The sequence below is a fragment of the Tenrec ecaudatus genome, chromosome 9, assembly GCF_050624435.1.
Source record: "Tenrec ecaudatus isolate mTenEca1 chromosome 9, mTenEca1.hap1, whole genome shotgun sequence".
Lineage (NCBI taxonomy): Eukaryota > Metazoa > Chordata > Mammalia > Afrosoricida > Tenrecidae > Tenrec > Tenrec ecaudatus.
The window spans coordinates 1,641,540-1,702,487 of record NC_134538.1 but is presented as its reverse complement, the minus strand read 5'-3'; the positions used below and the strand labels follow the sequence as shown (position 1 = coordinate 1,702,487).

The 60,948-nt window shown below is 50.6% G+C and overlaps 2 protein-coding genes across 3 annotated transcripts; both read right to left on the bottom strand.

Annotated features, from left to right (window-relative positions):
- Positions 1-348: 348 nt before the first annotated feature.
- On the bottom strand, positions 349-15,556 carry HAPLN3 (hyaluronan and proteoglycan link protein 3). 2 transcript variants are annotated; one of them, XM_075557847.1, is made up of 5 exons: positions 15,241-15,556; positions 9,622-9,810; positions 4,490-4,858; positions 2,453-2,755; positions 349-1,660 (listed from the first exon to the last, which is right to left on the bottom strand). In XM_075557847.1, exons 2-5 carry the CDS (start codon positions 9,749-9,751, stop codon positions 1,374-1,376), a joined length of 1,089 nt encoding a protein of 362 aa, XP_075413962.1. In that variant the 5' UTR covers positions 9,752-9,810; positions 15,241-15,556; the 3' UTR covers positions 349-1,373. The 2 variants fall into 2 exon arrangements, with proteins under 2 accessions (XP_075413962.1, XP_075413961.1); XM_075557846.1 differs by having other exon boundaries at positions 15,260-15,555.
- Positions 15,557-18,026: 2,470 nt separating this feature from the next.
- Positions 18,027-33,872, bottom strand: MFGE8 (milk fat globule EGF and factor V/VIII domain containing). The gene is made up of 9 exons (XM_075557845.1): positions 33,717-33,872; positions 30,744-30,869; positions 30,315-30,446; positions 27,979-28,160; positions 27,340-27,495; positions 26,633-26,777; positions 19,716-19,900; positions 18,891-19,046; positions 18,027-18,780 (listed from the first exon to the last, which is right to left on the bottom strand). The coding sequence occupies exons 1-9, from the start codon at positions 33,787-33,789 to the stop codon at positions 18,637-18,639; spliced, it is 1,299 nt and encodes a 432-aa protein (XP_075413960.1). The 5' UTR covers positions 33,790-33,872; the 3' UTR covers positions 18,027-18,636.
- Between the last annotated feature and the right edge of the window lie 27,076 nt (positions 33,873-60,948).

Sequence of the window (60,948 nt, the reverse complement as noted above, 5' to 3'; positions counted from 1 at the left end):
ACATATTAGAACCACTGAATGTATGGCACACGGAGTAAATGTCAGCAAAACTGTGAAAGAAAGAACTGTGCTTCGTGGGACGTTCAAGGCCATGGCCTACTGGAAACCGATTGCAGGCCTTTCTTCCGAGGTGCCCCTGGGGGATTGGAGCCCTCAGCCTTTCAGAAGTGCCCCTGGGGGTTGGAGCCCTCAGCCTTTCAGAGGTGCCTCTGGGGGTTGGAGCCCTCAGCCTTTCAGATGGTGGTACAGCTCATTGCTGTCTCCGCCACACCGCTCCGGGACTCCTGGGCCTGATCTCCTGTCATAGCCACACAGTGAAGAGATACAAAGCAAGCTACACTGCCGTGGCCTCGTCAGCATGAGAGAACTTTATTCCCAAACAGGATTGCATCCACAGCCATGGGAATTAGGATTCCAACGTTGTCTGGGGGGTGGACCACCCTATGGAGTTTGGAAGGGAACTGCCCCCATCGAGCTGACTGGCCAGACCCAGAGGAGACACGGGAGAAAGGGATCACAGCACCATGTATTGTCCAAAGAAAATACACACACCTGAGGGACACTCCCCAAATGGGGGAAAGTGAGAACAAACACAGGCTCTTTGGAACCGAGACAGGAGGGGAGAGGGGAAGGGCAGAGCTGGATTCCAAGTGGAAGCTGAGGGACTCCCTGTCGCCTGTGGTCTCTAGGGGCTGTTGTGAGGGGTAGGAAGCTGCAAGGTCAAAGATCACTCTAGAGCCCACGGCCCAAGAAGCCCCTCCTTCCTCCAAGCCAAGGCTAAAACCACTGTGTGAGAGGCAGGGCCAAGGTTTACCCTCCCCTCGCCCATACTCCCTGAGGCACCCTGGACAGGCCACGGCCCCCTCTGAGTAACACTGCCCCGTGGCAAGGAAAGGGCCAGATTGTATGACGATCAAGTAAACCAGATGCCCTGTCATCAAGTCTGATACACGGCGGCCCTACACAGGGTTTCTGAGGCTGTAAATCTTTACAAGAGCAGATAGCCTCATTGTGCTTCCTTGGAGCGGCTGGTGGGTTTGAACCACCAACCTCTCAGGTAGCAGGACAACACTTACCCGACACTGCTACTCCTTTCAATGATGAGAGGAGCTTTCTGAAAAGCCCACAAATGTCCAGTATCCTAGGGGAGGAACAGGCAGACCCCTGTCAGGGGAGAGACTTGGAGGTATGCACAGAGCAGAGTGAGGGTTTGGGTTCTTCTGGGTTTACAAAAATATACTTACAAAAATGTCTTTAAGTTGCAAAGTATATAAACAACATTAAAACAGCCCTAACACTCCAGGGAAAATGAGCCGCTCAATAAATCCCCAGCTGGTGAGGGAACAGGCAGAGACAGGTTGGTGACCCAGCATCTAGCGCTGGCGGTAGCAGTAGACCCCATACTTGCGGCTATGGGGGTCTGGGAAGCCAAAGCCTCGGACGCCAGACTCAGGGGACCCGCAGTTGGGGCGGGGGTGGGCCACCGGGTAGCGGACGCTGCCATCTGCCAGCCAGCCAGCATCACAGCGGTCCAGACCCTGGAACTTCCAGGCAGCAAAGAGCTGGCCCACCTTGGCGATCTGGGCCCCGTCCTGCTGGCAGGCTGCCCTGGCCTCTGTCAGGGTCAGCTTCTCAGGGTGCTCCAAGTAGTACACCCGTCCTGCGGAGAAAGGGGGCGGGAGTGCCAAGTGGTCAGAGGGCCCATCCAAATGCCACCCACTAGCCTCCTGTGACCTGACCGCTGCTTGGGTCAGGGAGCCCCCAGGCTGCGGGCTGGCGCAGTGGATGCTCTGAGGATGCCTTGCCAGGCAGGCACTGCCCCTTTCTGAGAGCTCCGGCCCACCCACCACAGGGCTGGGACCCCTCACTTGTGTCTGACCCCCCCTGACCACACTCCATCTGCACTGGCGATGAGCCCAGTTGAGTGCGCAGCTACGCGCGGACAGCTCGCTGGTTTGAGCACACCCAGAGGCGCCTGGAAAGCCAGGCCTGGCGACCTGCTGCCTCTCCAATCTTCCAAGACCAAACCCACTGCGGTCAAGGCCGTTCTGCAGCACGGCAGCAGATTTCCTCACTGAGGCTCTCTGGGAGCAAGATTGCCATCTGATCGCGCTCTCCTGAGGAGAGGCTGGTGGGCTGGAACCACTGACCTTGTGGTCAGCAACCCAATGCCTCATCCACAACACCCCCCAGGGATCCACTTGGGAGGACAGACGGACTTCTTTGTGCTGACCCTGAGCCTCCTGCAGGTCCCGGCACACAATAGGCACTGGGGAATGTCCGGTGGGTGAATGAGCCAAAGACCATCATGAAGTATCTGCAGCAAAGCACTCAACGCTCAGACAGCATCACTGCCAGGCCCACCTGCTGCTCCAGGCCGTGGCGCGGCCCAGAAGCTGCCCTGTGCAGGTCCCAGGTCACCACCAGCCCGGTGCCCAGCCCCTGCACTCACCCTTCAGGGCAGCGGCGAAGCAGAATGCATCGTAGCGGCGTAGGAGCCGATGGCGCTGGCCATAGCTGCGCACGCCGGGGGCCAAGCCCAGGCCACCGCAAGGCTGCCGGGGCAGCATGATGGGGTACTGCACCGAGGCGTCCTGCAGCCAACCCGCGTTGCACCAGTCCAGGCCCTCCTCCCAGGCCTGGAAGAGCTGCTCAAAGGAGGCCAGGCCTGCATCCTGCTCCTCACAGGCTCTCTGGGCCTCCAGGAAGTTGAGCTGGTAGCGCCCCTGTGGGGGCTGGTAGGGAAAAACCACACCTGGGAGAGGACCAGAGGAGCTTAGAGGGGTGGGCAGGGAGACCCCAACGCCCCCTACCTCCTCTAGGTATGTACCCTTCCATATCTCTCTCTTTCTAATACACACACACACATACACGCAGTCCCTCGGTAAACCTGCACATTCCTGTCCCTTCTCGGAGTGCCCCACATCCAAGCCAGAGGCCGCATCTGCTTTGCCCCCGCTGCTAGAAGTAGGCTGGGAAATACTCAGAAACATTTATTCCATTTATAAGGGGAGGCGTTCATCCTCTGGCTGATGTCCCGACCCGTGGGCTCTCGCCAGGACCCAGCGAGGGGTGCTCTTATCGGTCTGGCAGCAGCTCCCTCTCCGTGTGCAAGACCAGGGTGTCCATGTTAGCACAAGGGTGGAAGCTTCTCTGGGGCCTGCAAGAAACTTCGCCCTGCAGCTGGTGATTGTGGGGGGAAGGAGAGGCTCTAGAACAGTGGTTCTCAACCTGGGGGTCCCAACCCCCTTGGGTGGGTCACATGACCGTTTCACAGGGGCCGCTAATTCATAAGAATAGCAAAATGACAGTTATGAAGTGGCAACAAAAATGATTTTATAGTTAGGGGTCACTACAACAAGAGGAACTATATGAAAGGGTCACAGCATGAGGAAGGCTGAGAACCACTGCTCTAGAAGCTATGGGGAGTGGGGAGCTGACCCAGGCCTTGAAGTCATAGAGAAACCAAAAGGAAGCCAAGGTCATCGAGCTCCTGAGCCAGGGGACTCCCTCCTACTGGCCAGGGTCAGCTAGGAGCACGGGCACCCGCTCAAAACTCACTGCTCCTGGTTGACATTTCCCTACAATTCACAAAGAGATAAACTTTGGATAAGTAAAACGTTTTGAACTCGGCCATTTATAGAGCTAGCTACTGGAAGGCCACCTGACTCTCGTCTTCTCTGAGGGGAAAAAAAGGAGGAATTGCTTTTAGATCCCGTTTCACATGTGAGAACTGAGGCGTCCAAAGGTCAGAGCATCTGCCCAGGTACCACAGCGAGGACAGATAAAATTCCAAACCCACTGTCATCAAGGTGATTCTTGTGGCCACGCGATGGGACAGAGTAGAACTGCCCCATAGAGTTTCTAAAACCACAAGGCTTTATGGGAGTGGACAGCTTTCTTGCGGAGCAGCTGGTGAATTTGAACCGTAGACCTTGCAGTTAGCAGCCTAAAGCCTAACCCACTGTGCCACCAGGGCTCCTGAAGGGAGAAGAAAGATGGGTTCCACCCTGGGTCATCTGACCCCTGAGGTTTCAGCTTTGTCCCTGGCCTCTCCCACAGATAGGAGACAGGAAAAGGCACAGTTCCGCCGAGGGACAGAGAAGGAGAAGCCACTGAGAAACTTCAAAGGGGAGCCCATGGACAAGCTCTGGTTCGCAGGATCTGGCTGGTTTGGGGAGTGCCACGTTTTCTAAAACACAAGCGATTGTTACATGAAATATTGGGAAATCTGTCAGCACTAAACCCACGTTCCGGAGAAGCATCGCTGGCTGAAAGCAGGCTCACCAACGTGCCCACTCCCACGGCTCCCCATCATCCCCGAGCAGCCCTCTTGCAGCAAACCCTGCTGGAGGCTGCCCGCTGCTGTCTGTGAGGCTAGCTCCCTCTCTGGGTGGGATTAGGAGGAGAGGAGTGGAGTGAAGCAGGTTCAGCCCCTCACCCCCAACCCCCACCCCCAGCCCTGGTGGCTGGTCCCAGTAGCTCTCACCCCGCAGCTCCAGCTGCACCAGGCTGCTCTCATCCTCCAGTCCATCGATGACCTCGCAGCGGTAGCGCCCCGAGTCCTCCAGCCGCAGCGCCCGGATCTCCAGCGAGACTTCCCGCTGCCCACCCTGCCGTAGGTGCACCCGGCCTTGGAAGTCCCCAAAGGAGCGGTGCCTCTGCCCAATGGCCACCAGCACGTCCTGCTCCAGAGCCCCGTCCTCCGACAGCTTCCACCACTTGATGCGCACAGGCCTCCGGGAGGCCAGGGCTGGCTCATAATGGTAGTGACAGGGCAGGGTCACATTGGCCCCTCGGTGAGTGAACAGGGTTTCCTGGGGCGTCTCCACCACCAGCTTCACACCATTAAAGAGACCTGCAGGGAGAGAGAGGATGGGTGCTGAGGGGGAGCAGAACCCAGCCCCCAGCGTCATGCCTAGCTCCATCCAGGCTCAGGTAGTGCAGATTGCAGTTATGCACCCCTCCCAGAACCCATCCCCTCTGCAATGTGACTCTCTAGCTCCTCCCACCAACCAACCAATGGGATTTATCCCCTGCCCTCCCCCTACCCTTCTGGGCAGCCTTGCCACTTCCTTTGACCATCTGAATGTGGTACAACGGGGCACCTGTTCTGAACCTAGACCTCAGAACCTTGTCAGCCATGAGCTAGATCTGGAGGATGAAGGACCAGCCTAGACATGCTATCCCCTAGCTGAACTACCAACTGCCTGCAAGTCCACGAATGAGCAACCCAAAAGCCACCCAGCTGAGCCCCTCCCCCAGCCCCCAATATTGTGAGCTAAGTGAATGGCTATTGACTTACGTTATTAAGCTTACGGATGGTTTGTGGCAAACTAAATGATAGTTTGGTAGTTCCTCAAAAAGTTAAACATATGTCACAATAAGCTGCCATCTAGCAGGGAAGCAACAAAACCCACGTGGAACAAGCACACCATCCTGCGTGATCATGAGGTATCGAGGAGAGTAGGTATCAGAAGTTCAAAAACAAGTAATTAAATTGACCTGAAGGAGTGTAAACAAGGTGCAGACCCAAAACCCACCTGGAAGATAATATGGGACAGTCCCTCACAGAAGGGCCACATGGAAGAGATGATATATCCAGGGTGCAGGATAGCACCGAGTAATCACATAACTATGCACTAGTTCTTTAATATTTCCTCCCCTTACTATTTTTTAAATCATTTTATTGAGGGCTCATAAAACTCTTATCACAATCCATGTGTCAAGCACATTTGTACATTTGTTGCCATCATCATTCTCAAAATATTTACTCTCTACTTGAGCCCTTGGTATCAGCTCATTTTCCCCTCCCTCCCTCATGAGTCCATGATAATTTATAAATTATTGTTTTGTCATGTCTTACAGTGTCCGATGTCTCCCTTCACCCACTTTTCTGTTGTCTGTCCCCCAGGGAGGAGTTTATATGTAGATCCTTGTAATCAGTTCCCCCTTTTTATCCCACCTTCCCTCCACCCTCCCGGTATTCGCCACTCTCACCACTGGTCCTGAGGGCTTCATCTGTCCTGGATTCCCTGTGTTTCCAGTTCCTATCTGTGCCAGTGTACATTCTCCAGTCCAGCCGGATTTGTAAGGTCAAATTGGGATCATGATAGTGGGGGTGGGTGGGAGGGGAGGAAGCATTTAAGAACTAGAGGAATATTGTTTCTTTCATCGTTGCTACACTGCACCCTGACTGGTTTGTCTCCTTCCCACAACCCTTCTGTAAGGGCATGCCCAGTTGCCTACAGATAGGTTTTGGGTCCCCACTCTGCACTCCCCCTCATTCACAATGATATGATGTTTTGTTCTGATGATGCCTGATACCCGATCCCATCAACACCTCATGATCACACAGGCTGTTGTGCTTCTACCATGTGGGTTTTATTGCTTCTCAGCTAGATGGCCATGTGTTTATCTTCAAGTCTTTAAGATCCCAGACACTATATCTTTTTTTTTTCAGACACTATATAGCTTCTGATAGCCGGGCACCATCAGCTTTCTTCACCACATTTGCTTATGCACCTGGTTTGTCTTCAGCGATTGTGTCAGGAAGGTGAGCATCATGGAATGCCAGTTTAATAGAACAAAGTGTTCTTGCATTGGGGGAGTACTTGAGTGGAGGTCCAATGTCCATCTGATACCTTAATACTAAACCTATACATATATGCACATAGATCTGTTTCCCCATCCTCACATATAAATATATTTACATATGTACATGCCTTTATTTAGACCTCTATAAATGCCCTTTGCCTCCTAGTTCTTTTCTCTAGTTCCTTTTACTTTCCTCCTGTCCCACTATCATGTTCAGCCTTCATTTTGGTTTCAGTAATTCCTCTCAGTTACACTGCCCTTGATCAAGTCCTACCTGGCCTATTACACCCTCCTCACCACCGATTTTGGATCACTTGTTGTTCCCTTGTCCCTGGTTTATTAATACCACTTCCTTTCCCCCACCTCCCCCTCTCCTATGCCCCCCCCCCCGGAACCATGGGTCCCATTGTTTTCTCCTCCAGATTGCTTTTCCTGCCTATCTTATCTAGATAGACAGATAGACCTGTAGAGACAATAATATGCACCAAAAACAAGACAGAGCAAAACAAAGCAACAAAAGAAAACAACAACAAACACAATGACACAAAGAAAGAAAAGCCTGTCAATAGTTCAAGGTCTGTTTGCTGACCTTTAGGGGTGTTTTCCAGTTGAGTCTGATGGGGTACCACACCCTGGCCCCAAAGTCTATTTTTGGTACTCTCTCAGGACTTCCTTGCTCTGCTCCCCTTACTGTTCTGTTGCACACCCTTAGTGTTTTGCCTCGGTGGGGGGGGGGGGGATCAGATAGGGTGCAGTTCCCACACCGTGTCTCCAGTGTTGTCCCCTGTAGGGCTATGGGTCAGTGAGGGATGTTATGTCTCATAGTGGGGCCGGCCATATGGTCCTCTCTGTGCATTGGCTGCTCTGAGCAGGGATATCATCCTCAAGGCTTGGTGGGCCAGGATGTGCTCCACTCTCTCTTCCTCCCCCTTCATTTTCTCCCGTGATCTCTGATCAGATATGTCCCTCTCCCCTAGCTGCAGCTTCAGTGCTGTCCTCTGAAGTGAATTTTTCTGGGGGGAAGGACAGCTGTCTGCATAGTTGGTATTGGGGTCAGTCCCTCAGACTTCTCTTCTGGTTCCCTGCTTCGTGCTGGTGTGTTGCAGCCACATGTTGGAGCACTGGGTTGACGTCTGCCTCCCACTACTATTATGGTCTTAGTTTCACCTCATTGATCTTGTTAGACCTGCGTATGTTCATTTGTGTAAATAAGATCATTCGATACATGCGATCCAAGATAGAAAAACCCTTCAGAAACAGTAATGGGAGTAATAAGTCCCTGAGGGTACAGGAAGGGGGGGGGGAGAGAAGAAGGGGGAATTAATAGCAATGATGACTGTACAGCCCCACTTGAGGGGAATGAATAACAGAATTGTAGGTGAACGGATACACTGAATGGTGTAAGATATAGCAAAATAATAGTAATAATAATATATAAGTTAAAAAAGGGTTACTGGGGGGTGGGAGAGGGAGGGGATAAAGGGGAGCTGCTATCAAAGAGTTCCAGGAGAAAGTAAGTGTTTTGAAACTGATGGTGGCAGCAACTGTACAATTATGCTTGATCGAATTGAATTATGGATGGTTATATAATCTGTAAGAGCTCCCAATTAAATGATTTAAAAATATATGCCACAAATGTTTGATGGTATTATTCACAATAGCCAAGAGGTAGAAACAACAGATACACAAATGGATACCATCGATTCATACACTGTATCAATGTTGAGCCATGGAAAGGAATGAGCAGCTACAACGTGAATGATCCTTAAAACACTGTGCTAAGTGAAATAAACCAGGCCAAAAAAAAACAATAATGAAGATGGATATTGTATCATTCCATTGATATGACATATCCAGAACAGGGAAATTCATAGAGCCAGAAAGTAGATCAGGGGCTGGGCGGGATGGGAACATGGACTGCTTAAGGGTTTTCTCTTGGGGAAGAAAGTGTTCTTGGAACCAGGTAGAGGTGATAATGGCGCAATAACTTACATGTATTAATGCCACTGAACTGTGCATTCAAATATTATGTTATGTTACGTGGCTAGCATTATGTCACGTGAATTTCACACCAGCTGAAAGTTTCACCAGTTTAGGAAGCTAACTGGGTTCTCAGGCAACAACATACAGCTATTGTGTGAGGTTGGCGGCTAGGACAAGCAGTCAAGGCTCGCTAGCCCTGTCACCTTCCCTTCCACCCTGGTTGGGGGGACACACAACATCCACTTCCCTCTCTGGTCCCCTGTGACTCTTCCCAAGCACCTAGTAGCAGCCCTAGGGAAGTAAGGACAAAGCTCCTAGGGGAAACTGTATTACGGGCTCGGGGCAGCAAACACAGGGCCAACAAAAGATCAAGTGGATGGACCAAGGTAGCCTCATCTTTGACTTTCTCTGTGGCTCTCACAAGAACCCCCGTGGCACAGAGGCTCAGCCCTCCGCTGCTAATCAAAGGGTCAGCAGTTCAAGCCTACAGCTGTTCCGTGGGGAAAGCGGTGCAGTCTGCTAGGCTCAAGTTTACAGCCTTGAAGTCCATTGGGGAGAGTTCTACTCTGTCCTACAGACAAGATTGGGGCCAAACTAGACTCAGCAGCAAAGGATTCAAGCCTTGCTCCCAGGGGATGCGCTTGGCTACCAATCAGAGGGTTGGTGGTTCAAATCCACCCAGCAGTGTTGTGGAAGAATGCTCCAGTGACCTGCTTTGTCAGGTTCTAGCCAGTGTGTCCCTCATTTCTTTAAAAAGAAATTGCCAGGACTTTGAGAAAGTATAGAAAGCAAAGGTGATTTTCCTTAAATAAATGTCTCTGGGCCTGAGATAGTAGCAAACTCGAGAGTAACTGAACCATCCCTTTCTATCCCCTTAGAGTGAGGCTGTCCCACGGCTAGGGGCCAGAGGACAAAGGGGTTGCTGACTATGCCCTGCCCGCAGCCCAGCCCAGCCCTGCAGATCACTGCAGAAGGCAGGGGGGGCCTCGGTGGTCCCATGGAACAAGGAGGTGGTCCCATCAAGCCGAAGAGGCTGCCCACCTTCACCATGGCCATGGCCCAGGTCCCAACCAACAGGGATAGTGGAGTAGTAGAAGCCATTATAGAAGGGCAGTCCAGATGCACAGGGTGGCAGCAGCAGCAGCAGCAGGCCCAGGAGCAGCGGGCTCATCCTGTCATGGGGGGCTACAGGGCCAGTGTGTCCTGGGCAAGACAAAGGGCCAGGGCAAGCTGGAAAGAAGAGGGAAATGAGTTGATCAGCACAGCCCACTGGGGAGGCCCAGGACCCTCTACCCCAGGGCCCAGTCTTTCACCCACTCAACAGGCATTTACAGAGACTTGCTACCTGCCAGCCAAGGCCCTGGGTGGCAGGAACGGTGGGCACTCGACAACTAATCAAAAGGTCAGTGGGTCTAACCCACCCGCTAGCACCATGGTAGAAAGGTGTAGGGATCTACTTCCACAAAGATGAAACGAAGGATTCCCAGGGGCTTCCCAGTCCCTGTTTGGCCTTAGCCCTTTACTACGTGCCCTCTGCCCTTCTCAGAACAGAAATGTCAGCAGAGGAGGCCCCCACGCTCACCTGGCAGGCCAGATGGCCAACACACAGGAGACCTGACCTGACAAAGGTACAAGATAGTTGGGCATGTATTCCAGACCCTGCATCTTCCTTTGCTACTTCAGGGGACTTGTACCCTGGATGGACGACCACACCCAGGCTTTCAAGACCCAAGGCACCACACAGCATACTAAGAATATAGACCAGGAGCTCTAAAATCAAAAGTAGCCCACTTAATTGGCATGTCCCATGACACCATGACCCTAAACTGCAGAGCCAAGAAAATAAATCCCAAAAGGTGTGCAGGGGCACACCTAGACCACCATTGAGTATGGAAGGCCCCCTGAAACTACTGCCCTGAGGAAATCTTTACACTTTGAATCAAGGGCAATGTCATCTTTAAAACAAACAGCCGTTTAATTTAATTAGAAAAGAATCGAGCGCCCAGCGCCCTTCGGGAACTCTGTGTGATTAAATTGACAATAACTCTAAAGGTGGAATGCGAAGCCCGCAGGGCAATCAGTCTGCACCCAGAAAAGTGAAACAATTCCAAAAAAGACTTCGAGAATGATGGGACCACTTGAAGAACATCAGCGGTGTACTGATTCGAGGAAAAGTTGGTCAAGGCCAAGGCCAAGTCCCCCAGCTTGAGCTGCCCATTCCATGGTCTTCTCTACATTGAGAACTGCAGCACAGCCTCTTCAATCACCAAAACTGGCCGTCTTTCTCTCCTGGCTCCGCTTTACAATCTTCCTACCCTTCCTTCAAACACTTGGTCCATCTGAATACTGGCTTTCTGTGGGGGATGGAAACCCCCTAAACTGGTTGCACAGTTTCGATCATTCGGGAAGTTGTCCACTTGAGTTTTGTTAAAAATATGATACTAGTGCAGACCTCAAAATCATTATTTCCACCCCACCCACCCCCTTGGCACATAAAGTCTCCCTCTTGTTGAAAGCCCCCAATGAAACTAAGGCACGCGTGTTACTGGCAGAGCTTGCTGGCAGTTGCCCAGTGGCTGTGGAGACATGTTTCAGCATGTTTTGTTTGGAATAAGCCCATAAATGGATGAAGCGGAACCTAGCATCAAGACTTTCTAACTTATCCTATTAGAAACTGTTGAGTTGATCTTCATCCCAAATAAATGAAACATGATGTCGCTGTGCCTAAAGCTGGCATGTCATACTTCTTTCACTAGTTAGTCCCAGCCCATGATGGTTAAGGCTGGGTATCAGCTTAGCTGAGCCATGATTCTCTGTGTGTTAGTCTGGGTTGACTAGAGAAACAAATTCAGACACTTGGGTGTATAAGAAAGAGCTTTATATAAATTGGATATTAAAATTAAAAAATCCCAGCCCAGTCCAGATCAAGTCCGTAAGTCTGATATTAGCCCATATGTCGGATACCAGTCTGTAAAGAGCAGTGGGTGGGAAGTCTGTGGATCCAGTGGTGGTAGAAGCATCTCAACGCTGGCGGGGGTTTCTACTTGGTTTTCCCAGCCCCAGGTCTCTGGCTCCATCAGCATAGTTCCATGTGTCTTGTCAGCAGGGAAACAAAGCAGAGTGTGGATCTGGCCTCCAGCAAGCTCGTTATCTCGAGAGCGCCTTCAAATGAGGTCATCAAGCTGCGACCTGATTGACAGGCTAACTTCCACCCCTTCACTCTTACTAGTCTCAAGTTGACACCGGATTACATAACGACCACACTCTGGCTTGGCAGAGCATTCTCTATCGTGAACTCGGCTTTGAGCAGCAATCGGCAGAAAGGGCATTTCCGTGGGGTTGTGGAAGATCCATGGATGCTCACTGGTTCTGCTTCCCTAGAGAAGCCAATCTAAGACATGGCCCTACTCCCTCTGCTGCCTTCACCCGCATACCCCAAGATGAAAGGGGCCCTGGTGAGTGTAGTAGGTCATGAGTTCTCCTGTCAACTGCAAGGTCAGCGGTTTGAACCCATCAGTTACTCTAGGCCAGTTACTCTAGCACCTTGGACTTCATTTGCGAAGTGACAACACTGGCCAGTCTCCCACAAAGCAACCACGTGAATCTGATTCCCATGGGAATAATATCATTCTGGCTTCTCTGACCGCCAAGCCAATGTATGGCCCCTTTATTTCCAAGCTAAGAAGAACCCTAGCCACCTCAGAGAGAGGGATGGAGTCCAGGGAGCTCCCCTCCCTGCTGGGGGCTAACCCTTCACTAACCCTGAAGTCAGGGAGCCTTGACAGGGGGCAGTGAGGCCAACACAGAAGTGCTTTCCAGCCCTCTCTAAGAGGGTGAAGCCAGAAAGGAGGTCTCCAGGAAAGTTCACTGTTCGGATCCAGGCTCTGCTATCAGAGTGACCCTGCCAAATCATTTGACCTCTCTGAACTGAAATGTCGAGAAAAAAAAAATTTAAGGAGGAAGCTCAGGATCAAAGACAAGCACACCCTGGAATGCTCAGGCCACCGCACAGAGCCGAGTCCTGAGTCTAGGTCAGGAGTGGTAACTCCAGCTCAGTCATGTTATCGCTGTCCCATACAGGGCCACTCCCGCTAAGGGGCGCACAGTGCAGCCTCCACTTCCCCAGTCTAGCCACCCCTCGGTCTGAGGCCCCCCTCCCCCCAAGACCACCACAGACCAACCAGTGAAAAGCTCAGGGCTGTCACTGCAGCAGGAGTGACATATGCACCATTGTCTACTCTTTACGTATAGGGAAATTGAGGTGAAGGGCTTATAGGTGGGTATACCACCTACTCCCCCCCCCACACACACACATACCCAAACAAAACAAACACTTGTCAACTTGGATAAGCCATAATTCTGGGTCTTGTGTACTCTCCATTGTTGTGATCTGATGTAATTAGCCCACGTGTCGTAAATTCTAATCTCTATGTTGCAAATGAGTCCGAATTAAAGGTGATTTTGTTTAAAAGATTAGGTTCTCTCTAGAGTTGACCTCTTTTGAGATAGAAATGAGATTGGACAAGTGACCAGGCAGAGAAGGATCCACTAAGAAAGAAACGCTGGGGTCCCTGGGCTGAGAAAATCCTAGACTCGAGAGAAAATTGATGTCAAAACCCATGGAGCGCCAAGAACTCTGGGCCCACAGATGTTGCAGGTAGACAGGTCACTCCTCCCAAGCTGTGAGCCAATAGGGAGAGCCTCGCCCAGAGCTGATTATCGTCTATTAATTACCTACTGCTGCACTCGCCCTGTTTCTGCTCCAGCAGCCCTAGCTAATTAAGACAGTAGATAAATACTTTTGATGAGCTCAGCGTCACGGTGACCCCCAGGTGTGTCAATACAGAACTGTTGTCAGTGGCTGATTTTTCAGAGCCTTTCTTCTGAGGCAGCCATGGGTGGATTCAAACAGTCAACCTTCTGTTCGTTTAACTGTTTGCTCCACCCAGGGGCCCCTCTTTGATTAGGAACAAAAACTCACTGTCCTTGAGTCAATTCTGACCATAATGACCCTTTTATATAGGTCAGGGTAGAACTCTTCCTGTGAATTTCTGAAACTGTACAGGAGTAGAAAGCCTCATCTTTTTCTCGAGCAGCTGGTAGTGGTCTCGAACTGCTCACCTTGCAGTTAGTAGCCCAACGCTTAACCCGCTATACCACCAAGGTGCCTCTTTAGTAAATTAAAAATAAACTAATTAAAACCTCCTTGCCATCGATGTCGACCCATAGTGTCCCCATAGGACAGAGTAAAACTGTCCCTGTGAGTTTCCAAGACTAACTCTTGACAGAAGGATGCCTTTCCAGCGGAGCGGCTGATGGTTATGAACTGCTGACCTCATGGTAACCATGCCACCATAGGTGGAGGTTAAAGAAAATTACAGGCTCCTATCAGTTTTGGGTCCAACAGCTTTTGGTAAACCAGAGTGTTCTAATGTCACCCCGCCAACCCAGTACACCCCTCTCATTCCCAATTCACCCTCTCCCTAAGATTCTTATGGGGAAGGTCATATGCCCTTCACCCATGGTCCGGCTATTGAGAAAGTGGGTGGCCCGTGGCCCCGTCTGGAGACGCTCACCTGTCAGCAACTCCTCCCTTTGGATCCAGTCACCACTTGCCCTAGGTCCCCTCTCCACACCATGACTGTGAGTCACGTGCTAACTTCAAGGGGAGGTGGGTGCCTCCAGCCGCCCAGGCTCACTTTGTCCCGGCGACACCACGTGTGCAAGTCCCTCGGGCACCAGCAGAGGGAAGCGTCTCCCTCCAGATCCCGTCGCCGGGCTCTTAGAGAGGAATTTGACACCAGGGGCCCTAGTTGAGACCAGGCATCGGCAAGCCTTTGAAACCAGCGGGCCCCCAAGTAGGGCATGTGGAAGCCTTCTGTGTTTCCAATCATCATTCCCGGCCACAGCCCGTGCAGGGCCGCGAAGAGGCCCGGGCGACTCCCGGGCTCTGCCAGGGGTCAGCGTACGGGTCAGTGGCTGCCCAAGGCCACCCAGCGAGTTGGTAGCAAGGTTGGGTCCAAGTGTCCCGCACTGCTTTCTGCTGGGCCGTTCATGAACTCCAAATTCCCCCCTGAGCGACTCCGTCTCCCAACCTGGGCTTTATCCTCAGAGGCTATGACCAGGGCGGGGCCCCTCAGTGAGCCAAGGCCTGGAACCGACTGGCATCCTTTCGCGGTGGCCTTAGGGCGGCCAGAGCTGGCCCCAGCAAGGCAGGGAGGGTGCAGATCCGCCTGCCAGCCGGCCCTCCCAGGGCTCCCTCTGTCCTCACTCCAGGGCGCTTCGGGAAATGCCAGGGGCCAGAGCCCCCGCAAAGCTGGAGGGTGCAGCACCCATGGGGGGGGGGGTCGGGATGGGAAGAAGCCAGACGGCCGCCGTCGGGAAGGTGGGCGCTGAGCGGGATCTCGGCGACCAGCGTGCGCCCGGGACGTGCCTCTCCACAGCGCGCCCGCAGATCCTGTGCCAGTACGCCCGCACCTCGGCGCACCCCTGCGCCGCGGCGAGCACTGCCAGCTCCGCTGGGCACCCAGGGTCCTGAACACTTCCCCAGCTCTCAGTCCCTAACGCTGGAGCTCCCTAGCAGCGGGCGCGGAGGGGTTTGGGCTCAGGGGACCCCCAATGGGGAGGAAAGACCGGATGAGAGATGCCCAGTGAGCCTACCTCGCAGAGAGCCACCTACCGTCCGCGGAGGCCCCTAGGTCGATCCAGAGCTCGGGTCAGGCGACTAGCGGATTTATGGGGGTCTTGAAGGGCCAGAAAGGAAGCCGCCTGACAAACACCCCCACCCCCACGCTCCCGCCAGGCCAGCCCCTTAAAGGAACACAGGCTCCATTCGCTCCCAAGGGCTGGGTCCGGAGTTGATACAGCAGTGGGCAGTCTCCAGACTCAGCGAGGGGCCCCCCAACCACTGTGGGGCAGGAAGTGAGGTGGGGGGCAGCGTTAGCACGCCCTGGTCCACCAGAAACAGTGGGACTGACAGGAATACGCCTTCTCTAGAGCTCCGCAGGTGCAGCCCAGGGAGCTGCAGGCTCACCACTTGGCTGCCCCCAGCTGGAAGGGGCATGGGGGTGGGTTCTAGAACACCAGCCGCTCCCCAGCTAGCCCGACTGCCTCGTGCTCAGTAAGTGTAGCTGGAACCACTGGCCTTGGGAAGAAGCACATCCACCAGCCAGGCTGGTTGCTCAGGGGCCCTTTCTTTCTTGCCCAAACTAATGGGGACCCCAGCCTGGGCAGCCACGCTGTTCATCAGAAGACAAACCTAGGAAGGATAGGGTGTCTTTCCGAACACACATCGTACACGTGTGTGCGCACACGCATGTACATCAATGCTGTGGGATCTACCCCTAGGAGTGGACGTGTGTAGCCGAGTGGTACTGCCGTCACAGGGCTTCCAGGGCTGTGGCCTTTCAGGAACTGGGTACCGGCCTTCTTCAGAGGTACCGCTCCGTCGGTAGGTTCAAACGACCAACCCCCTTCAATTAGTCATCAAACTGTCGGTATCACGCAGGGAGAGAAACCTTGTGTTTGTGCATGCATGTGGGTGGGTGTGCACGCGCAAACTGGGTGCAAATAACAGCAGAGTAAATGCCAGTCTTGGCAGGAAACACCGGCCGGGACCCCGCCACAGGGAAGAGGGGGACAGCACACGAACCCAGCAGGCAAAGTCTGCTTGCTCCTCCGATGGGGAAGGGAGGAAGGCCAGTGGGAAGGGACTCGGCCCAGCTAGACCAGGGGTCGCCTCCTGTAACTTCGTGTGCATTCTCCTGTGACCCCCCAGGCCATGGAGCACCCCACTGTTCTCACTTAGAGGGAGCCAAGGGAGGCCTGGGGAGGATGTTGAGCCGAAGGTTCTGAGCCCCATCATTCTACTGCATTCAAATCAGGAGCTAAAGGGACCCTAAAGTCCAGCACTGCCCACCACAAAGACGGGCGTGGCTACCGCAGGACATTGCTCACCAGCAGCTCGACTGTCCGCAAAGACTCTCGGGACAGCGGTCAGAATTCAAAGGCAAAGACGTGGAGGTGATAATAAAAGGCCCTGTCCAGCAAAGCAATCAGGAGTTGTGAGGTGGTCAAAGAGACCCAGTGGGACTTTCTGAAAGGCCAGGCCTGACCGACTCTCTAAGACTGCAAAGGTTAAGAGGAATGGACGGACAGATGGCTTTAGGATTCTGGCCTCACGCTGGCTGAGTCTCCCGGCCAAGCTGTGGCCACTGGGCACCATCCAGAAAGACCACTGGTCTAATGAGACAGCTCTACAATCTGGGCCAGCTGAAGTTCAGGCCTGCCTCCCTGAGGCTCTCGCAGCTCCTAGGTTCCAGCAAGGCCCAAGCTAGTTAGAGGGGGGCAGAGCCCTCCTGGAGAGCCCAGTAACCACCCAAGACTGGTGCTGAGGCTCAGGGTGAGCACAGACACAGACTGAGACCCCTTCCTCTCATTGCCAAGGCCTGTGCTTTATATGCGATGCTGCCCCGCTGAGAAACCCTGGCCCCAGACTCCAGGTTTCCCTGCCAGGCGCCAGCAAATCCTCATTGCCTGCGGCCACTGGGCCAGGCTCGCTGCTGCCAGGAGGGGTGCATGGTGGAACGGAAAGTTTGGCCCTGAAAATCCACCCTGTATACCAATCCCAAATACTAAGGTGGCTTCCCAAATCCTTGTTCCCTCCCTCTCCTTTATGGGCCGGCCCCACCCGCTCCCCCCATGCCCAGCCCTGGCCTGTTTTGCCCCCCCTACTAGCCACTGCCCCAGTGGGAGGGCAGGGCAGTCCTCCAGCCTTGGAGTGAGCAGGCCAGTGGCCTCCCTGTGCTCACTTGGCAGAGCCTCTGCCACCGCCTCCCTCTCCCACCACTCCTTCCCCCCACCACCTGGCATCTGTAATAGTTTCTCCAGCCCCCAGCTCCAGCGGCAGAGAAGGGAGAAACTGATGAAGGTGGCCAGCAGCCTGTCTGGTTGTCTCAGAAGCTGGCGCACTGTGAACCCTTCACCACACTCTGGACAACCCAGTCCCGGCCTGCTGGGGTCCAGGGGCAGGCCTCTGGGGCTTCTGAAAAGTCAGTTGCCGTCAACTTGGAACTCATGGTGAGCCCGCGTGTGCCAGAGCAAGGCTGGGCTCCACAGGATTTTCAGTGGATGCTTTTCCAGTAGATAGTAGCCAGGCTTTTCTTCTGAGGTGCCTGTGGCGGGGGTGGGGTGAGCAGGTCACCCTTTGCACCAGGCCACAGGCAGCACTCCGGATGGAGCGGGCCCTGAGGGCTGTCTCCAACACCTGTTGCACTCCTGGCCGGCCGACAGGAACCCCGCCAATGGTCTTCTCCTTGTTCCTGCAGCTCCACGACTTGTAGCCGAGAGGGAGACGGCAGAAACCTGGGGGTCAGGCTTGGACGGAGAGTGGAGGCGCCAACCCAAGCCCACTACCCCAAAGCAATTAAGAATGCAACCACAAGAGCCCCAGTGGATGACATAAATATATTCTGGAAGCTGTCTGTGTATTCTAGATGAAGAACCAGCTGAAGTGCCCTCCCCCCTTACCCAGTCACCAAACACGTCTCTCCAGAGAGCCTCTCCACCTCTGCGTCTCTCTGGGCTTCAGGACAAGGGGCATGAGAAGTCTCCTGGGACCAAAGGGGGAGGGAGGTCTCGGGGAGATAAGGGACAAGTGTCTGGAGGCAGGTGACCTCCAGTCTGGGTCAGGGTGGTGTTATCTTCCAGCCTGTGGCCTTTGCTGGGTCACAGGGTTATGGCTGAGTAAAGGGATGTGGACATGTAGGCCTGTCCAGGGTCCCCCAGTGCCTGGAGAAGCCACACCCGCTCCTGAGCCCCTCCTGTTCCACCCCAGACCCAAGAGAAAGCGGTGGCATAAGGGCAACCTACCCCCCAGGGGGTGCTGGGGGAGGTTAGGGGTCAGTACGAGGGAAGTGGTGGCCAGTGGCTGGCACCTCCTTTGACACCTCTTCTCACCCCACGTCTGCTCTGGCTACAATCGGAAGGAAGCAGGGGGCCAGCCCACTGAAGCAGAGTGGCGCTAATCCTCCCCAGCCCCTCGGCCTGAGCCAGGGGCTACAACTCGCAGCCCAGCAGCTCCATCCGCAGGGTGATGCGGTTGTGCCAGGCCACGGGCAGCACTCGGACGTAGCGGGCCTTGAAGGGCGTCTCAAACACATTCTTCTTGTGTGAGTTGTTGTCCGAGTTCCCGGGGAAGATCTGGAAGCAGAGCACCGGGGCATCAGACCCCTCTCACCCACAACCCCCAGCTCAGACCTCCGGGTGCCCGAAAGAGGTGAGGGGAGGACATACGGGCAGACACTACTCACCCTGCTGTCCACCGCCCCGCGCTCCTTATACTCGGTCCAATGCTGGCCGTCGTCACTGTGGGCCACCTTGTAGGCAGCCACATACTGGATGTAGCCAAAGTCCCGGGCCCCCTGGGTGATGATGCCCGTCACGCGCCTTGGGGATCCCAGGTCGACCTACAAGAGACCCTTGTCTTGCTCCACCCTGTCTCCACTGCGGTGGGGCGAGGCAGGCACGCCGGGCTCAGACGCAGACTATACCACCAATGAGGCTTCGATGTCGGGGTTCCACCCCGGCCCAGAGCAGCATTACCTGCCCTGGAGCCCCTTCTCCCCCAGGCTGTCCAAGCCTTACACTGCCAACCAGTACACACACCCACTCCGGGTGTGTTTTCCATTCCAGCCAAACCCAGGGCTGCCTGCCGACGGTCTTACTTGGGGTCAGAGTCCCCAGAGGCCATGGGGTGGGTCTCCCTCCTCCATCCCATCCTGCTGGCCTGGGCTGAGCCTTCTCCCCCTTAGGGAAGCTAAAGAAAGTAGCTGTCCCCCAAGGCTGCACACACGTGAACACACACAAGCGCGCGCACACACACTCATTCCTTCTGTGACTCTCCTCCTCAGATCCCTGGTGGATACAGCACTGCGCCCCCCTCACCCCCCTCCTTGGACTTATAGAATCAGGATAAAGGAGGGGTGCGGGGGAGGAACAAGACAGAAAGTCAGAGAACAAACAGCGTTCAGAAAGCCTCCAGGGAATGGAAGGCTGGGCTGGGTGGGGTCAAAGATTGGAGGTCCCAGGTGACCCGAGCCCCCCACCCATCCCCCACCCAGAGGGCCTGGCCCCACCTGCAGCCACTCGGAAGCACTGTTGCTCTGGGCGGTCCAGGCGTTGAACTTGCCCTGCATGTCCAGGCGCGCATAGGAGGGATGCCAGCTGAAGGCACTCAGGCCCCAGGTCTTGAAGAAGCTAGAGGCGGAGATCTGCCGGTCGGGGATGGTGCCGTCCTTCATGCCCAGGGAGTTGGAGCAACCTGCCAGCGGGAGACACCTGAATGCACGGGCTCCCATGGAGCGAGCACAGGACAGGGCAGGGACGAGGCCCAGACATCTGGCACAGCAGGAAGATGGCCCTCTCATGCGCCATCTCAGCTCCCAGCCCCGGTCTAGACTGGCTCCCCAACAGATCGCTCAAGACGTCCCAACTCCCCCCACCTAGCCCCAGACAGTCCCCTCATTTCCACTCACTGTCCAGGCCTGTCATCAACCAGCAACACCATCAATAATAAGCATGACCAAACCAGTTGCCAGCAAGTGATTCTGATTCATGGTGACTCCACATTTCCAACTGGGACTGAGGCCCTAGGGCAGTGGATTATGAATTGGATTGCTGACCTTGTGGTCAGTAGTTCAAAACCAGCCTCTCCATGAGAGAAAGGTGAGGCTCTCTACTCCATTAGCCTCTCGGTCTCGGAAACCCACAGGAGCAGCTCCACCCTGTCCTACACAGTGGGTTGCCACGAGTCCGGATTGCCTTGAAGGCAGAAGGGATTCTGACTGCCGGCACACCCGACATTTGTTGATTAAAGCTTACTCAATCTATAAAATTGATCATCTAAAATGGAAGCTCCTACCTAACGCACAAAAAGAAAACATGATGGGGGGATGGTGGTGGTGGGAATAAGTCAAGTCTATTAAAAAGCCTTTGAATCTTCCACAAAGGACTATTGTCAGTGTCACACTGATCCCATATCCCATTGCACAAAGGAGAAAACTGAGGCTGGGAGTCTGTAGCCACCATGCCACGGCCCTCTTCTCTACCCTCCACGGGCTACACCCCACCGTGAAGGTCTACCCAGCAATGACAAGCACCCTGCCTGCGGCCACTCAGCATCCACACCCAGCAGCCCCTCCTCGGTGACTATGGGGGTTCCACAAGGCAGCGCATCTCCCCGAGTGTGGGCCAGCCGAGGGCTGCTTCTAAAGCTTCACCCAGTCGCTCAGGAGTGGGCCCATTGCTTCATGTGCATCTGGAAGTGGCCGCCAGGATGAACCCCGAGAACCCCCAGGAGAGTGCCGGCATAGTTCACACTTTGCAGAATCCAGCGTCCAGGACTTCCATTCCCTGGGGGAATAGGAGGCTGGCCAGGTGCTGGGAGCAGGCTCCACCACGTGGCTCTCTCCCCGCCGTGGCGCTGCTGAGGAGCGTGGAAGCAGAGCGGGCTCTGCATGGGGTCCACACTTTAAAGCCACCCCCTGCTCCTGAAGCAGGAGCCGTTCTACTGTAAGGAACCACAGCCCTGGGGACGCACAGGGATGCTTCCAGGCTGCCTTCTAGGCATGTTGTGAGCCAGAGTCGACCGGATGGCAGGAGGAGAGTCCCCCATGGCCGGCCGGGATGTCGGGAGCCTCACCATTAAAGACAGTTGCCTCCTGGGTGCTGACAACATCGGCCAGTGATGCCACCAGCTCCTGCTGACCAACCTCATCCCCCAACACCTGGGGAGGCCTCAGGCAGTCTACAGCCTGGGGAGGCTCTGCAGGGAGCACCGTCAATCCTGCAGCACCTGCTCCAGGTGCACCCATCATTTGCTTCCAGTGGTCCGTTCCCTGTGTCCTATGGCCTCACCAGGCAGTTGCAGGCAATGGGGAGAACTGGGGCCAGGGCAGGCCACTCAGACCCGAGGCAGTGCATCACTACCCACATGCCCCCGGGATGGCTCCAGTCCTCAGCCATGCACCACGTTTCCACCCGTAAATGTGGAAGGCAGCCCCGCAGTTCTTCCCCCAGATCATCTTGTACCGCTGAGGATTTGCACTCTTGTGAAGGAGAGGACTCCTTTCGGCAGGCCTGAAGTCTTGCTCAGAGTCTGCCACATTTCTGTTGATCCTCTACCCCACTCACCACCCCCCACCGAGCATGATGTCCTTCTCCAGGGACCAGTCCCAAAGTAGGTGAGACAGCCTCGCCATCCTCTCTTTGAAGATGCATGTGGGCTCTGCTGCCTCCAAGGCAGATTGGTTTAATCTTTGGGCAGTCCATACTTTGAAACTATGCTGGTTTCAGTCAGGGGGACTTCAGTCTTCCAAGTGACAGTTTTGCTCTTCAACACTTGTGAGGGGTCTGTTGCAGCGGGTTTGCTTACGCTATAATGTCATTTAATATAATCAAGTCCTATCAGTAGTCCCCCAAATAACAGCTGCCACCTGTCCCAGGATACGCACACAGATCTTTAAATGGTCCACAGGCCTTGCCCAATATGGTCCCAACGGCCTCTCCAGTCTCACCCCCCACCCAGCATCCCCAACCCCCTGTAGGTATCAGCCCCACAGGCCTGCCTTTCTTCTGTCCTTCACCTCAGGGCCTTTGCACTTGATCCCCCCCGCCTGGAGCATTCCTTCCAAGCTTCTCCTGTGTCTGGCTCCCCACTCAAAGGCCATCCCAACAGAGAAGTCCCAAGCTACCTCTTCTACTCTACTCCCCGGCCCTTGTCACCTCCACTTTAAGAGTTCAGAACCACCATCTGATCTGCCGCTATTTGCTCCCTGTTTTCAGCCGTTCACCTTCCCACAGGGGGTCAGGAATCTCTCCTAGAGCTGGGTGCTCAGTAAACCAAAGACCACGCCCACCTGACCCCCACCCCCGCCGCCATGGAATCAATACCAACTCATAGTGAGCCAACGCACAGAGAACTGCTCCTCAGGGTGTCTAACACTATATTTTTACAGGAGCAGAGAGCCCCATCTTTCTTCCCTGTAGGGGCTGGAGGCGGAGGGGGGAGGTGTTGTACCACCAACCTTTGGGGTCAGCCATCCGGTGCTCCCCAGTACACCTCCGGGGTTCATCGTACTAAAAAGTACAAACTCACGGCCAGTGAGTCGATGCCGACTCGTAACAAACCAACCCTGCAGGACAGGGTAGAACTGCCCCTGTGAGTTCTAGTCTGCCCTAGGACTAGAACACTTTACGGGGTGGAAAGCCTCAGCTTCAAGAAGTGGCGACCTCCTGGGCTGCCTAACCCTTTTTTATACGGCCGTCGAGATGATCAGTGGACACTGAAGGGGACTATGGTGGTTACAGAATCTAGTGTCAATTTGGGATTTGAGAGGATTAAGAGTGAAGGGTGGAGTCTAGTCTGTCAATCAGGTTCTAGCCAATGAGGCCTCTGTGTGGGCATGGCCTTCTCCTGACTCACTCCCTGAGAGACGCTCTACTGACAAGACACATGACATTAGCTGATAGACTCTGTGCCCTGGGAACTGGAGAAACCATATGGAGACCCCTGCCTGCCCGGAGATGCTTACAATGCCACTGGATCCACAAGACTTTGCACCCACTGGCCTGTGATCTTCCTGCATTTGGCATCATTGCATGTGTTTCGTAAGTCTGAAGAGGACTTTATAGCTTGGTATCAGACATGTGAGCTAATATTGGATTTATAGACTTGATCTGGACTGGGTTGGGATGTTTTCTCAATATTCAACTGCTCTTGTATACAAAGTTCTTACACCCAAAAAAGGGACCTCCCCAATGGTAAGGCTACACTAGGATGTTGTAGTAGTACCTACCGCTCAGGGACCCTCAACCCACTGCTGGACACTGTGTGTACTTTGTACCAAGGCTGGATGCCATCCTCAGGATAGCGCCCAGGCCTAGGTCTGCCCTCCCAGTCTTTGTGGACTCGTGGCCATTACGGGTAGTAAGTATTGTTTCGGAGGCTTTCTTGGCTGTAATTGCAGGTGATGCGTTCAAACTAACAAACTTCAGACTACTATCCCCCCACCGCCCCACCATCAATAATTTGAACCAAGATTGGGTGATGCTGAGAATCTGATTGAGCCAATTACCTCATCCTCAAATGCATCTGGGCTTTGAAGACACCGACCCGGGCTTCTAAAGGTGAGCATTGCTACATCCCCAATAAAATTCCAGAGCTTCTTAGACATTCATGAAACTGACCGCCCTACCCCTCAGTCGACCAGCCAAGCCACTGCTCAGACAGAGACTAGAACCTCTGACCAATGGAGTCTGCCAGCCAGTTCAGGGCCGAGAGATGTTTTATTGGTGTTTATTAAACCTGTTACTCTTAGTATATATATATATGGAAAGGAAATAAAACACCTTAAATTATATTGTGAACAGCAGAATTGTACAAAAGGCAGATATCTAAAGAAGGTGACTCATCACCTATCTGGATAGCCTAAGAAGTAGATTGCACCCGCTGCCCACATTACCCAATGTGAACGGGGCCCCAGCAGATGTCCAAGATACAGTGGGAGAAAACTGCAGAAAAAACTTCACGAGTGACCAATGGCGCTACAGGGGACAGCACCGGAGACCCAGTCTGTGACCTGACCCCACCACACCGAGGCAACACGCTGGGGGAGTGCAGCGGAACAGCAAGGGAATGGAGCGGCAAGGTCCCCAGGGAATGCTGAAAGTGTACTTTGGGGCCAGGGCATGGTGCCCCAACAGACTGGACTGGAAAACACGCCTAAAGGCCAACAAACGATCCTTGAACTAACTACAAAAAAATAAAATAAAAAAACTCATGAAAGGTCAGGTTCACAGGACCGCCAGGGCTATCCTGCACTGAACTTTGAACAGAAATGAATCCTGCAGGTCACTTTTCAACAAAATGACCATTGACTCCTAAAATAAACTAGTGATTGCCAGGCCTTTCTGCAGGTGGACTGGAACTAGTTTGCCAGGCCTTTATGCGGGTGGACTGGAACTACCAACGTTGAGTAGCTGAGAGCAAGCCTTTCGTGCCGCCTGGGAACCTCTAGTACTCACTAATTCAGAGTGCCCTATAAAACAGTAGAGCCGCCTCCCCCTCCTCAAATTTCCCACTGCTTCCCTCTTCAGAAACGGACTGCCAGGTCTTTGCTCCGTGTAACCACTGATGGTTCCAACTCCAGCCTTTCCGTGAGTAGCCAGTGATTAGCCACCGACTGCAGGCTGTGTTTCACTCGTTGCCGAAATAAGGCTCAAAGGGAACACACACACGCGCGCACGCGCACACACACGCCACCAGACAGGTAGAAAACTCAGTGCTGAGCAATGCTAGGTGGTGTCTGGGGCAGGAAAACAAAAAAACGGAGCCCAGGAGCAGGAGAGTACACTGGGGCTGCTCTTTGCTAAGACACATGCAGTCCTGCCTGGGAGCCTGCAGTCCGTCTTGCGGCCAGCAGGTGGCTGCAAAGTCAGGAAAATAGAACGCAGGGCTGAGCACAGACAGAACAGAGGCACAGAAACCTAGGGCCCCACTACCCCTTGGCTCCACTTAATCAAGGAGGACATTTTTCCTGGGTCAGCTGAAACCGGTTTCTTTCTGCTTCTCCCACCTCTGCATCTCCCTTGGAAGGGGAGCAGAAAGCATCTGTCCCAGCCTTATGGCCCTAGAAGCCCCCAGGTTTCCCCCGAATGAAGTCTACAGGTCGGAGGTGAGGGAAAGACACTGGATGGACAGACAGGTGGATGTCTGAAGCCCTGTGAACGAGTAGAAGCTTTTAATATCTCTGAGAGGTGTGCCCTTGATAAATAACTCATCTAACCTGAGTTTCCTCATTTGAGCATTCACTCACTCACACATCAAATATTCACTGAGTGCTTCCAAAGATGTTAAGGGCGCCCTCGAGGCACGGGGTTAAATGCCCGAGCTGCTCATCAAGAGGTCAGCCGTTCTGGCCACTGAGCAGGAGAGAGATAGGTCAGCCTGTTTCTGTGAGGACTAACCCTCAGAAAGGCCTTGGGCAGTTCCTTCGCCCTGTCCCATAGGACATCTGTGTCAGGCTCCCCTCAGCAGCAGCAGCCTTGGCGGTTTCTGTACCGAGTAAAGGAATCCCTGGGTGGGGCCGATGGTTAAACACTTGACTGTGAGCCCCAAGATCGGTGGTTCAAATCTACGCAGAGGCGCCTGGCCATCAGCTGGCCAAAAAAGAAGTCAGTCTTGGAAGCCCAGAGAGCCCAGCTGTACCCCGGCCATGGGGGCTGCCACAGTCCAGTCCACTGGGGACAACTATGACTAGCGAGCACAGAGATGGGGCAAGGGGCGGTGTGGGCACTTGGAATATGGCTGAAAGTCAACTCCCTGCCCTCAGAGAGCGAGCCCGGAACGAAGGTCACAGCTCACAGAACCAACCAAAATCAGTGAAAATTCATTGAAACCAGCAAAGCATCCCACTGAGGTATAGAGGCAGGCTGCAGATCACACTGCCTCGTGTACAGCCCAGTCACTCCCAAACCAGCGCTGATGTTTATCATCATTTAAAACTTGAGGGGCATGCAGGTATGTCCTTGTGATGACGACCAGCAGGTATTAAACACTCTGACCGGCATCAAAACACTATTATTACTGTATTCTCAGACTTACCATCATTATATTACTCTGCTAAAGGTGTTTCATGTGCCCGGAAGTGTTTCTTTAATATTTTTATGCATACAAAGGTACACAATATACATGAACTCAGACAAGTGTTTACCTAACTGAAGCTACCTGTTTGGAATGTACGTACACATTCGACTTAGACACCAGCTCATAACAGAACTGGCTCATCATCTGGGGCTCCCTGTAATGTGCTTTGGTCCTCACCAACCACAATGCCCAGAGCCACAAGGTGGCCGAGGGTAAGTGTCTGAGCAAGACTGCTGCTGGCCACATGAGCCCCATCGCCTGCACTCCTGGCCACCATGTGAGGCCCGGCTTTGGGCCTGGCTGCTGCCCCCAAGCCCAGCTTGGCTGAGAGAGGCCCCAGGCACTCACCATTCAGCTCACAGCCCAGCAGCTCGAAGCGCAGAGTGCAGCCCCGGCGGCAGACCACGGGGACCAGCCTCACATACTGCGTCTCCAGAGGAGGTTCAAACATGTTCCTCTTCAGGCCACTTTTGTCCTCGTTCCCCACAAACACCTGGGCAGGAAGAGCAGCTCAGATGAGAGGGACCAGCAGGGCTGGGAGGGACTAAGTCGAGCTAGGAGGTGCTCGGCTATAAGTCTTCCTACAGCACCCAACAGACTACCCTTCCGATACCCTCCTTGGTCAGCATGGGGCTCAGCGCATTCACCCAGAGCTACCTGGGTCTGTGTGTCCGCTGCTCAAGATACCTTTAAGCGTATCAACAAATGGTAGGTACATTGTGCATGGTGCCTACTTGGCCGCGGCATCCTTGAGGAGTGGACAACCTGCTCCGCTGTCCGTAGTGACCCTGGAGCCTCAGCATGCACCCCAGCTCTGCCACTACCCTCAATTCGCCACTATGCCTTTTTGAGTCTCCACTTCTAAAATCCATACAGCGGGCGCCAGCACTTGCACAAGCCTAGCATAGGGCGCGGTCTGGGTTTTCTCATTTCTGAGAACACGACACATCAGCAGGCCCAGCTCCAGACTAATAGACCAGGGCTTCGCCCTCAGGCGGCACTAGAGCCCCAGGGGATCGCTGACGGTGCTTCACTTAGGGCTCCAGCAGGCCCACCTTGTCTCCAAGCCCCTCCGCGTCTTGGATGAACTGGAACTTGCGTCCATCAAGGCTATGGGCCACCTTGAAGGTCCTCAGGTACTCAGCACTGCCCACTCGACTGGCACCCTGAGTCACCACGCCCGTCACCCACATCTTCCGCAGCAGGTTCACCTGGGGGTGGGGTGGGGCGGAGAGCGGTACCTTTATCTCCCAGATTCTTCCCGTCCAAGAGTCAGCTCAACCCATATCCATCACACGCCACATGGGGGGATGGGGGCAGGGGGGATGGACGGACAGTAACACAAGGCGGGGGGACCTATACTCTCCCAGTGAGTACCTGGCAGGGGTGGGGGTGGGGGATACAGCTGCACAGGGCTTTCTCACCTGGTTCTTGCCAGGCTCTGGGTCCAGTGCTCATGGACGCACTTAAGGGGTGCCTCCCGTGATATACTGGGGTCTACTCTCTCTGCACCCAGCCCCCAAACCTGCCTTCCACTGATAGGCACAGATGGCCCTCTTCCTTCACCTGCTGGTACCTGCTGGCTTGCTACTAGGTCCTCCAGTAATGGACCTCCCCGTGAGTGAGCATCTCCATCCGCCCACGCAGGCCCACTCAACCACTCCTTGGAGGGCCAGCTGGTCGCCTGACCACACCTGGATCCAAGGGCTCTTGTCGTAGTTGCTGGCCGTCCAGGCGTTGACGATGCCCGTGAGGTGCAGGCGAGCCAGCTCTGGGCCCCAACGTTGCACGCCCAAGAAGCCCAGGTGCACGGAGGAGGCAGAGATCTGCGAGTCGGCGATGGCACCAGCCTCCATGCCCAGTGGCATGGCGCAGCCTGGGGGAGGAAGCGGCCCGTCATTGGCCAACCAGCCCCACTGACGGGAAAGTACGGCAGTGTGGCCTCTCTGTGGACCCATATCCAGAAAGAGAAGCTTAGGGCCTCTGCCAGAGTGGGGCCACCACAGGACAGCCCTGCAGTGCACAAAGGGGGGAAACAGTGAGGTCAGGCTGGGGTGGGGGTGGAAGAGGGGCCCCGAGGGGGTAGGCCAGGGCTGCCCAGACTAGCCAGTTGAATGTAGTTCCTTTGGCCACCTCATTGCTGTGTGAGGGGTGGGCTGGGGGGAGGGGGAGGAGAGAACCAGAGTGAGCTCCTTTTTCCAGGGATCCCCTGCCCTATCTCCAGCTCCACCCCACCCTAGTCCAGGTCAGCCCTACCCAACCCCAGGCCCAACCCCACCTCCAGCCAACCCTGCCCCACCCCACTTCCAGTCCCAGCCCAGCCCTACCCACCCCCAGGCCCCGCCCCACCTAGCCCAGCCTCCCCTCAGAAGGAGGAGTTTCAGGAACAGGGACCCTGGGAGAGTGTGGGGAACTTCATTCCCCTCTTTCCCACCAACTTTGTAAAGCCCCTCTATCTATGTGCACATGTAATCATCAAAACCTTGACATGCTCCTCTCACCACCCCCCAAGGACCCCTTCCAGGCAGAGGCCCAGAAGCAGGTTCGCTCTGCTGAGCTGCACCCCACAGCCGGGGCTCAGGCCGAAAGGGGTGGTTAGGAAGGAGCGTGAAGCCAGCCACCCAGGGTCAGAGCCACTCAGGGGCTGAACCCAGTCTGCCTCCAGGACCGCCGCTGCCACCACCCAAACCCACTGGGGCTCTGTGACAGAGAACTGCTCAGGAGGGCTTCCGAGATAAAACCTAATGGGCACAGGAAGTTTCATTGTTCTCCCTGGGAACAACGGCTGGGTTTGAACCACCGGCTCACGGAGCAGCCTAATGTCTAGCCCACTGGGCCATTAGGGCTGCTTTGGGCCCACAAGAAGGGGACATAGCGTGCGTTCCTTAGACCTGCGGGGTTGTTCTTTTGGCTCAAGAAAGCACCCCACATAACAATCAGAGATCCCCCTGGGGACCCCAGCCTTTGTGGGGTTACCCATGCCTTCTGTCCAGGTGCTGCCAGACCCAGCTGCAGCAGACCCTGGGTTGAGGAGCCTGAGAGACCGTGGTGGGTAATTCAGCACAGGTACACCATGGTTACCTGGCTCTCAGCATGGTAATTAGTCTCTCCACCTGGCCCCACCCTAGGCTCTGTCTGCCATGGAAGTCTGCCCCCCACCACTTCCACACACATCCCCAGAATCTGAAACACATCGGGCCTCAGCCCGGAGCCCAGAGCACAGGCCTTCGGTGTGACCTCCTGAAGGAGAGGCCGTCCAGGGCTCTTACCTGCCCTCTCCTGGAGCTTGAGTTCCCCAGCCAGGCAGCCCGGCCCAGCCGGAGATGCTGGGAGCCTGAGCCACTGGACTTGAGGCCCCCGAGACTCGGCCTTCCAATCCCATCCACCCCTGGGCCCAGAGAGAGGGGAAGGTCACTGGGGGATGGGAGAACAGGGTAGGAGGGGCTCCACTGAGGTCAGGGCAGAGACCATCGGGCAGCTACTGCAGCGTGTCCCTGGGCACCGACCCAAGAGTCATTATGTGGCTGGGTGGACAGCCAAGCAGGGTCAGCCCCTCTGCACACGCTGGGCCTCTGACAGCCCAACCGACAGTGGTCAGCCTGGGCACTGCCCAGGCATCTGCCTCCCTCCTCCCCCAGTGGGGAAGCCACACCCCACTCAGACCAGGACCAGAAGCGTCAGGCTCACGCCTGATTGACAAACCTCTGGGCCCTAAAGATTAGGAACGGGTTTGTTTTGTCCTCTCAGTAAAAAAGTCCCAAGATTCCCAGTGCCTGGGGAAGCGGCTCTCCCATGACCTTGGGGTCACCACATCCCTCCCTCCTGGGAGCAATGCAGGAGGACAGGAATCTGGGAAGGGCAAAAGATCCCATGCCTCTCCCCTCCCCACCCCCACCTTTTGGCCTCACGGAGGCCCCGCCCCACCTTCCCTCTGTCTAGAGGAGGCCGCACACAGAAATCGGGCCTCCTGGGCCACCAGGACTGGGGCTCAGGGTCCACCCGAGTGAGCAGACACCCCGATAATACTCACTGGTCTCACAGTGGGTGCCCGAGAAGCCCTGAGGACACTTGCAGACATACTGGGTGAAGACGTCCCCTCGATGGGAGTCATGAGTCACCTGACATTCGGCGTCGTTGAGACAAGGGTTCGGGAAACAGGAACCTAGGGAAGCACAGAAAATGGACGGTGCTCAGAACAGAGATGGGCTCAGGTGTGCCTCTTCTCTTCACCACCCCTGTGCCTGATGGGCCCTGGCAAGGGAGGGTCAAGTGGAGGTGAAGCAGCCCAAGCAAGGGAGCCGCCAACCTTCCCAGGTGGCCCGAGTGCCCAGGGCAGTGCCGGCCCACAACAGGAGAGGGGCCCGAGCACCTCTGCCCACTGCAGGAACAGCCCCACAGCCAAGGTCCCTGCAGCTTGGAGCTGGGGTGTGGGGCAGTAGGTGCAGCCCCGGGAGCGTACCTGTCTCAGTCTCCTTGCACTTGGGACCTGTGAAGCCTTCCGGGCAGAGGCAGTAGAAGGGGGCGCCATCCAGGCCCACCAGACAGGTCCCACCATTCAAACACTGGTTGGAGTCACAGAAGTCACCTGCAACGGCAGCCCTGACTTAAAGACAGCAAGACGCTCATTCCATAAACACCGGGGGGTGGGAGTGGGGGGAGGTGGAACAAAAGTGGGCACCATCAAGGTCTCAAGAAGCGAGTGGGGACCGAGTGCACGCATCAACGTGTCAAGGAAGGATGCCATGTGCCTTAGCAGACCCAGGTTGTGCACAGAGCAAGCGGAAGGTGGTCTCTGCCTGGGAGAGAAGGTTCTGGCACTGGGTCTAGCAGAGGGAGGAGGAGCGTGCCGGGCTGGGGGAGGAGTCTAGAACGTCGTGAAGATGAGCAGAAGTATGGAGGACCACAGTGTGGAGCGCAGTGAGGCACGGCTGGAAACGCAGCAACGCTTTGAGTGGGCATCAACTGGATGGCAGTGAGTTTGCTATGAAATTGCCCCTGGAGTTGTGGGCCTTGAGCTCGCTGGGGCTTTGGGATTTCAGGAGAGTCTGCCAGCCTGGAGGAGCCCTGGTGGCATCCTGGGCTATGTATTGGGCTGCTCACTAAAAGGTCAGCAGTTCAAACCCACCAGCCACTCTGGGAGAATGGTGAGCCTTGGAAACCCAAGGAGGCAGTTCTACCCTTGATGGCGGTGGGTTCTGCAGCCTGGGGTGGAGTGAACTTGGGGGCAAGGAAAGAAGATAGTGTATACAGCTAGAGCAGCATTTCTCAGCCTGTGGGTCAGGACCCCTTTGGAGGGGTCGTACAACCCTTTCACAGGGGTCACCCGATTCGTAACAGTAGCAAAATTATGAAGTAGCAACAAAAATAATTTTATGGTTGGGGGGGGGGGTCACCACAACAAGAGGAACTGCATGAAAGGGTCATGGCATGAGGAAGGTTGAGAACTGGTCTAGAAGATCCTGATGACCAGAGTCAGGGGCTGGGGACAGCCTGGGGTGAGGGGAAGTCCAGCCTCGGAGGGACCCACTTGAGTGTCCGAATGGGTGCCTCCTTGGCAGTCCTTCAAGCGCTCCTGTTCTCCATCATGGCGACTGGGGCACCTCTGTCACCGGGCAGTCCCCTCTACCTCTTCAGTCCTTGCTGCTCCTCATGTCTTTCAAATCTGCCTCCCTCCTTATCCTTTCTGCCCCCCCCCCCACCCCCCTCACCAGGGCTTGACAGGCATAGCGCCCTAGATGCTCTCCCGGCCCCTCCGGTCACACTCTCCAATCTGATTCCCAGCCAGCAGCTGGAAGACCCTCCGGGGGAGCCCGTCAGCATCTCTGCAGATGGGCTATTGTAACATTCTAGAATTAGAACAGGCTTCTTGCTCTTTCCTTCCTCGTTTTCTGTTCTTCGTGGGTCGTGGTGGGTTTTGAAGGACGGTAGAGAACCACTGGTCTGTAGACCCAGGGGTGGTCTGTCCCCTGCCTGTGAGGTCACTCTTTACAGGGGTACAGAGCCCCAGTGCTGACCTTGCCCTGAGCAGCGCAATGCATCACCACTGTGCCACTGGGGCTCCTGGCCGCCAGGACCACTGATGAGGCAGGGCCTCGGGAGCTTAAGGCGCTCCCCCGTGAGCTATTAGTCACTGGCTTTAAATAGCAGGTTAAATCCCTCCCCTGCCTGGGAGGCGGAGACACAGCCAAGAGACTTCGGAATGGACAGAGTTCCTGTCCTGACTTGGTCCAATTCCTCCCCCTACAGGTCCAAGTCTCTCCCAAGCCCACGCTGCCCGCCCCAGGGAGGAGCAAAGAATGCGGCAGGAAAAAGGAAATCGAAAGGTGCGCGGACCTGGCCAGCCCCACACACACACACTATCCCCCTACAGGCGCTCCCCAGTTTCAGGAAACGCCTGAAGGTGAGACCCTCACCCTAGTAAGAACCTCCTTTGGGATTTCATATCGAGTCCCTTGGGATCCCACCCCGGCCCCAGCCCCGGCCTTTTGTCAGGCCTCCAGCTCGGGTAGTTTGAGGGCTAAGGCCAAACCTAGCAGCGTCACCCCGGTCCCAGGGGGTGCCAAGTGAAGGCAAAGATGTGCCCCGCCTCAGCTCAGCCAATTCCATTTCTATGAGAAAATCATGGTGGCGGGGGGGGGGGGGGGGGACGCGGCTAGAGACTGAAAAGTTCTTGACCTCATTGCCTCCCCAGTTCTGGTGGGCAGGGGGAGAGGGCCCTCCAGTCCTAGGCACCCCCAGAGCAGCCTGCAGGAGGCCCAGCAGCTGTGGGGCAGAGGGGAGGGCGCACAATGGAGACAGCGCTCTGGCCAAGGCCGCCGAGAGAAGTCAGGGGCCCTCGCAGCACAAGCAGTCCTTCGTCCATCTCAGTCTCCCCTAGGACCTCCAGCCCCAGGCCCCCCTTATCTGGCCGGGCACTATGAAATAGGCGCGGAAGAAACCAACAGCAACCCAACAACAGCGGTGGCGAGCCGGCACTGGCAAGGCGGACTAGAGAAGACTTCCCGGCATTTCCGCAGGGAAAGCTCAACGGTCTCCCCCCACGTCTGGGAAAAGGGAGACTCGGCACCGCCGATTCCTCCCTGGTGCGTTGGCCACACCCCCGTGACGGCGCGCCCCGCTCCGCGCGCGCGCCTCCATCCCGGCCCCAAGGCCACCCTCCGCCGGACGCCCGCCCAGGCGCTTCACCAAAGTTCGTCCACAGAACCAGGAGCGCCCTGGTGGCGCAGCGGGTAGGCGCTCGGCGGCTACCCCGCGGGTTAGCGGCTGGAACCCGCCGCCGCTTCCCTGGAGCGAGGTGGCTATCTGCCCCCGTAACGAGCCCAACCGGTGGAGCCTCGTGGGGTGGCACTGCCCTGTCCCGGGATCCGGGCAGAGGTCAGGCCTGGGGAGGCGGAGGAGGCGCCGCGGCGGGCAGGGCGATCCACGCACTCACCGGAGGCGGCGAAGAGGCCGGGGACGCAGAGGAGCGCGCCGCACAGCGCGGCCAGCAGGCGGGGGCTCGGCATGCTGCGGGCGGGGTGCGGGCTGGCGGGCTCCGGGGCTCGCTGGTGCTTTCTGCTCCTCCCTCGCCGACTGAGATAAACCAGGCGGCGAAGCCCCGCCCAGGGGCCCGAGCCCCGCCCCCTCCGGCCCCGCGCCCCGCCCCGGCCCGCGAAGCCCCGCCCCGGAGGCCCCGGGCCCCGCCCGGGGCGGCCTCTCAGGCTAGGGATTGGAGGCAGAAAGTATTCTTAGTTTAAGGAAATAAACTTTCAGATTTAGGACAAGAATCTAAACTTTATTTATAATTAAAGACGTGCATGTTAAGACCACAGTGGGCACGCTGTTTCACTAATCAGCTTATCAGATTGGCAATGCCGCGTCATTGGCACTGAGAGCGTGAGGCTGTAGAGAACTGGTCCAAACTTGCTTTGCTGGAAGCAGTGTGAATTACTTCAACTTCTCCAAGGACCATAGGGTAATGTCTATCAAAATGGCAAACGCTGAGCCCCTAAACACTAATAATTCCACGTACGGATTTCATTCTACAGAAATTCACGGGTGCAAAACAACATAGATGTTCATAGGAGCATTGTTTGAAATGGATTAAAGATTTTTTTGAGTTTCTAATCAATGCATATTTATTGAGCCTTTATCATTCATCTGGACTTCCACTAATTGTACTTGTAGATATAAAATCACCACATGATGCGGTGTAGTTTTGTTTAATATGTCTCATATCACTTTCAATTATACAAATGATACCCACACCAGTTGTTATTGAGCTCACTCCAATTTGTGGTTACCTATCTAGGTGTGTCAGAATAGAATTGTACTTCTTAGGGTTTTCAATGGTTTCTTTTATTTTTTAATCATTTTATATAGGGGCTCATACAACTCTTATCACAATCCATACATACATCAATTGTGTCCAGCACATTCGTACATATGTTGCCATCATCATTCTCAAAACACCTGCTTTCTACTTGAGCCCTTGGCATCAGCTCCTCATTTTCCCCCTCCCTCGCTGCTCCCTCCTCCCCCTGAACCCTTGATAATTTATAAGTTATTATTTTGTCATATCTCACACCATCCAATGTCTCCCTCGCTCACTTCTCTGCTGTCTGTCCCCAGGGGGAGCAGGTTATATGTAGACCTTGTAATCTGTTCCCCCTTTATCCTTCACCCTCCCTCCACCCTCCCGATATCGCCACTCTCTCCACTGGTCCTGAGGGGTTCATCTGTCCTGGATTCCCTGTATTTCCAGTTCCTATCTGTGGTATGAGTTGAGGGGAGCCAGCCCCCCACCAGTAATCACGGGTTCAGTAAGCACAATTGTACGGTTGAGATGTATACGTATTGTATTAAAGACATCGAGAGCATGAGAGATAGAAGAGTCGGATAATGGAGTCAGGCACATTTCATGGTAGCAATGCTCACCTCAGTCCTGCTTGGTGGTCCATGTGGAGAGAGGGGGAAGGGAAGGAGGGCAAGGGGAAAGGGAGGAGAGGAGCGAGGAAGAGAGAGGAGAGGGGGAGCTGAGTGAGAGAGGGCCCTTCTCTATTGCTAACCCAGGCCTACATAACTTTGGGGGCATGTGAGCCCACTAATTATAGGTAGACATACGTCACAGGAAGGGGCTGCACTATAGGTTATACAGCAATGAGGGGGTGGTCTAGGGACATACATGCAATGTATGAGGAGGGATTGGGGGTATACATGTGACAAGATGGGCGGATCCTAGAGTCAGGATAGCAGCTGGATCTCCATAGGAATCATTATCAGTAGGGTGTAAACCCTACCTACAGGAACCCAATCAGTGACTGCAGGCCTGTCCATTGGCCTTAACAGCAGGGAAGCAGAGCCCACTGCAGTCTGGCAACTGATTGCCCTGAGGGGGGATGCCTGCAAGCATCTGACCTCCCCCACACCTATCTCTGCCAGTGAACATCCTCGGGTCCAGCCGGATATGTAAGGTAGAATTGGGATCATGATAGTGGGGGGGGGGGAAGAAGCATTTAAGAACTAGAGGGAGATTGCATATTTCATCTTTGCTACACTGCACCCTGACCTGTTCATCTTCCCGCAGCCCTTCTGCAAGGGGATGTCCATTTTCCACAGATGGGCCCTGGATCCCCACTCCGCACTCCCCCTCATTCACAATGCTATGATTTTTCAGTAACGTGCCAAATACAACAAAGTGAGACTCTCCGGGTCACAGAGGGCTGTGGTGGTTCCCTAGTTTCCGGGCTCAGCTGGTAACCGGAGGTCAGCATGGGCGTCCCTGGAGAAAGATGTCAGGGAAGTGTAGCAGAGGCAGTCTGCGGCTGCAAACATTCGCAGCTTTGGAAAGACAGGGGGGGCAATTCTACTCTGTCCTCTCGGCGGCTGTGTGTGCCAAACATCTAGCAGGCAAGGGGTTTAGGTAGGGTTTCTGGGTCTTACCAGCCATCAGGTCGCCGCAACGACACACCCCTGTCCTGGAAATCTCTCTCTTTCAAAAAAAAACACTCCACTGCCATCAAGTTGATTTTGACTCATAGAGTCTCCCAGGCTTGGTAATCTCCATGGAAGCAGATAGCCTTGTCTTTCTCCAATGGAGCAGCCGGTGGGTTCAAACTACCGATCTTGAAGTTAGCAGCTCAAAGTGTATCCCACTACACCACCAGGGCTTAATAATCAGAAATATTTCTTAAATGACTTGGAAGAAGAAAAAATGAACATAACTGTTGTCCAATGGCAAGGAATCCAGGCGACATTCTGAGATGCAAACGTTACTACAAGCTACCCCAAACAGTGTGGTAGTGGCATAAGGAAGATCAACTCAAATGGAACAAAGACCTAAACTAACACTGTAAAACTTTTAGAAGGAAACATAAGTGTCAACTCTTGAGACCTTGAGTTGGACAATAGTTTCCTTTGTGTCGTGGATTGCATTGCAATAATCCCCAAGCCTACTTTGTATAGGTGTCAACTCGGTGGGGCCGTGGTTGCTTCTCAGTGGTTTCCCAGTTTTGGAATGATGTCATTTGGCAGCTATGCAATGATGTCATCATCCCTGTGGGTGATCAGCCAATCAGTTGTAAGGGAGTCAGACTGGGATACAACACCGCCCTTTACTCAGCTCACAGCCCTTATCAGATGTAAGGGGAGTTCCCCCGGAGTGTGGCCTGAGCCATCTTTTCTCTTTCATACAAGAGATAAAAAGGGGAGAGGGGAAGGCGGGGGAAAGGAAGGGGCATGTCAACCAATCCAAGGACCCAAGGGAACAACAGGTGATCTAAAATCAATGACAAGGAAGGTATAGGATGCCTGGTGGGGCTTGATCGAGGGCAATGTAGCCAAGAAAAATTACTAAAACCTAAATGAAAGCTGAACATGATAGTGGGACAAGAGGAAAGTAAAAGGAAATAGAGGAAAGAACTAGGAGGCAAAAGACATGTATAGAAGTCTAAATACAGATATGTACATATGTAAATATATTTATATATAAAGATAGGGAAATAGATCTATGTACATATGTTTATATGTTAAGTATTAAAGTAGCAAACATTGGGCCTCTACTCAAGTACTCCCTCAATGCAAGAACAATTTGTTCTAATAACCTGTCATTCCATGATGCTCACCTTCCCGACACAATTGCTGAAGACAAATAGGTGCATAAGCAAATGTGGTGAAGAAAACTGATGGTGCCCAGCTATCAAAAGATATAGCATCTGGCATATTAAGAGCTTGAAGCTAAACAAGCGGCCATCTAGCTGAGAAGCAAAAAGCCCACATGGAAGCAGCACACCAGCCTGTGCGATCAAAAGGCGTTGAACCGATCAGGTATCAGGCATCAAAGAACAAAAATTCATATCATTGTGAATGAGGTGGAGTGCAGAGTGGGGACCCAAAGCCCATCTGTAGGCAACTGGACATCCCCTTACAGAAGGGTCTCAGGAAGGAGACGAGCCAGTCAAGGTGCAGAGTAGCAACGATGAAACATAAAACTTCCCTCTAGTTCTTAAATGCTTTCTTCCCCAGCCCCCCAAACTATCATTATCCCAATTCTACCTTACAAATCCAGCTAGACCAGAGGATGTACAGTGGTACAGATAAGATGTCTCCACACAGGGAATCCAGGACAGATAAACCCCTCAGGAACAATAATGAGAGTAGCCATACCAGGAGAGTAGGGGGAAGGGGGAAGAATAAAAGGGGAACCGATCAGTGTAAGACATGAAAAAATAATAATAATTTATAAATTTTCAAGGGTTCATGAGGGTGGGGGACCGAGGGGAAAAAATGAGCTTATACCAAGGGCTCAAGTAGAAAGACAATGTTTTGAAAATGATGATGGCAACATATGTTCAAATATGCTTGAACCAATGGATGGATGGATGGATGGATAGATGAATGGATGGATTGATGAATGGATGGATGGATGGCTTGATGGATGGATGGATGGATGGATGGATGGATGGCTTGATGGATGGATAGATGGATGGATGGATAGATGGATAGATGGATGGATGGATGGATGGATGGATGGATGGATGGATGGATGGATGGATGGATGGATTGATGAATGGATGGATGGATGGATGATAAAAAGAAGAGAAAAGAAAAGGTCTGGGAGCAGTGTATCCTTTGTGCCCAGGTTCCTACGCTGAGAACCTCCTTTACCCAGGGGAAGACTGATGCCAAGACACATGGACATCCGGAGAGGACCAACCCCTCAGTCAGAGTCAACAAAAGAGAAAAGACCTTTTCCTCAATTGTACCCTAAATTTGGGCTTCTATGCACTTAAACTATGAGAAAATTAATTTCTATATGCTAAAGCCATCCATCTGTGGAATTTCTATCAGCAGTACATCACTAAGGCACTAGGTAAGACACAAAAACAGGAGCAACCAAAGAAAAGACATGTAAATAGAACTTCACTGAGATTAAAAACATTTGTGCTTCCAAAGACACTACCAAAAAAGTACACAGAAACCCCACAGAATGAAAATAATTGCAAATCACATCTGATAGACATGTCATGATATGACAGGTCATTGTATACAAAAAGCCCTTGTAAGTTCTCACCAAAAGAGACAATCAGAATTAAAACTGGGCAATGTTTTTGGAAGACACATTTCTCTGAAGAAAATAGACAAATGGGCAACAAGCACCTGAGGAAAATGCTCCACATCATTGGTCATCGGAAAAGAGAAATCAGAACCATAATGAGATACCACTTCACATCCACTCTGCCCACTGCCATCCGTGAATACAGACTTAACAAGGCTGGAAGCACACACACACACATATGTGTACTATATATACATAGTAGCTCCGGTGACAAGTCCATTCAGATATACGCCAAACATTCAAGAAACATTATGCACACAAGTGTCGGGAAATGGACTAAGACAACTTGAACAGGATGAGCCTACTAGGGCAAGTCATGCAGCAGAACGGTACAAGAAAGAGCCAGCCACCAGGATCTTGGCTTGAGCAGAAAACCTCACCTTTCTCCCTCAGAGCAGGTGGAGGGCTCAAGGAGCAGGTCGTTCAGTTAGCAGGCCAGCATGGGGCTTCTTTCATATGATTCAGAATGGCACAACCCAAAGACAACAGCAAGTGTTGGTGAAAGTTGGAGAAACTGGTTGACCTTGATGGCGGGGATGCAAAAATGATGCAACATCTGTGGAAAACAGATTGGCAGACCGTATACCGATCATTAAACAGAACGACCATATCACATGGAGCCCTGCTGGTGTGGTGGTTACACATCGGCTGCTAAAAGCACGCTCAGCAATTCGAAACCCCCAGCCGCTCCACAAGCGTGCTGCTCCCATAAAGAGTTACAGTCTTGGAAACTACAAGGGCAGCTCTACCCTGTCCTTTAGGGTCGCTAGGAGTCAGAATAGATTCATTAGCCTTGAGTTGAGTTGACCATATATCAAAAGAAGCCCTGGTGACATAGCCAGTTACACATTAGGCTGCTAACCATAAGGTCAGGAGTTCAAATCCACCGAGGTCTCTGTAGGAGAAATGTGAGACTTTCTGCTTCCATAAAGTTTCACAGCCTCGGAATCCAGCAGGGCAGAATTCAACTCAATGGCAATGAGGCCACAGAACTAAGCCGCCCTGGTGGCCCAAGGGTTGAGAGCTTGGCTGAGTCCACCAGACACTCCATCACCCTAAGACCCTCTGTGGGATGGCTCTGCTCTGTCTTATAAGGTCTTTATAAATTGGAATCCACTCAATGGCACAGAGCAGCCATCCATACCATGTAACCAAGCAATTCTACATCTAGGCAGAGTCACAAGAGAGTCACAACACACACATGCATGAACATTCATAGCAGTATTATTTATAATTAGCGAAAAGCAGAAATAAGATAAATGTCCATCAGTTGATGAAAGGATGAACAATGGAATTTTGTACAGCCATTAAAAAAAAAAAAGAAGTTCTACATTCTTGGTACAACCCTGTTGAGCCTTGAAAACATTATGCTGAGTGAAAGAAACCAGATGATATGTTGTATGATTCCATTTATGCAGAATGCCAGAACATACAAATCCATAGAGGCAGAAAGTAGATTAGTGATCACAGGAGCTGGAAGGAGGAGGAGTATGGGTCATGGCTTCCAATAAGCACAGGACTTTCTAACCCAAGTGATTTTACTTAATGTAACTTGAAAAATCCTTCTTACTAACTGTAATCTCTATGGAGTCTTTATAACTTGATGTAAGCTGCACACAGATGTCACCTAGAAGGGCCAGGTGACTCTGAGTGTCTTCTCTTATTTACCTGTTAGTGATTAAAAACTAGGCCCTGCTATCTAGGTAGTCAACAAAGATATGCTGATACTGGTTTAAGATTAAAGGAACCTTATAGTTCTATTTGCTTCCTCCTGGTCAACAACGTCCCCCCATAGTTACCCCAAAACCAGAGTTAATATATAACATCTACAAGGAGGGAGGGGGGAAATGAAAAACGAGGAGCTGATTCCAAGAGCCCATGCAGAAAGCAAATGTTTTGAGACTGATGCGGGCAATGAATGTACAGGTGGGCTTTGTACAGTTGATGTGTGTGTGGACTGTGGTGGGAGTTGTATGAGCCCCTAATGAAGTGATTTTTTAAAAATCTAGATGTGTCCTCCCACAGTGCAAATCCCAAAGCCAAAGGTATATATATTCTCTTTGAATTCTGTCTCAAACAGGGCGCCGCAACTACAAGCTGTTACGGACAGTCTCCTCCCTGATGGCTCCTTCTAATAACGTTTTATTTCTCCGTCAAACGTGCAATGCGTAAATGGACTGCACTACTCTAAAGCAAATACCTGCATTTCAGGTGGCACTTTCTTTTGAGAATGAGGACAATTTCCTGGAATTACATAATGGATGGTGTTGATCACGTACTTTATGAATATTACTAAAATATTTAATTATACACTTTAAAGGGGTGGAATTCGTGGGCAGATGAATTATATCCCAATTAAAATATATAAAACTCTTCAGGAGCCTACCTCAGATACAGATAGTCTCTGAAAATACAGACACCTGTGCACTAAGTAGCCCTGAGCGTGGATGCTGCCTACTCCTCCAGAGGCTCCACGGGTCTGTCAGTTTGTCCTACTGTGGTGACTGTGTGTTGCGGTGATGCTGGAAGATAAGTCAGTGGTATTGCAAATCCAAACAAGGTCACCCCAAATGACCAGGTTTCGGCAGAGCTTCCAGACGAATGACAAAGCTATTAAAAAGGAATCGACTGTCTACTTCAGAGGAATTCGCTACTGAAACCCTTACGGATAACATCCAAATAGTGTCAGATCCTGAAAACCTAACAAATACAAGTAGGACATTATCAGAGGAAGTGACAGCAAAAGATGACCGAGGAAGAGCGGCCTTCTCAAAATAGATGGCATGGGTGGAATAAAGCCTGTGGGAATAAAGCTTTCTGGACCTTCATTTGCTGATGGGACGCAACACAAAAGAGAAGAAGTCACTGTAAATATGCATTAATAATCAGAATTTGGGATGTAAAACTATGAATATAGGAAAATTGGGAGTCATTAGAAATGAAATGCAATATTTGAACCATTAGTGAACTGAAATGGACTGGCTTGCTCCATTTTAGTTTGTAAAACTCATAGGCTTCAGATGACAGATTCAAGAACATTGCTGTTGCATTCATCATCAAAGAGAACATGTTGAGATTTAGCTTGAAGTACAAAACTGTCTGTGACAAGTAAAATCTGTCCTCATGGAAGGAAATCCAACCAATTCAACTATTTAAACATATTTATGCACCAACCCTGAAAGCTAGTGATGCAAAAATTAAAGAATTCTACCAACGTATTAAATCAGAAACAGATTAAACATGGAATCAAGATGGATTGATAATTATTGGTGATTGGAGTGCAAAAGTTGAAAATAAAAAGTCAGGAACAGCAGTTGGAAAACATGGTTTTGATGATAGAAATGAAACCAGGGATCTCATGATAGCATTTTTTTTTCATGATAGCATTTTTCAAGACCAACAACTTCTTCTTTACAGATTCCTGTGGACTTCTCCAGTTGAAATACACCAAAATCAAAATGACTGCGTCTGTAGGAAGAAAGAATGGAGAAACTCAATATTAGCAGTTAAAACAAGGTCAGTGGACAACTGAAGAACAGACCATCAATTCCTCATATGCAAGTTCAGGTTGAAGGTGAACAAAATGAAAATAAGTAAGTCCAGGAGAGCCAAAATGCAACCTTAAGTATATCCCACCTAAATGTCAAGCACAGCTCAAGAATAGATTTGACACACTGAACATTAACGACAGGAGACCTGAGGAGCTGTGGGATGACATCAAACTCAAAACCAGCCTCTAGTTCTTGAACGCTTCCTCCCCTCCCAATTATCATGATCCCAATTCTACCTTGCGGACCTGGTTAGACCGGAGGATGCACAGCGGTGCAGTAGGGATCTGGAAACACAGGGAATCTAGGACAGGTGAACCCCTCAGGACCAGCGGTGGGAGTGGAGACACTGGGAGGGAAGGGGGTGTAGAAAGAGAGAACCGATCCTGGGGATCTATGGGGAACCTCCTCTCTGGGAGATGGGCAATTGGAAGGTGGGTGAGGGGAGACGCCGGTCAGTGTAAGATAAGATAAAATAATAATTTATAAACTATTAAGGGTTCAGGTGGAAGGGGAGAGTGGGGAGGGAGGATGAGGGAAAAAAAGGAAAATGAGCTGATTCCAGGAACCCAAGTGGAAGGCGAATTTTGAGAATGACGAGGGCAACGAATGTATAAGGGTGCTTTGCTCAACTGATGTATGTATGGATTGTGATAAAAAAATAAGGCAAAAAAAGAGCATCATTCCTGAAGAAAGACAAAGGCCCTCAAGGGGCAGTGAAGAAAGGAAAGACCAAAGTGGATGTCAGAAGAGACTCTGAAACTTGCTCTTAACCCCAGAGTACCTAAGGCAATGGCAGAAATGACGAAGTCAATGAGCTGAACAGAACATTTCAAAGGGCAGCTCAAGAAGACAAAGCAAAATATTGTAAAGAAATGTGCAACGACCTAGAGGCAAGAAACCACAAAGGAAGAACACACTCAGCAGATCTTCAGCTAAAAGAACGAAAGAAAAATGCCGAGTCTCAAGGTGCAATGGAAAGATTCTATGGGTAAAACATCGAATGAAGCATCGAAAGGAAATGCAGAGACTATAAAGTCATCGTACCAAGAAGAACTAGCCGGCGTTCCACCACTTCAAGAGGTAACGTAGGAGCAAAAACTCAGTTCAAGGTGCACTGAAAGCATTAGCCAAAAACAAGTCTCCAGGAATTGATGGAAATGTCAGGAAATTCCAATTGAAATGTTTCAAAAACCTAATGTAGCACTGGAAACACTCCCCCATCCAAGCCAAAAAACTTGGAAGGCAGATACTTGATCAACTGACTGGAAGATATCCATACTTATACCAATTCCAAAGAAAGGTAGCCCCAAAGAAAGCACACATTATAGAACACCATTGATATTACATGCAAGTAAACTTTTGTAGATATTAGCCAACAATGAGTGCAGTGTTACATTAGCAGAGAGCTGCCAGAAATTCAGGCTGGATTAAGCAGAGGCGATGGAACAATCAATATCATTGCTGAGGTTAGGTGGATCTTGGCTAAAAGCAGAGACTATAAGAAAGATGTTTACCTGTGTTTTATTGATTATGCAAAGACATCCGACTGAGTGGATCATAACAAACTATGGATGGCCTTGAGGAGCATGGGAATTCAGCACACTTAATTGTACTCATGTGGAAGCTGTACGTGCATCAAGATCAGTTGTGCAAACAGAACAAGGGCATAATGCATGATTTAACGTGTGTGTGTGTGTGTGTGTGTGTTAGGCAGGGTTCTCTAGCGTGATCAGGAAAGGTGTGTGATGGGGTTGTACCATCTCACCATATTTGTTCAATCTGTATGCTGAGTAAATAATCAGAGAAACTGGATTATACGACAGAGAATGCCGCGTCATTTTAGGAAGGCTGATTAACAGCCTGTGACATGACGATGACACAACCTTGCTGCTGAAAGTGAGGAGGACTTGAAGCACTTGCTGATGAAGATCAAGGATTGCCGCCTTCAGCAAGAACTGCAACTCAGTGTAAAGAAAACAAAAACCATCACAATTGAACCAATAGGTAATATCATGGTAAATGGAGAATAAGTTGAAGTTGTCAAGGATTTCATCTTGCTTGGATCCACAATTAGTGCTCATAGAAGCATCAGTCGAGAGATCAAATGATGCATTCTATTGGGTAAATCTGCTGCACAAGACATCTTGAAAGTGTTGAAAGGCATGAGAATGACGAGTGCAACGAATGTATAAGGGTGCTTTGCTCAATTGATGTATGTACAGACTGTGATAAGAGCTTTATGAGCCCCAATAAAAAGATTTAAAAAAACCGAAAGTGTTAAAAAGCAAGGATGATACCTTGAGAACCTGGCTCACGTCATTGTATTTTCAATCACCTCATATGCATGGTAGTTCTGATTTACAGCATATTCAAGTTACAACAAACTGCAACTTATGACCATCCTTTTTTGTTGCTATCGTACACCTTATCCTCAGTGATATTTACTACATACAATGCTACAATGTATAAGGTACTGATGCAATCATTCTTGGATATTCACTCACAGATGTTAAACGTTATGATTTACTGTCCCTGCCATGAAAAGGCTACGTATGGTCTGGATTACAGTAAAGTCTGGGTCGGTGTTAAGAGTCATAACCAATTGAAAGTTAAGAAATGTTCAACTTCAACCACATACTATAACTAAACTGTGCCTGCGCCTGGCATGCATTCGGATTCTAATTCATTGTTGTGGATGGCCGTTATAAAAGCCTGTAAGAATAAAAATGTAAAAGGCTAAAAAAAAAAAAAAAGAAAAGAAAAGAAAGTTGAACAGTGAATAAGAAGAAAGACCAAAGAAGAATCAATGCATTTAAATTATAGTCTTGGCAAAGACTATTGAAAGTATCATGGACTGCCGAAAGAACAAACAATCTCACTTGGAAGAAGTACAACCAAAATGCTACTTAGAGAGGAGGATGGTGTGACTTCAACTCACGTCCCTTGGACATGTTGTCAAGAGAGACCAGGCCCTGAAGAACACATCAGGCTTGGTAAAGTGGAGGACCAGTGTGGGGGGGGATAGGGAGAGGAGGGAGACCACTAGCAAGATGGATTGACATGGAGGCTGCAACAATGGGCTCAAACAGAGGACTGCTGGTGTTTTGTCCTATAGCACACAGGGTCCCTCTGCATCAGAATCAACTGGATAGCCCCCCAAAACAACAACAATTACAGCAATTTCAGAGACCCTTCATTAGCTCTCTGCCACCCACCTGGTGCAAGCACACACTTAGGTTCCTTTAGTCATTGATTCACTTAACAAGCTTTCATTGAGCACCACCTGAGGGGAACATTGCCCTAGACACTCTGACTGCCCAATAGTATCACCTGGTCAATGTTTAATCAATACAGTGACTAAACTTTCTCCAAAAGCAATTAAACCCACATCTCTAGGGTGGGACCTGGCATCGGTACTTCTTCAAAGCTTGCCAGATGTGATGAATGATAGTCAATGTTAGACAATTATCATTTTCATTCGATGACATTGGGTTTGGTTGGGTTTTGATTGCAACCAGAAATTATCGATTGTATGGGAAGCACTGGCCAGACTCACTGAGAAGAGCAGTGGCTGGCCCAGGCCTTGGCACCTGAACTTGACATGCGATACTGATGGAGAGGAAAAGGCAAAGAGGAAGGGGATTTTCTTGAATGAGCTAACCCTTGCAGGGGGTCTGGGGAATGGGGTCCTCTTGGCCTGACCACTTTTCTTGCATGGTAACGAAGCATCATAACATGACAAGACTTGAGAGACTCTTTCAAACAATCTGATCACACGATGATACTGGCTGTCCATCAAGAGCTTACAGATTTTTGTTCATATAAACGAATGCAATCAAGGGCATCTTCATTTTTCAGTGAAGCCCCAATGCAATCATACTTTCCCTTATAGATACTGGCCATTTGATCAACAAAAGCCAAAGTCAGTTGGAGCAGTAAGGAATTAATACATTTACCTCTAATTACAACTATAAGTTGGTTCGGTCTTTCTTGATCTCTAGTCTGATTGTTTGTAGCAAGACCTACCACTTGACCTGGAATATAGCTTTGGGCAAATCCACCAAAAGGAAATCAAGCAAGTAAAAAGTCATGTACAAAGATACACACAGCATCACAATGTATGGCTTTGATAACGGTCCAGAATGCCCTGCGGTGGAAGAGCTAAATCAACTTGTTATGACAGATCAGGGGAGAGCTGTCAACATGGACATGGATGTGGGACTTTGCATGTGAAGTAATGTGCACTGGCACAGTGGAATGTCTGTCTCAAGCCCCCATAATAATCAACAGTAACACTATGCAAAAAACCTCTATATGAAATCAAAAGAGAATGGAATTGTTGTTTTATTCCCGGAGCCTGGTGCCGTTCGAAGTTCTAAGGGAGCAGCTGGTGAAATCTATGCTCCTACAACATTACATGAGAGCGTTTCAAAGGTTTCATGCGAAAAGGAATGATAAGATAATGGAAAATTTCCAGGAACTTTCAGATTCTCCCTTTGTGTATATAAGGAAAGGATACTTTTACGTTGTAATCAATGCCCAAAAGACAACACAGGAGGATCCCGTGGCATACTAGCACGTGGTCAAGAGCAGCATGACAGTGAGGTTCTGTGTCAAAGTGGCTGGGCCAACATTCTCTGTGGTTTGGCAGTTAAGACTTGGCATTCCTTAGCATGAGATCTCCAAGTGGTAGCCTGCTTCCAATACATGTGGATGCCGTGGGAAAGCTTGCTTGCTTGCTTTTTGTTGGGTCTGAATCCTGCATCAGGTTCATTAACCTACAATTCTTTGGACTTGAGTCATCAGCAGCCTGCAAATTTGCCTGTTGGCCTTAAGTTCATTCGCCTGTGCAGTCAGAAGCCTGTCTTCTGACCTGCCAATCTTGGGTTCATCAGTCCCTGCAGCTACATGAGTTGGGAAAAGCCTCCAGGCTGACATCTAACTCATGAACATGGACCTTGCCTATCTCTACAACTGCGTGAGTCTTTTTGTTGGTATAAACCTTTCTCAGTGCCCAGCTATCAAAAGAGATAGTGTCTGGGGTCTTAAAATCTTGAAGGTGAACAAGCGGCCATCTAGCTCAGAAGCAACAAAGCCCACATGGAAGAAGCACACCTGCCTGTGCGATCACGAGGTTCTGAAGGGATCAGGTATCAGGCATCATCAAAAAAAAATCTTACCATAGTGAATGAAGGGGGAAGTGCAGAGTGGAGAACAAAAGCCCATTTGTCGGCCACTGGAGAACCCCTCATAGAGGGGTCTAGAGGAGGAGATGAGTCAGTCAGGGTGCGATGTAGCACCGATGAAGAATACAGCTTTCCTCCAGTTCCTAAATGCTTCCCCCCATCCCCACCCCCCACTACCATGATCCGAATTCTACCTTGCAAGTCTGCATAGAGCAGAGGTTGTACTCTGGTGCAGATAGGAGCTGGAGGTACAGGGAATCCAGGGTGGATGATACCTTCAGGACCAGGGGTGTGAGGTGTGATACTGGGAGAGTAGAGGGTGAGTGGGTTGGAAAGGGGGAACCGATTACAAGTGACCTCCTCCCTGGGGGACAGACAATAGAAAAGTGGGTGAAGGGAGACATCAGACAGGGCAGGATATGACAAAATAATAATTTCTAAATGATCAAGGGCTCATGAGGGAGGGGGGAGCGCGGAGGGAGGGAGGGGAAAAGGAGGACTTGATGCAAAGGGCTTAAGTGGAGAGCAAATGCTTTGAAAATAATTAGGGCAAAGAATGTACAGATGTGCTTTATACAATTGATGTATGTATATGTATGCATTGTGGTAAGAGTTGTATGAACCCCTAATAAAATGTTAAATAAAAAATAAACCTTTCTCTATACCGGCACATAGAAACTTCACTAGTTGTGGTTCTCTAGAGAACTCATACTAAGACAGGCTAATGAACTTAAGACAAGATGATATTTGATAAGGTAGTCCAGGAAAACCCTCTTTAAAAAGTTGACATTTACCTTAAGACCCTGAAGAAGGAGAAGAAGAAGAAGAAGAAGAAGAAGAAGAAGAAGAAGTCAGCCTTACAACGACTAAGGAAGCAAAAGCTCTAAGAAAGAAACAGGATTGATAATAAAAAAATTTAAAAAGAAGGAACTAGGTTTATGAGTCTAGAAAGAGACCTCTATCAATAATGTCAGTGGAATTTGGACAAAGTGCCACGGCAATTCAGTGGAAAGGAGAGAGTGTCCCCGTGGTACTGGAGCAATTGAATGCCCATCTGCAATAAGAAAAAAGAAAAAAGACAAGACGACCTCATACCTTATCAAAACTTAACTCAAAATGAGGGCAGAATTCAATTCACATTGACCACACTAATCATAAAGGTAAAAAACCAGACAAACCCAAAGTGAGGGGAAATTCTACAACACACTGGGCCAGTACTCCTCAAAACCCCATCACAGACCAAATACTCAAACTCACTGGCATGGATGCTGGCTCAGAGTGGCCCCGGTGGGTTTCTGAGACTCTAACTGTTGAAGAGCGTCAAAAGCCCAGGCTTTCGCTTAAGAAGCTGGTGATCTTGAACTGCCAACCTTTTGGACCACGGCCTAGCACATAACCACTACACCACCAGAGGAGACTGAAAAGTCATGATGACTAACTGTAATGTGGGACCCAGGCCAGAAGAAGGAAAGCAGAGGTAAGGCTAAGAAATTCAAATGAACTGTGTTAGCCTACTCTCGCCAGATTAATTCTGACTCCCAGTGATGGAATGGACGGCTCTTTAGGATTTCTGACAGTGTACAACTGTACAGGAACAGACAGCTTCCTCTTTCTTCATGTATATGCAATTCCATATTTGTGAAATATTGTATATATCTAACTCAGAGGTCTAAAAACTCACTGTCGTGGAGCCAATTCTAACTCATAGCAACCCTGTAGGACAGAGCAGAACTGCCCCTGTGGGTTTCTGAGATTGGAAAGCTTTACAGAAGTAGAAAGCCTTGTCTCTCATCCTTCAGAGAGATGGTGGTTTCAAACTGCTGACCTTGCAGCTAGCAGACCAATGTATAGCCCACTACACTACCAGAGCTCCAAAAAAAGTGCAAAGGTAGGTAACACTAACCTGTAGTTTTAAAGTCAGAGTAGTGTTTATTCTTGGATATAGGCTGGTGACAGGTGTGAGAACGGAGACTCTCCGAGAGCTGGGAATGTTCAGTTTCTTGATTGGTGTGAGATATTTTCTGTGTGAAAATTCATCCAAGTATGCACTATGATGTTTCAGACATATGTTACAACATATAAATACTTTACGTTTTAACCATTCTTTTGGAAGATGTTAAGGTGACATCATAAAAAGGTGATGGGGTATAGAGCTATTGTTTTTCTACGGCTGATCTAAAACAGTTCATCTTTCTTTTTTCCCAGATCTGGAGGCGAGAAATTACACTGGGTTGAAATTAAGGGCCACATTCTCCCATGATAAAATTTCTTCCCTGGCTTGCTAAATCTTGATGGTTTTTTCTTTCTTACCCATTATTTGTACTTTATCATTATATTATTTTTATCCTTACCACTTAAGAAAAAAGAATTGATAAATGAAAACCGAAGTATAGAATGCCTGATAATGAAGTCATTCTGTCAATAATTTAAAAAGAAATTGAGGACCATGCTCTCTCCAGCGGCTTTCTGGTTGCTGCCACTCCTTGACTTGTGGCCACACCACTCCAGTCTTTAAGACCAGCGTCATTAAGTCTCTCTCTGTTTCAGCTCCACATCCCCGAGGGTGTGTGTGTGTGTGTGTGTGTGTGTGTGTGTGTGTGTGTGTGTGTTCAACTCTCCCGCTGTCTCTCTCTTATAAAGACACACATGATCTTTGTTTGCCTACTCAGGTAACCTAGGATAATCTCCCCTTCTCAAAACCCTCGATTTACTCACACCCAAAAAGCTGTAGCCACAGAAAGAAACACTGACAAATTCAAGGGTAAGCACCTGATACCAGTAGAGGCCATCCCTCAGCCCCACGGCACAGAGGGACAAGAGAGAAGAAGCGCAAGGAGCGCGGCAGTGGTCCCGAAGCGAGATGCTGGGGGTGCGCTATGGGTGGAAGGCGTAGCATTGGAAAGAGGGGAAAACTGGCTGCATTTTGCAAGTCGAGCCACATAAGACTTGCTGCTGGGTAGGATGGGTGTGGTCGGGCAAGCAAGGAATCGAGGTTGATGCCAAGGCCCTGGCCTGAGTCTTTAATGGAAATAAATTGTCTGTTGCTGTCCAAGTCATCCATACCAAGTGAGAACCCTGAGCGGCACCAAGGAAGCAGTGGCAGAACCGGAATCCTTGTGTCAAGGTGATAGACAGTATCTGGATTAAGGATTGCCGGGGGTCGGGGGTGGGAGGGGGACACAGAAGGGGAGGGTGGGAAATGGGGAGTCCACAGCTACAGGTACAAGTAGGAACAAAGCTCTTAAGTTGATCGTGCTGATGACTACACAAGCCTTCTTGGTGTGACTGAATGACTGAATTGTATGATGTGTTCATCGAAGCTCATTCCCCCCCCCCTTAAAAATAGGGGATAGAGAAGTAGATTATTTACAAGATAAGGGGTACTTTCCAGCAGTCTGAGCTTTGTACTCAATAAGGTGGCAATGATGGGAAACCAAGCCCCATAAGCTGAAGCAGAATAGCACAGCTCCCCAAGCTCCACCCTCCAAGCACACCCCAGCGCCCCAAACCAGCCTCTCTGCGCAAACATCCCAGCCCAGGCACCAAACAACCCCCTTTTGTTTCGAAGCCAGAGGCCAAGGGCCAGGGGCCAGCGCCAGGGAACAAATGTGCCCTCAGTTTGAAAATGTGAAAGCGCTTTCTCACTGAAACTTCTGAGGTTTCTTTATGTGATTTTCCGTTCCTGAGTTGGGCTTCTGTTGACCACCGTCCTTCGCCAATTTCCTTCGCAGCTCCCTCCCTAATTTCACCTTCTCTGACCATCTGCAGCCCTGACACTGGGAACCAGCTCACCCACGCACTGCCGTGGAGTCCATGCTGACTCATAGCGACCCTATAGGACCGGGCAGAACTGCCCCTGTGGGTTTCCAAGACTGTAATTGTTTATGGGAGTAGATCGTTCCATCTTTCTCACGTGGAACGGCTGGTGATTTCAAACTGCTGACCTTGTGAATTGCAGCCCAAGGAGTAACCACTATACCACCAGAGGACCATGGAACCCGATGGCATCCTATTCACATCTGTGTCTCCTCTGAAGCCAGGCAAGTGGATGCTGCTGTGTAGCAAGACTTACAGCCTAGACCTTGGGTTCAAGTCCTGCCTTCACCTCTTCTCCACCTAAGAGTTATCTCTGCCGAGCGTTAACAGCACACTAAAGCCAAACTCAGAGCCACTGAGTACCTGTTGACTCATCAAGACTCTAGAGAGCAGGGGAGAACTGCCCCCGTAGCTTTCCATGACAGCAACTCTTTTGGGGGTTTTGTACCCCCAGCAGTGTTGCCAGCATGTAATTCACATGTCGTGCGACTCGATAGCGCAATCACATCCAGAAGCGTGGTACCATCATCACCATGTCAGTTTCAGAACATGCTCTTCTTTCATGGACGCCTCCTTGGAGGCTCATCTGCCACATTGCGGCTCTGTCTGTCCCTTCTCCCAAATCCTCCTCCTCGGACTCCCGCTCGCCCCAGCCATGCTCAAGGACCCTGAAGTCACTCACTCCCTGTTTCAAAATTGGTTGATTAGCAATCTGATTCCATCTGCAACCTGATTCCCTTTTGCCACAGGGCAAAACCTACCATGGCCACAGGACATCTCTGGTGGCCACTGCTCTGCCAACCATTCGAAGAGCGTCAGACAAGGCTGGAGTGGCAGCTCCCACGAGGACCGGCATGTCCCCAGAGGAGGCATTGCAGCTGACCCTACGTTCAGTAAGGAGTCGTGGAAAGACTTCAGCAGAACCCAACTTGATGAACGCGTTTACGACCCCCAGGGTTGCTGTACATAGAGTGGATCCCAGGAGATAAAGAAGGGACCCTGCTGTGAACGGGTAAAGCTGTGTGCATGCGAAACGGAAGTGCTTTTCAGATGTAGCATGGAAACATCTGTGCTGCCACATGCTCGACAGATGCTACTATGTGAGTCCGTTCATGAACTAGATCATTTACAAGTAGGCAGTCAGCGTCCAACCCAAGACAAGCCCATGTGTGTCCTGGTAGAATTGTGCTCCAGAGGTTTCCACGGCTGATGCTTTGGAAATAGATCACAGGCTTTTCTTCCCAGGTGCCTCTGGGCAGCCCCACACTCCCACTCTTTGAGTAACAGCAGCCTGGTGTGCTAAACACTTGCATCACCCTGGGACTCCTCCCCAGGAGGGGCGTTACTCCCTCACCCCACCCATCCCTGCTGGGTCGATTCCAACTTCTAGTAATCCTCTGGGACAGAAGAAGACCCGCCCTATAGGGTTTCCAATGTTCTCATCTGTGTGCAAGCAGCCTTTCGACACCTTTCTCCGGAGGAGCAGCTGGTAGGTTCGAACCACCGACCTTTAGGTTAGCAGCCAAGCACTTGACAACTGTGGCACCAGGAACCCTTTTCTCCCATGGCACAGTCAGTCCAAAGCAGGCCCCCAGCTGCCTCACCCTGGTGAGGTGATGGGATGGGAAGGCTGGGGCAGGGGGAAAGGAGTCTACGAGGACTCAGAAGTGCGTGGTCTCTGAAGCACTCACCTCAATGGAAGGTGAGACTCTAGAAGCCTATATCTGCTGGGGAACGCATGTGGCCCAGGTGCAGGCCTGATCATTGGGTCTGCAGAGCAATTGTAGAATGCACCCTTGAACGAGGGCTAAAGGTGCTGACCCTTGGAGTAAAAAACTCTCCTTTGATTCACAGTTGACCCTTGAATGGCTCCCCTTTTAATTGCCCAAGCTTACCTGTACTGTACGCCACTTCCTCCCTACACTCCCCTACCCCTTGCTACTATTACTGTGAGCTCAAACGTCACCGGTCTGCTTAAGACACCATGTGAGGTGAATAAGTTACTGGAGTGATGCGGAGTGTTAAGCAATCACAACAGTGGAGCGTAGCAAAAAAGCAAGAGGAAACAAAGTCTGCAAATGAATGGATTCACTTAGTTCAAACCTGTTTCTCCAGGGTCGACTGTATTTTTACAAGGCTTCTCTGAAAGCATTTCTAAACCAGCCAGGTGGACATCTGGCCAACCCATCTCTTGGCTAAATCCAGAGCACCGCCATTTCTGGAAGAACAGCGAGTCCTCTCTCGGAAATTAAATCCAAGAGGAACTGGATATGAGGTCCAGAGTGGGCTGGATTGAATCGAGCCCCAGAGCCGCTGTGGGTTAAACACTGGACTATTAACCACAAGGTCTATAGTTCAAACCTAAAAGCCACTTCGGGGAGATAGATGAGGATGGCTGCTCCCACGAAGATGTGCTCATTTTATAAAGAGTTGCTATGAGAAGGAATTGATTCACTGGCAGTGCATTGGGCTGGGTTTGTTGTTGTTGTTGTTTGGGGGAAGTCAATGAACCATGGGGCTGGGAAGGTTTTGTTACTAACTAATCCCTCTCTCCCTCCCCACCCCATTATCCTTCCTCTTACTCTTCCTGCCCCCCACCCCTCTCCTCTGCCCCAGTCCCTCTGCTCCCCTCTCCTCTATTCTGTTGTTGCTGTTGATGTTGTTGTTAGGTGTGATACAGTTGGTTCAAACTCATAGTGACCGTATGGAGAACAGAACACACTGACCACACCTGCACGGCCCTTGCAGTCTTTGCTGGGCTTGAGTCCATTTTTTCAGTCACTATGACCATCCATCTCAGTGGGGATTTTCCTCTTTATCAACCTGGTGTCCTCTCTCCAGGGACTGGTCTCTCGAATAACATAGACAACGTATTTGTCCCCAAACAGATTTGTTTGTTCTTCCTGCCAGTCATTATACTCTCAGTACTGGTCACCAGCAGCACAATCCAAATGTTTCCCTTCAGCTGTCTTCCTTATTCATTGCCCAACGTTCACATGCAGATGAGGTCATTGACAGAACCAGGGCTTAGGTCAAGGGCACCTTAGTCGTCAAAGCAACATTCTTGCTCTTCAACACTTTAAAGAGTCTTGTGCAGCAGACTCACCCAATGCAATGTATCTTTGATCTCTTGACTGATGCTTCCATGAGCATTGATTGTGGCTGGATCCAAAGAAAATTGAACCTTTGACAACTTCAATCTTTTCTCCTTTTATCTATTGATCCCATTGTGAGGACTGGTTTCTTCTTCTTCACATTGAGGCGCAGTCTATACTGAAGTCCTTGATCTTCACCAATAAGCACTTCAAGTTCTCACTTTCAGCAAGCAAGGTGGTGTCATCTGCATGTCCCAGGCTGTTAATAAAATTTCCTGGGACAAACCAAGGAAACAGACCAGTGATGGGAGCAAAGCCACCAAGTCTCCTTGGAATCCCAATTGTAGACTTTTTATTCCAGGGGCGGCACTTGGCACCCCATGAACTGGTTGGGGCCCCACTGAAAGTCTAGATGTTGGATGGGGGTGGGAGTGGGGGATAGACTGCGCTATCCTGACTGCAGGAATTGTAGGAATGGCAATGGGGACTTTTTGGAACAAATGCTTTAGACTAAAAGGGTGTATGGGAACCCTGAAAGAAAAGGGAACTGGACTGATGGATTATAACATGTCCTTCTCTCTATTTAACAGAGAGATCGCCATCTTCTTTGTATCAGGATCCCTATCAGACTTATGACTACTTGTATGATCTTATTCTCTCTCTCTCTCTCTCTCTCTCTCTCTCTCTGTGTGTGTGTGTGTGTGTGTGTGTGTGTGTTTATCTATACAAAATGGTCAGGATAGGCAATCCTAATGTGTTAGTCTGGGTTGACTAGAGAAACAAATCCAAGATACTTATATGTGTATAAGAAAGAGCTTTATATAAAAGAATAATTGTATATGAAGAAAACATCTAAACCCAGTTCAGATCAAGTCCATAAGTCCGATATTTTCCCATATGTAAATATCAGTTAATAAATTCCTCTTCAGACTCATGCAACACATGAAATGATGCTGAATGCAGGAAGATCACAGGCCAGTGCGTGGAAAGCATTGTGAATCCAGTGGCGATGGAAGCATCTCAGCACTGGCATGGGGCTCCATGTGGTTCCTCCAGTTCCAGGGCTCTGGCTGCAATCAGCATAACTCCATGTGACTTTTCCACTGGAAGACAAAGTAGAGGGTCTGGATGTGTCTGGTCTCCAGGGAACTATTTACCTCCGTGGTGCCTCTTAATGAGGTCATCAAGCTGCAACCTGATTGCCAGGCTAGACTCCACCACTTTGCAAGTTGACACCAGATTATATAGCTACCATACCTATGGAGACAGCATCTGGTCGGTTCCTGGGGGGACTGAGAGAGGCGGAAGCAGGAGGAGGAGATCAATGAGCCAATAATGACAGGTATGGGGGAATAGTAAGGATTCTGAAATTGATGGCGAGGAGGATGTAGATTTTCTGGTCATGTTTGATCAATAGAATGGTATCTGAGAGGAATTACTGAGAGGTGAATGATGGGTAAACATGATAGTGGAGCAGGAAGAAAGATAAAAAGAAGAAAGAAAAATATATAGGTATATATGTAAATACAGATATTTAAATATAGCAATATTTGTTTATATATGTATATAAATGCACATGAAAGTAGATGGACTTTGTGCCTTTACTTAAATCTTACCTCAATACAAGAACAGTTTGTTCTACTAATGTGGCATTATATGATACTCACCTTTTTGGCATGATTGCTGAAGACATGTAGGTATGGATTGTCATAAGAGCTGTCTGAGCCCCCAGTAAAATGATATAACATAAAATAAAGAAATGCATGGAAAAGAAAAAAGAAAGGCCATCTATCAGGGAAGTAACAAAGCCCACATGGAAGAAGCACACCAGCCGGTGTGATCATGAGTTGCCAATGGAAAAAGTTTAAAAATAGGCAACCAAATTGATGTGAAGGGTGGAGATGTAGTGGAAACCCAAAACCCACTTGCAATATAATTGGACATTCCCTCTCAGGAGGGCTACATGGAAGGGATGATAAATCCAGGACGTGGTATAACACTCATGAAACACATAACTATCTTTTAGTTCTTTAATACTCCCACCCCTATTATGGTTTTTGTTTTACCTTGTTCAATAAGAAGATTGTTCAATTCATGTAAGCCAATGTGGGGAGAGGTCAAACGCTTACAGACATCTTCCCCAGGGAAGTTAGTCACCAGACTAGAGGGTAGGCCTCTAGGGCAGTTAGTCAACCAGACTATATGGCAGACCTAACTCCCTGCTACTGGGGACAATAAACTATTCCTCTTTGAGGCCTGAGACCAAGCGTTCACACCCTACTGATAATGGTTCCTATGGAGATCTAGGGAATAGGTCAAAGTTAGGCCGCCATCCTGAACCTAGGATCCCTCACCTTCCTATTGCGTGTATGCCCCTAGACCTCCCCCCTCTCATTACTGCATTACCTATACGACAGCCCCTTCCAGTGACATATGTCCTCACCTGTAATTAGGGGGCTTGCATGTCCCCAGAGAATATAAAAGGGGACGGGGCTACCATTAAACTCTCTCTCTCTCTCCCTCCACGTGGACCACCAAGTGGGGCAGAGGTGAGCATGCTGCCATGAAACGTGTCTGACTCCCATTTATTTCAATACTTTACTTCTATCTCTCATGCTCTCTATAACTTTACTATGATCTTTACTTATTATCGCTGTACAATTGCGCCTACCGGACCCGTAATGATGTGTTAGGGGCTGGCTTCCCCTGACAAGCCAAGATAGAGAGCCCTTCAGAAATGGTAACAGGAGTAATGGTTCCCTGAGGGAAAGGGAAGTGATGGGTGGGTGGGGAAGGGGTTGCTGACAGTGTTGATAACCCCACTTGAGGGGAGCAAGCAAAAGAATTGTGAGTGGCTATATTGAATGGTGTAAGATACAGAAAAATAAACAATAAGGGGTCCTGGCTGGGGAGGTTGGGGGAAGGAGGGGATAAAGGGGAACTGATATCAAGGAGTTAAAGAAGGAAGAAAATGTTTCAGAACTGACTGTGGTAGCAATTTCACAATACTGCTTCATGTGATTGAACTGTGCAATGTTATGAAAACTCTGAGTGCTCCCAATAGAATGATTGAAAAATAAATAGGAGGACTTCCAGGAGGATGGTGACTGAATAACACATACCAGAGGTATTCGCAGGAATCAGCCCAGGAGAGTTCCTAAGAGGGAAATTCCACACTGCCGGGTCGAAGGAGGAGCATCATAAAGACAATAGGCACAGATCCAGTAGCTTTTGAGGGGCTGGGGACTTTTGGCTTACCACAGTGGAAGCCGGCTAGGGTTTGACCTTAGGTCCACCACTGTCTCAGCTGGAGACGGATCATTTGGGGCCGGAGCAGGGGCTTTATCTCAACATAGCCACAGCTTGCCACCACCTCCGGGCAGGGATTAAACCCCTCCAGCCCCACAGTCAGGGATCAGGGCTCAGCTATATTGTTACCTTTGTTTCCCTCACTTCTCTCTGTCCCCCCACAGTCTCAGCTGGCTTAGTGTTTTTTTTTTCTTTTTCTCTTCCCTTTTCTCTCACACCACTGCCGACCTCCAGATGACTCCCCTTAGCCTAAGGCACTTTTGCCTGCCCTCCACCCAGCTAGGAGTGCTCCACCCTCTTCAATGTAACCCACGGCTGGGGAAATCCTGCCCAAGCATCTGCCAGGGGATATCCTGCCCAACTACTTCCAGGGAAATTCCACCCACCCGCACTCTGCTGTGCTTGACACTTGGCTGAGAAATCATGTCCACCTTCTTTTGGGGAAATCCTGCCTGTGTGACTAGGAAAGCTCCTACCCATCCTCAGTCCCATGTGACTGAGGGAGCTTCCTCCAGCCTGCCGTAGTGCCTCATATGGTCTAAGGCCCAAGGTCAACACTTGCCAACATTACACACTGCTGTGGGAACCTCTGCCCAACCTCCACAGTGATCTACCTGACCAGGGAAATTCTGCCCACCATTCAAGGTGCTCTACACCAAAATGGGCAACCCACCAGCCTTCTGTGGCACTCTAGTTACAGTGGGTACTCCGCATACCCTCTGCGGCACTCCAAGTCTCCGTGAGCACCACCATCATGGCTTCTTATGCGATTACCCATTACAGCACCATCCTCATGGGTCCACAACAATCCAACTAGTGTCCCCTGAGAGGAACATCCAACTTGACCTCCTAATAACAAAATACTGGTTGACTAGGAAAAGAGTGAAGAGGGATAAAGTGGTAGGTCAAAGTGAAATTTGCTGCAGGCAATTCGAAGAAGCTTTCCTACCAGTCTCCAGAGAGAGCCAGTGCTCTTTGACTCCCTGGAAAATGGCACCTAGTTCCTCAAAAACAAAGGAACACAATCAGCCCAACGGCCTCAATGAAAAAAGAGGGGAAAAAGCCAATGTTGAAAGATGTCCCGAACCTAACAATGTGCATAGAACAAACAGACATTGACCTGCTACATAAATAAATTTTCAAAATTCAATTTGGAGTCATATAGGATATGAGAGAAACAATACAGAAATAGGATGAAATGATAGAGGAGATAAAGTCGATACACCAAGGGGAAATACATGAGCTTAGGGACGAAATAGCAAAAACCAGTAGCAGAGTCATGGACTTTGCAAACGACAGAAGGAGGCAGAGAACTGCACAAAGATAATGCAAGCTATATATGAAAAACCAACCCCCAATGTGAGAGTCAATGTAAAAAAGACAAACACAATCCCACTGAAAAAGTGATCAGACAAGGATGTCCTTTGTCCCCACTCTAATTCTACATCGTATTGAAGGTTTTATCCAACAGCATAAGGCAAAGAAAAGACATCAAAGGTAATCACTTGGGGAAGGAAGAGGTGAAACTATCATTATTTGCAGATGATATGATTTTATATATGGAAAATCCCAAAAACTCCACAAGGGGAGTACTGGAAGCAATAGAGGATTATGGAAGAGTGACAGGATACAAGGTCAACAAACAGAACTCTATCAGTCTGCTATACACATTGGATAAGACCACAGAAGAGGAGATAAAAAAAAGTTGGTACTCTTCACAATAGCCAAGCACAAATTGAAATATCTAGGAATATACCTGACTAAAAGAACAAAAGATCTATATGAGGAAAACTATAGAACACTATCACAAGAAACCAAGAGTGACCTCAACAAATGGAAGAACATCCCATGCTCATAGATTGGAAGGCTCAATCTAGTAAAGATGTCAGTTCTGCCCAAGGTACTATATAAGTTTAATGCAATTACCCTCATATTTCTTCAAAGAAATAAAGAAACTGATTATCTACTTCATATGGAGAGGGAAGAAGCCTAGATTAGCAGAAGGACACAGTGGGAGGGCTTGCTTTACCTGACTTTAGCACATATTATACAGCCACACTTGTCAAAACCGCATGGTATTGGTATAATGACAGATACTCAGACCAATGGAAAATAACTGAAAACCTAGAAATAAAATCATCAGCATATAGACAACTGATCTTTTATAAGGGCCCAAAAATATTCCAATGGGAAGCAGATGCCCACTTCAACAAGTGGTACTGGAAAAAAAATGGATAGTTACCTGCAGAAAAAGGAAGCAAGACCGTTATCTCACTCCATGCACAAGAATAAACTCAAGGTAGATCACAGACCTTGAAGTTAAACCCCAAACTATTAGTGCAATCAATGAGGGAATTGGGACAAACCTGAGAACTTTGGCACAGGAAATACATAGGCTATCAGAAATAGGGAAGGACATACACAGAAGAGGCACAAATTGACAAGTGGGATATACTGAAGATAAAACACCTGTGTACATCGAAAGAATTCACCAAGAGAGTAGTAAGAGAGCCCATGGACTGGGAACACATCTTTAGCAATGACACATCAGACAAAGGCCTTATTAAAATCTACAATACTCTGCTAGCATCCAAAAAGAAAAGACTAATTGCCCACTTGAGAGGTGGGCAAAGGACCTGAACAGAAGTTTCACAAGGGCAGAAATCTGAATGGTCAATAAAAATATGGGAAAATGTGCATGATCATTAGCCATAAGAGAAATGCAAATTAAAACAACCAGAAGATACCACCTAACACCCTCAAAGATGGCCCAATTAAAAAAATCAGAAACCAACAAGTATTGTAGGGGCTGAATGACAACTATGGAAATCGATTTGGTGATGTCTAAAAGAGATGGAAATTGAGCTACCACATGATCTAGCAATCCCCCTACTGGCCATATACCCAGAAGAGGCAAGAAACAAACCACGGCCAGACATCTGTGCTCCAATGTTCATAGTGGCACAGGTCACAATTGCAAAGAGTTGGAAACAACCCAAATATCCATCAACACATGAATGGATCAAAAAAATTGGGGTACATCCATACAATGGAGCACTGTGTATCACTAAAAAGCAGTGATGAACACATGAAGCACATCGCTGGATGAAAA

Excerpts from the sequence above, each read along its gene's own strand:
- HAPLN3 (XM_075557847.1), bottom strand. The coding sequence starts at position 9,751 with ATGAGCCCGCTGCTCCTGGGCCTGCTGCTGCTGCTGCTGCCACCCTGT. Across the intron at positions 2,756-4,489 it reads GGTGCAGCTGGAGCTGCGGG|GTGTGGTTTTTCCCTACCAG; the intron begins GTGAGAGCTACT and ends GTCCTCTCCCAG. Across the intron at positions 1,661-2,452 it reads CTTCGCCGCTGCCCTGAAGG|GACGGGTGTACTACTTGGAG; the intron begins GTGAGTGCAGGG and ends CTTTCTCCGCAG.
- MFGE8 (XM_075557845.1), bottom strand. The coding sequence starts at position 33,789 with ATGCCGAGCCCCCGCCTGCTGGCCGCGCTGTGCGGCGCGCTCCTCTGC. Across the intron at positions 30,447-30,743 it reads GTGCAAGGAGACTGAGACAG|GTTCCTGTTTCCCGAACCCT; the intron begins GTACGCTCCCGG and ends GTGCTTCCCTAG. Across the intron at positions 19,047-19,715 it reads GTGCTTCCGAGTGGCTGCAG|GTCGACCTGGGATCCCCAAG; the intron begins GTGGGGCCAGGC and ends GGTCTCTTGTAG.